A 72,089-nucleotide genomic window follows, 5' to 3' on the forward strand; every position below is an offset into this window, starting at 1 on the left:
GAGTCAAAAGATTTCTAAATATGATTATGGGTAAAGAAAGGCACCTAACTTTTGGTCAAGGCACACTTCCACATATTACTACCTTGACCATGGCGATGTCGCATAATACGACATTTACAAGAGAAGTAGCAGGTCACTACTCGAACGTACCTCGCACTAAACGAGTCTGGTTCAAACTATTCATGATCCATGTCACCATGAATGCATAAAGACGTATGCAAAGCATTATAGCACCAAGCCAATCCCGTAGCTACGATTGGGGGCTTGAGAAAAACACTCTAAAAATGCTCGAAATGACGTTTTTATCGCAAATTCTTGGCGCTAATGCTATACATACATCATAGGGGCATAATCCTAAGCTTTAATCGTGTAAAACAAACCTTAGAATGGCTACAACCCCTCCCAAATTCTAAGCACTACTTAGAATATATAAAGTCACCCCACTAACAAGGGTAACTGAAAATCGCGAGTCACCAAAACTCCGATCAAACTACTGCACATAACGCTCGCCCTACAAGCGCCCGTTACACAGTCTACCTCGTTCCAAAGCAAAAGCGAAAGAAAAAAATCAAGGATAAGAACTGTCAAAATATACCCAGAAATCATTTTCAAACGCCCAGAGCTGGGCGCCGATATCTTTAACGCCCCAGCCTGGGCGCTGAATATTTCTGCTAGCCAAGTTTTGCCCAGATATAAAAATAAGAAAGAAACACCTGTGAATCCTTGCATCGAACGAAGTAATAAGCCGTGCAAACCCACGCGGAAGGTGCTACACTTGTTCAAACAACTGAACCAGGCTTGATGAAGTACTCCGATGCAAAAATAATAATAATATCCCAAACGCCTGGAGGAATGTTCTAAGACACGCCGTTAGGCCACACAAGCCTACGTTGCACCATAAGTTCAACCGTCCCACGGTACAAGTCTAAAAAAAAAGAGTAAGGCATATTGCACTAATGTAGGCACGACCAAGAGCATGTGTAAAAGAGGCAAAAAACTACTTATCGCTCAAATTCAAAATGCAAGCCACACGACTTCTACATTAAGGATTAAAGGTAGCAAAATATTACCTACCACGGAAGGGATAGCTCGCACCTACACGAGCGGAACCCCAAAGCACCTTTCTCGAAGGAACCTACACAAATCGTACGCCAAAAGGAAGCATCCCAACATGCATACTTGGGGGCTCCAAGCTACGAAACGACCATAGCAAAATAAAAAAAATCTCGAAGCAAATGTTTGAACAATCGGAAGGGCACGATGTTTGAGCCCACTTCATGAATAGGCCTGAACCCTAGTGTGAGGGGGTCGAAAAAGCGCGAGGCTAATGCGTGACCTCGTCCCTCGTGGGTGTGACGATTCTTTTATTCAATCAAGTGTAATTGGATTTCCTGTGAGTATACACCCAATTGACTAGTAATATAGGAGTCGCCATTCAGTTTTTAACGACAATGAGAAAAACTGACAAAACCCGATTATCGTGACATAAAGGTAGTGCAATTATGTTTGACCACGACGGCCGTAGGTTCCCTTGTGATCCCTGGTGTGGGGATCTCTCAATATACACCCGCAAGTTAGAGATTGAGGGTTCGGGGGACTGTAACTACCGAGAGGAGTACTTCGCTCGTCGATAACTCCAGAGGCAGGATATCCTTACTAGCTCAGCATAAATAATTGAAGGGACATGCGTTAACTATTAAACTAATCTGAGTTGATTTTAGCAATATGCAACATATAATACTAATTCGATCGTGATTATCTGATTTAAATAGCATTAAGGGACCTAGCATGATAATCCAATTTCCCAAAAATATTATATTTGTTAGGCGTGATAGAACAATCAGATTAGGTTAGTTTAACAGTTCATAAAAAGGGCGAGGAAAGCAGTTAAATCATCGAAAATGGACACATTACGACGCACCCTTGAGAGGTGCGTCACGGTTCTCAGAAAACTAACCACTTTGACTTTGCTATTTCTCCTTTTTATTTAACGAATCTCAATTATGGGACAGGAAACGTTCTGTTCGATTTATGGATCGATAGCGACAGAACGCGTGAACATTTTCACAGCGAGAGGCTTAGGCTAAGGGTTGGAGTCAATACTCAGAATATAATTGTGTGTTGTTGTGTGTTCTTTCACGTCGAATTTAGGGGCCTATTTATAGGGAAGAGTTCGTGGAAAGATAGAATTGCAGAGTTCTAATCCACAAAGAATTAGGAAAAAACACGTACCCAGGTATTTTCAGCGCCCAGGCCTGGGAGCCGAAGATTTCGGCGCTCAGAGCCAGGCGTTGAAAATAGGGTCTGGGCTGTTTTCTTTAGTCAGATTCGGATTCCTGAAATCCGTAGAGTTTGAGATTAATTCGAGTCTTTTAGCGCGTATCAATTTTATGACGGAATGCGTCTGGGCCCGTTACGAACTCTAGGCTCGTTAGGATTTTAATTAATACGTAACTCTTATTTCCGAATCCTATTAGGAATAGGATTCTCGCGGTTTTCTATCTCATTTAGGATTTATGTTGGAGTGCAACACCTAATTCTGACAGGTTTCTATCCTTTATGATTTGCCACTTTTAGAAGCTACCTTTTACGGCAATTACTATTTTTAGCAGGTTTCCATAAATAGCAGGTTTCGGGTGAAATGAAATGGGGAATCGAGATTCGTTTATTTTATAGGAGATGCGTTGTCAAGTGGAGTTTTTACGTCTTCATCATCGAACCTTTCCCTTGCGGGAACGGGGACAAAAGTAGGTGTCTACACCTAGCAAGCTTCTAAGCAACCTATTCAAAATCAGTCATTGCTCAAAAAAAGTTCAAGCAAACTGATTAATGGACCGCACACAACGGCCATTCTATGAACACTCGTTCGCACATACATATCATCATTCACGAACGCATTCAAAAGAAAAAAATATGTATATACAAGAGCGATCAAAGTCTTACGCCTCAAGGTATGTTCCTCGGGCCAAATAGACTCGCCCAACGATTGCAATAACTGTACGCCTTAAGAGTAACAGTTTCTTAAAATAATCGCCCCAAAACGACAAGCATCGTAGTCCACCAATCGGCTACGGCTTCTCAAGAAAATCATCACGTTCTAAAAATAAAGAAAAAACAAAAGAGAAGAGAATACATAGAACTTCCAAGAGGCCAACTGTGTCATCAAAAGACCAGCCCAAACAACATTTTTAACGCCCCACCTGGGCGTGAATTATTTCAACGCCTAGGCATGGACGCCGAAAATGAACCCAGGCTCAAAAAAGGCCCTAACTTCTGTTGGGCCCTGCCGCATCCATTCGACTCGAAAATTGCCGATTTCCTTAATGAAAGTCGCACCTCACGACTTTGTTAAGAGTAGCACACCACTACAAAGATCGCTCGCACTTACGAGCACAATCCCGAACACGATCAAGGACATTACAAAATGCGTATCCCCAAGGAACCTCTTTTACAAGAAATGACCGTCAAGCACGAATGTTTGGGGGCTCGAAAGAAAATATATATTTCAAAAGAGAGTATGCAAAGTTAAAACAATATTCCCAGACTACGCTATACGAAGTCCCGTGTTTGGATAACCTCAAAAAAAATAAAACCAGATTACGACCTCAAGACAAAGGTCGCCGTTGATACTTATACATAGTCCCCTAATCAAGGACCCAGGTAATGGCAAAATTGAGCCATAAAGACTAGCTCAAAACCATGAAAGAAGATGACCACAAGACAATGGTCCGTCTAAGCACGTTGTCAACCCACATTCAGGTTACAACTAAATCCGAGCATCCCTCGAAAGAATTCGCTCCTGCAAGAATGAATGAAAAGAAATTCTCAAGAGAAATCACAAGAAATAAAATGAAATAGGGACTTGTCCACCTCAATCAGGCAAGACCGCGGCACGCGAATCCCAAATCAAAAAGACAAATTCAGGTTCGCTCACCTCCAGCGAGCGGGGCGTCCACCCTTAGCGGACAGGGCTCGCCCACCTTCAGCAGGCGGGGTCTGCGTCACTAGCCGCGCAGGTCCTCAGTTTTCGAAAAATAAAGTCTTCAAATTCAAAATAGGCTCGCCATCTTTAGCCGGCGGGGTCTACGTCACAAGCCGCGTAGGTCCTTATTTTCAAAAAAATGCAAACAAACTTCAAAACAGATTCGTCCACTTCTATCGGACGGGGTGTCCACCCTTAGCGGACAGGCTCGCCATCTTTAGCCGGCGGGGTCTGCGCCACTAACCGTGCAGGTCCTTAGTCGCTGCAGCGATAAATTTTTCTGGTTTTCCCTTTTTCCAAAAATTAAAGGATCGGTTATCCCTTTTTCCAAAAATTAAAGGATCGATTTTCCCTTTTTCCAAAAATTAAAGGATCGGTTTTCCCTTTTTCCAAAAATTAAAGGATCGGTTTCCCTTTTTCCAAAAATTAAAGGATCGGTTTTCCCTTTTTCCAAAAATTAAAGGATTGGTTTTCCGTTTTTCCAAAAAAGAACGATGAGATCGGTTTTCCCTTTTTCCAAAAATTAAAGGATCGGTTTTCCCTTTTTCCAAAAATTAAAGGATTGGTTTTCCGTTTTTCTAAAAAAGAACGATGAGATCGGTTTTCCCTTTTTCCAAAAATTAAAGGATTGGTTTTCCGTTTTTCCAAAAAAGAACGATGTGATTGGTTTGCCGTTTTTCCAAAAAAGAACGATGTGCTGGATTTTCCTTCGTTTTACGTCCCATAAAAACAAGGGGGTTTTCTCGTTTAGCTAGCCCTGCAAATGAGAATCTTTAAAAATATTTTTACCTCTTGGTTGGGCTTGGCCAGGCCCAATTACACTTTATAGCTTTGATTTCGAAAACATCTGTAGCTACTCCCAATGACAAAGTGAGGGTGTTTCTACACTTCTTTAGATCCTTCGAATGACAAAGTGAGGAAGTTTCTATACTATCCGTTGACAAATCCCAATGACACGTGAGGGATATGTCGACACTCCAAGTGATGACCCTTAAGTCAAATGTTATCACTCGGGGGCTCGTGAGACCCTCACAAAACAAGTCACATACACCATGGCTTGTGTGGCGCACTCCGTCCAGTACTTTGACCATCGTCTCATCCCGAAACTCAGTCAAAGTGGGGGCTAACTGTAGACAACTACTTTTGTCCCCATTCCCGAAAGGGAAGGTTCGATGATGAAAGCATAAATCTCCACTTGACAACGCATCTCCTATAAAATAACGAATCTCAATTCCCCTTTTCATTTCACCCGAAACCTGCTATTTATAGAAACCTGCTATTTATGGAAACCTGCTAAAAATAGTAACTGCCGTAATGGGTAGTTGTTAAAAGTGGCAAGTCATAAAAGATAGAAACCTGTCAGAGTTAGGTGTTGCACTCCAACATAAATCCTAAATGCGATAGAAATTGCGAGAGAATCCTATTCCTAATATGATTCGAAAGTAAGAGTTACGTATTAATTAAACTCATAACGAACCTAGAGTTCGTAAAGGGCCCAGACGCATTCCGTCGTAAATTGATACGCACCAAATAACTCGGATTAAGTCTCTTAATAAACTCCGTACTCTAGAGTCCAATCTGACAAAGAATTCTGCCAGACCCTATTTTCAACGCCCAGCCCTGGGCGCCGAAATCTTTGACGCCCAGAGCTGGGCGCCGAAAATACCTGGGACGGATTCTTTTCCTGATCCGTTTCGTATTCAAATTCCTGAAAAACTATCTTTCTACGCCACTCTTTCCTATAAATAGACCCTTAAGTTCGACGTGAAAAGAACACAACACACAATTATATTATGAGTATTGACTCTAAACCCCTAAGACTAAGCCTCACGCTGCAAAACTGATCACGCGTTCTGTCGCAATCGATCCATAAATCGAACAGAACGTATCCTGTCCCATAATTTGAGATTCGTTAAATAAAAGGAGAAATAGCAAAGTCAAAGTGGTTAGTTTTCTGAGAACCGTGATGCACCTCTCAAGGGTGCGTCGTAATGTGTCCCTTTTCCATGGTTTAATTTCTTTCCTCGCCCTTTTATGAACTGTTAAACTAACTGAAATCTGATTGTTCGATCACGCTTAATAAATATGATATTTTTGGAAAATTGGATTATCATGCTAGGTCCCTTAAAACAATCTAAATCAGATAATCGCGTTCGATCTAGTACTATATGTTGCATATTGATAAAATCAACTCAGATTAGTTTAATAGTTAACGCATGTCCCTTCAATTATTTATGCTGAGCTAGTAAGGATATCCTGCCTCTGGAGTTATCGAAGAGCGAGTACTCCTCTCGGTAGTTACAGTCCCCCGAACCCTCAATCTCTACCCTGCGGGTGTACGTTGAGCGATCCCCATCACCAGGGATCACAAGGGAACCTACGGCCGTCGTGGTCAAACATAATTGCACTCCCTTTATGTCACGATAACCGGGTTTTGTCAGTTTTTCTCATTGTTGTTAAAAACTGAATGGCGACTCCTATATTACTAGTCAATTGGGTGTAAACTCACAGGAAATCCAATTACACTTGATTTGACAAAAAGAAGCGTCACACCCACGAGGGACGAGGTCACGCATTAGCCTCGTGCTTTTTCGACCCCCTCACAGTAGGTAGCCTCGCTTGGAGTCTGCCATCTTGAACCTTTCAAGCACCTTATTGATATAAGTGCTTTGACTAAGTCCAATCATCTTCTTAGATCTATCTCTGTAGATCTTGATGCCCAATATATACTGTGCTTCTCCTAGATCCTTCATCGAAAAACATTTCACAAGCCAAATCTTGACAGAGTTCAACATAGGAATGTCATTTCCGATAAGTAATATGTCGTCGACATATAATACTAGAAAAGAAATTTTGCTCCCACTGACCTTCTTGTGTACACAAGATTCTTCTGCGTTCTTGATGAAACCAAAGTCACTAACTACTTCATCAAAACGTATATTCCAGCTCCTTGATGCTTGCTTCAATCCGTAGATTGATTTCTTAAGCTTGCATACCTTTTTAGCATTCTTTGGATCCTCAAAACCCTCGGGATGTGTCATAAACACAGTTTCTGTTAAAACGCCGTTTAAGAAAGCGGTTTTGACATCCATCTGCCATATTTCGTAATCGTAATATGCAGCGATTGCTAAAATTATTCGAATAGACTTTAGCATTGCAACTGGTGAAAAGGTTTCATCGTAATCCACACCGTGGACTTGCCTGTATCCTTTTGCAACCAATCTAGCTTTGAAAACTTCAAGTTTCCCATCCTTGTCTTTTTTCAGTTTGAAAACCCATTTGCTTCCTATGGCTTGGTAGCCATCTGGCAAATCGACCAAATCCTAAACTTGGTTTTCTGACATGGAGTCTAATTCAGATTGCATGGCTACTTGCCATTTCTTGGAGCTAGGGCTCGTCATATCTTGTTTGTAAGTCGCAGGTTCATCACTTTCAAGTAATAGAACGGCATAGCTCTCGTTTGTCAAAATACCTAAGTACCTTTCCGGTTGAGATCTATATCTCTGCGATCTACGCGGGGTTACATTTCTAGATGGTCCATGATTCTCACCAGATACTTCTAAAGATCTTTGAGTTTCATCCTGAATGTCATCTTGAGCATTCTCTAGAGTTTGTTGTTCGACTCGAATTTCTCCGAGGTCTACTTTTCTCCCACTTGTCATTTTGAAAATGTGATCCTTTTCCAAAAAGATACTATCTCGAGCAACAAACACCTTGTTCTCAGATGTATTGTAGAAGTAATACCCCTTTGTTTCCTTTGGGTAGCCCACAAGGATACATTTATCAGATTTTGGATGAAGTTTGTCTGAAATTAATTGTTTGACATATACTTCACATCCCCAAATCTTGAGAAAAGACACTTTTGGAGGCTTTCCAAACCATAACTCATATGGAGTCTTTTCAACAGCTTTAGACGGAGCTCTATTTATAGTGAGTGCAGCTGTATTTAGTGCATGTCCCCAAAATTCTATTAGAAGTTCGGCCTGACCCATCATTGATCTATCCATGTCTAGCAAGGTTCTGTTCCTCCGTTCCGACACACCGTTCCATTGTGGTGTTCCAAGAGGAGTCAATTCTGATAGTATTCCACATTCTTTCAGATGGTCATCAAATTCATAGCTCAGATATTCACCGCCTCTGTCAGACCGCAGTGCCTTAATCTTCTTGCCTAATCGATTCTCTACTTCACTCTGAAATTCCTTGAATTTGTCAAAGGATTCAGACTTATGCTTCATTAGGTAGACATAACCATATCTACTGAAGTCATCAGTGAAAGTGATAAAGTAGCTGAAACCACCTCTAGCGTTTGTACTCATTGGTCCACATACATATGTATGGATTAAACCCAATAGTTCAGTTGCTCTTTCTCCAACTTTAGAGAAAGTTTGCTTTGTCATTTTGCCAAGTAAACATGATTTGCACTTACCATAATCCTCTAAGTCAAATGGTTCTAGAATTCCTTCCTTTTGAAGTCTTTCTATGCGTTTCAAGTTAATATGCCCTAATCGACAATGCCACAGATAGGTGAGATCTGAATCATCCTTTTTGGCCTTTTTGGTATTTATGTTATAAACTTGTTTGTCGTGATCTAATAAATAAAAGCCATTGACTAATCTAGCTGATCCATAAAACATCTCTTTAAAATAAAACGAACAACTATTGTCTTTTATTAAAAAGGAAAATCCCTTAGCATCTAAGCAAGAAACAGAAATGATGTTTTTAGTAAGACTTGGAAATGGAAACAGTCTTCCAGTTCCAAAACTAGCCCAGAGGGCAACGACAAATAATAAGTTCCTACAGCTAATGCAGCAATCCGTGCTCCATTTCCCACTCGTAGGTTGACTTCACCCTTGCTTAACCTTCTACTTCTTCTTAGTCCCTGTGAATTGGAACATAAGTGTGAGCCACAACCTGTATCTAATACCCAAGAAGTTGAATTAGCAAGTATACAGTCTATAACGAAAATACCTGAAGATGGAACGACTGTTCCGTTCTTCTGATCTTCCTTTAGCTTTGGACATTCTCTTTTGTAATGGCCTATTCCATCACAATAAAGACAGCTTGATGTGGACTTGTCCTGCTTTGTTTTAGCATTGCCCTTGGACTTTCCACCTTTCTTGAAGGGTCTCCCTTTAGCCTTGAGTAAATCTTTGGCTTCACAGTTGTAGACACCTACTTTTGTCCCCATTCCCGAAAGGGAAGGTTCGATGATGAAAACATAAATCTCCACTTGACAACGCATCTCCTATAAAATAACGAATCTCAATTCCCCTTTTCATTTCACCCGAAACCTACTATTTATAGAAACCTGCTATTTATGGAAACCTGCTAAAAATAGTAACTGCCGTAATGGGTAGTTGTTAAAAGTGGCAAGTCATAAAAGATAGAAACCTGTCAGAAGTAGGTGTTGCACTCCTCCATCATAAAATTAATACGCACTAAAAGACTCGATTAAAGTCTCATACACTCCGGATTCTAAGAATCCTAATCTGACAAAGAAACGGCCCAGATCCTATTTTCAACGCCTGGCTTTGGGCGCCGAAATCTTCGGCGCCCAGCCCTGGGCGCTGAAAATACCTGGGACGTGTTCTTTCCTAATTCCTCGTGGATTAGAGTTCTACAATTCTATCTTTCCACGAACTCTTTTCTATAAATAGGGCCCTAAGTTCGACGTGAAAAAGAGAACAACACACAATTATTATTCTGAGTATTGACTCTAAACCCCTAAGCCTAAGCCTCACGCTGCAAAATTGATCACGCGTTCTGTCGCAATCGATCCATAAATCGAACAGAACGTATCCTGTCCCATAACTTGAGATTCGTTAAATAAAAGGAGAAATAGCAAAGTCAAAGTGGTTAGTTTTCTGAGAACCGTGACGCACCTCTCAAGGGTGCGTCGTAATGTGTCCCTTTTCCATGATTTAATTGCTTTCCTCGCCCTTTTATGAACTGTTAAACTAATTAAATATGATTGTTCTATCACGCCTAATAAAGATAATATGTTGGGAAATCGGATTATCATGCTAGGTCCCTTAAAACAATCTAAATCAGATAATCGCGTTCGATCTAGTACTATATGTTGCATATTGTTAAAATCAGCTCAGATTAGTTTAATAGTTAACGCATGTCCCTTCAATTATTTATGCTGAGCTAGTAAGGATATCCTGCCTCTGGAGTTATCGAATAGCGAGTACTCCTCTCGGTAGTTACAGTCCCCCGAACCCTCAATCTCTACCTTGCGGGTGTATGTTGAGAGATCCCCACACCAGGGATCACAAGGGAACCTACGGCCGTCGTGGTCAAACATAATTGCACTCCCTTTATGTCATGATAACCGGGTTTTGTCAGTTTTTCTCATTGTCGTTAAAAACTGAATGGCGACTACTATATTACTAGTCAATTGGGTGTAAACTCACAGGAAATCCAATTACACTTGATTTGACAAAAAGAAACGTCACACCCACGAGGGACAAGGTCACGCATTAGCCTTGTGCTTTTTAGACCCCCTCATAGTGGCGACTCCACTGGGGATAGTGAAGGAAATACTCGTGCTCGTAGGTAATCAAAATAGCCGAAGGGTGAAACGATCCTACCCCGCGTTTATTTCCCCATCAAGTTGGGACGACCCAAAAATCAGCATATTAATGTGAACGGGCAGAACCGCATAACGAATCTTGGCTCCCTTGGATGTTTCATCTCGGGAGTCGGGACTAAGGATACCCATCGCCAACCGGGGGTGCATACGCTTCGAATGTTGTCCACTCGGCACTTTTGCTAGTAGTACACCCGTCCCAAACCCAATCGCTCGCCCATTAGGCCCCTCTCATTGGTGCATGCCCCCTTGGCTTACATCGTGATTGGCCTCTTGGGCGAAATTCGTCTGTTGAAGGCACTACCTCGACCGGGGCATGTGTTGGATCTGCGATAGAAGCGGTACCAAGCCAGGCGCAAAAACTACCCATAGAAGCCTATCATAAACTACATGACATATTATTATTGCCTCATGATGTAATGTTAGTTATGTGTAGAGAAATATGTGATTGTGTGTGACAAACAATGTTAGAAAACCAACGACCTTAAAAATTGCCCAAACATTCATAAACCAATTGGCCAAAGAGTTACACCGAAATACGTGTTCCGCAAACCCGAACGATCGCCAAGAAAATAAGCGACCTTCGGGATGCCCTGTAACGAATCCCACAAACGCTGCACAACGCGCAAGGACGTTATTAGGCAAGCATACAAAATAAAAGTTGCATAAACAAAGATAGACGTAAACAGAAAACGAGAACCAGCCAAGGACGCATTTTCAACGCCCCTGGCTGGGCGCCATAATTTCTCACGCCCTACGCTGGGCGCTAAAGTTGCTGCCTGGACTTTTGGTCAGGCGCAGCAGCCTCGGTGCCCACGCAAAAAATATGTAGCAAAAAAAACCATTCGTAAAAAAAATTGCTGCAAGGGCGTATGAAAAGCACTCGATTCTTAAAGCGGCTAAAAAAAATATATATAAATAACTCTTACGACGACAACGCTCGGCACCAAAACCGAACATGCCAATAACTATGAGTGTCACTATGGGCAAGTGTTTCGAAAATCCAAAGAATGACCAAAAGAAAGAACCAAAAGTGTACCAACGAAAGAAAGAGCGAAAAAACCAATAGAGAGAGTCAAAGTCTAGACTAAGTAATGCTTGAAACTTTGGGGCCTAAACTTTAGCTTATCTTATGCAGTGGGCTGGTCCTGCCACCTGGTGCTGATCTGAAAATCAAAGGTTAGTGCGTCTTGAAGCTACATCACCGAAGCAAGGTTTAGTAACTCCAGGTTCCGTCCGTCATCCCTCATTTAAAGGATCTCCGCTTCCCCAACCTCGATTCGCACCCTCAAACATGTCTATAGAAGAGCTACAGAACCAAATGGCCCAAATGACCCTACTCATGAACCAACTGAAAATGGAAAACGAATCCTTTGCGGCTGCGCAAGCCAAACATTTTGCATTACTGGTCATTTGGCCTCCTGAAACCGAATTAGTCCAAAAATTCATTGACAACCTGGACCCAATTTACAAACCACATCTTAGATACTTGGGCCTTGATACCTTCAAGAGGGTTTATGATGTAGGGATAAAGATCGAGGATGACCCCACACAAACAATACAAAGTAAACCCGCATACAAAAGCAACGCCTACAACAGGGGCAACACATCCCAAGCCCAAGAGGTCCATGCTGTGGAAGAAACCCCAACCCGAAGGAGCCCGGGAAGGTGGACCCGAGGTCGAAAGTTTGCCCCACTCGGGTCGACTCTAGTACAAGCTTTCCAAAGACTAACCAATCAGGGAAAACTAAGGCCCATAGGCCCCACACCCGACCCTCCAGTCAAAAATAAGTGCTGGGTCGAGGGCGCTCGCTGCGAGTTCCATCAAGGGAATGGGCATGATACTGAAAACTGCTGGAATCTAAAAAACACAATCCAGGATATGATAGAGGATGAAATAACACCTCTCCCCAACGTTGGCAAACCCAACAACAAGAGCCCACTCGATTCTTGTCACATCTCTCTTGACCAACCAGAAAATATGAACTTTGATTCTACGGCGTATATTACGCCCCAAGGTGCACCACTCGCCATGGTCCCTATGGATCAAATCGAGAGAGAAGTGTGCAGTGTGTGGGATGATGATGCTGAAGATGTTTACCTGTCTCAAGTATCGGGCCATGACCTCTTAACTGAAACTTGGCCCAGATATGGAATTTTCCATGACTGTCATACTTTAGATGAGGCACCCCACCTCACCAAGACCAAAACAGCTGAAATATTGGACAACCAGGCTCTATGGACATTGTTTAACAAATCGAGGCCTATGGAGGACGAGATTGTAATGTCTACCCTAGCTTTACAAGATGAAGGTTTCGATCCAACCCGGTTAATCTCTCCTGCATCAACACTAGAAGAGATCGAGAACGGATGGGTGAAGACATATCAGTGGGTCAACGCAAAAGGAATAGAATTCAAGATGAGTACTGGTGAAGGACCAAAGTTTTACGAGACTAAACCCAAGGCTTGAGCCATATAGAGAACCATAGTAAAAAGCGCCTAGTAGTTCTTTAGATTGGTAGGAAAAAATAAAGACTTTAGATGGTCCTAAGACCCCTTAGAATATGGGTTAATTTTATTTCAGTGTGTTTTCCTTACTTTCCGAATTAATAAAGGCGTAGTATTCCTCCTAAAAACTTTATTTCTAACACTAAACGAGCACCAAACGTACTTGCAAAGAGGCGGCCCACTCTAGGCCCAATAAACAAGGCCCACTCGGTCTTGAATCGTGACATCGAAATTCATCAAATCCCAAAAAGAGAACCACATTATCATATTATCAGAACATAAGGGTCTAACCCATACAACCCAAAGAAAGCAAAAGAAACCATACAAATGTTGCTCAAGAAAAAAACTCATAAAAATAAACGCCGCCCCCGGCATCAACACGCACCTCAGCCCCCGGCATCAACCTACTTTCGTCCCCATTCCCGAAAGGGAAGGTTCGATGATGAAAACATAAATCTCCACTTGACAACGCATCTCCTATAAAATAACGAATCTCAATTCCCCTTTTCATTTCACCCGAAACCTACTATTTATAGAAACCTGCTATTTATGGAAACCTGCTAAAAATAGTAACTGCCGTAATGGGTAGTTGTTAAAAGTGGCAAGTCATAAAAGATAGAAACCTGTCAGAATTAGTTGTTGCACTCCAACATAAATCCTAAATGAGATAGAAATTGCGAGAGAATCCTATTCCTAATACTATTCGAAAATAAGAGTTACGTATTAATTAAAATCCTAACGAGCCTAGAGTTCGTAACGGGCCCAGATGCATTCCATCATAAAATTAATACGCACTAAAAGACTCGATTAAAGTCTCATACACTCCGGATTCTAAGAATCCTAATCTGACAAAGAAACGGCCCAGATCCTATTTTCAACGCCTGGCTTTGGGCGCCGAAATCTTCGGCGCCCAGCCCTGGGCGCTGAAAATACCTGGGACGTGTTCTTTCCTAATTCCTCGTGGATTAGAGTTCTACAATTCTATCTTTCCACGAACTCTTTTCTATAAATAGGGCCCTAAGTTCGACGTGAAAAAGAGAACAACACACAATTATTATTCTGAGTATTGACTCTAAACCCCTAAGCCTAAGCCTCACGCTGCAAAACTGATCACGCGTTCTGTCGCAATCGATCCATAAATCGAACAGAACGTATCCTGTCCCATAACTTGAGATTCGTTAAATAAAAGGAGAAATAGCAAAGTCAAAATGGTTAGTTTTCTGAGAACCGTGACGCACCTCTCAAGGGTGCGTCGTAATGTGTCCCTTTTCCATGATTTAATTGCTTTCCTCGCCCTTTTATGAACTGTTAAACTAATTAAATCTGATTGTTCTATCACGCCTAATAAATATAATATGTTGGGAAATCGGATTATCATGCTAGGTCCCTTAAAACAATCTAAATCAGATAATCGCGTTCGATCTAGTACTATATGTTGCATATTGTTAAAATCAGCTCAGATTAGTTTAATATATAGTTAACGCATGTCCCTTCAATTATTTATGCTGAGCTAGTAAGGATATCCTGCCTCTGGAGTTATCGAAGAGAGAGTACTCCTCTCGGTAGTTACAGTCCCCCGAACCCTCAATCTCTACCTTGCGGGTGTATGTTGAGAGATCCCCACACCAGGGATCACAAGGGAACCTACGGCCGTCGTGGTCAAACATAATTGCACTCCCTTTATGTCACGATAATCGGGTTTTGTCAGTTTTTCTCATTGTCGTTAAAAACTGAATGGCGACTCCTATATTACTAGTCAATTGGGTGTAAACTCACAGGAAATCCAATTACACTTGATTTGACAAAAAGAAACGTCACACCCACGAGGGACAAGGTCATGCATTAGCCTCGTGCTTTTTCGACCCCCTCACAACAGTCGAGTACTATCTCAGCCTTTCATACAAGGTGAACAAACTCTGCAACAGTTTCTTCTCTTGGTTCACTTAGGTATAGTTGCTTGAAGCGACCAAACCCACTGTGCAGTGAATTGAGCAAGATAGAGACTGCCATCTTTTCGCTTATTGGGGTTCCTAGTAGACTTAGGCGATCAAAATATGAAAGCATAAGCTCCACATGGAACCTTAGTGGGACGCCTACCCTTTGTTTAGTGCGAAGGAGCTGAACATGTGTTTCTTGGACCTCCATCCTATAACACCTGTTAGGAGAACTAACCTTTAGACCAGACATTGATTCAATCAACTCATGAAAGTTTAGGTCCCTGTCCTCCGTGTTTCCACGACAGATATCCCTCAGATTCTTGATGAGCATAAAAGGTTCGTAAGCTACAAATCTTCTAGCCCATTCATCAGGGATATTGTTCAGCATGAGACTCATAACCTTTTTGAGATCCGCACCCCAGGCGGCAAATCTTTCAGGGGTCATGTCTCTGGCATAGTAACTTGGCATGGGATGCAATAGTACATACTCAAGTCCATTGATTCTGACTATTTCAACAAGCTTAGCTTCCCATTCAAGAAAATGTGTTAGGTTCAGCTTGACCATAAGCTCAGAACCCATGATGACGTTTTGATTGTTGTTTGCCATAGTAAAACTACAATAGAAAAAGAATAAACAAATAAATAATCATTTACATTTTCTTTTAATAAACTCAAATTCTAGCATACATGCATAATTTAATGTTCATTAAGCATTTTATTCAAATTATGTGTTCCGGCAGGTGTGAATAAAATGATTCCAAGACCCTAAAAACCATTGAAGAATTAAACACATTATGTATTTAGACTCAATCCTAAAATCTTTTAGGTAAGCAAAATCCTTTTGCTAATAGTCTAGAAACTACTCTTGGTTGATAGGTACGTCTAAGAATTTATTAGGTAAACCTATCGAATTTGCCACGACATAAAAGGACTCCTTACTTATATCGTTGAGTTTCACCAAAACTAACATGTAATCACAATTATTTGTGTACCTTACCCCTTTAGAATCAATAAGTAACACCTCGCAATGGTGAAAAACTATTACTAAGATTGATGTAAAGGTTATCCAAGTAAGTGTTATTTTGGCATGGCACCTTTTAACTCAATTTTTAAGTTTGGAACTTAAGGCTCTTACTATGTTGGTTAGATTTTAAGTGAACTAAAATCCTTAATCATGCAACATAATCACGCCACAATCTCATGCATAATTAAGACATATTTAAAAGAAATAAATAACTTAAAACATGCATAAGATAAATGTGATCTAGTATGGCCCGACTTCATCTTGAAGCTTCAACTTCAAAGTCCGTCTTGAAAATGGATTGGAAACTCCCCTCTTGAATTTCACCATGGGAGGCGCCATTTTCTTCAAATAGGATCAGCTATAATTTAAACTAATTACAACTATTTGATGGTACGCAGACCATATTTAAAAGCAATAAAATTTGGTACTTTAGACCAATATTACATTCAAAATAATGGTACGCAGACCATATTTACTATCCTATTTGGGCCATACTAGTCACTTTCAATAACCTGCAAAACAGTACATATACAATATATACCATTCACCCATTCATTATCATGAATGGCCCACATAGCTGGTTAGTAAAACATATTGTTATGCATCACATAAATATTTGCAGCAATTAATCAAGGGCACCAATAATCTACCAATTATTCAGTCCTTATTAATTCTAATCAAGTTGTTTTAACCTTAAAGGATTGTAGACATAATCAAGAGTTTATGACTAAAAATGCTCCCACTTAAACCAATAACTTTATATGCTTTACTAATTTTAAACATAAAAATGTATTTCTAGTCTAACCGGAAACATACAAGTCTAATTAAAAAGCTCATATAAAATTATAATCGAATCCATTTAATTTATTTTCAGTTGAATTAAATGAATTTAAATTAATTCAAGGTTTTAATTTTAGTAAAATAATTAGTATAAATTAAAATTTATAATAATTATAATATTCAAAATTAAATTCCGAGAAAACAATACGAGGCAGCATCGTAACAAGACGAGGCACTTGGGCTTGCTCCCAAGCCCCATCGAGTGTACGAGGCAGCATCGCCCCTCGACTGACCGCTCGGCATGCATGAGTAGCAGCAGCCACGCGCAAACGCAGCAAGCCAAGCTACGTTTGCGCGCAGCCTGCTCGCCCGCTTCGAATCGCAGCAGCTCCTGGCGAGGCATCGCTCGCTGGCGCGAGGCAGCGCGCGCTATAGCGCAGCACGCTCGCTGCCCATACGCGACTGCTCGCCCATGCATTGCCCTTTGCCCACCGCCCATCGCATAGCATACACGGCCAACTCCAATGCCTCGCGCTGTAACACCCCGATAATTCTCTCTTTCCTAAAATAACTTTTTAATATAAAACGTAGAGAATTATCAAGGCATTATCGCCCGTGTGAAAACGTAACGACTTATTCAGAATTTTGCAGCGGAAAACATGAAACTAACTTTAATAATTTAAATAAGTCAACTAACAAAACCAACAAACCGAAGTCGACATAATTAGTTCAAATCAAATTCAAGTCCATTAAAACAAGTCCAACAAAACCAAATTCAAATAAAATAAAATAACGACTACACAAATCTCTCCAGATCCCGAACCCCAGTGATGCATCATCTTCAAACCTGCAATGGACAATGCTTATTGATCCCTAGAGACTGCTCACCAAAGATTGGGTCATCACATGATCAATAAGGCATAACCATGATCAACATGCACAAGCAAAAGCACGTAATCAGCAAAGCTGAGTACTACATACTAGATCAATAATAATCCTAACATGATTCTATTAAACGAACAATCCTAACATGATACTAATGACGTAATTAAGGACAACCAAACCATAATAATTTGAAACCACACTTAACTAGACTAGACTAGACTAGACTGGACTAGACTTTTATAACATTAATATTATTTTAATTGAAATAGTCAATGGACCGAGTTGTCCAACCAGAAGTCTTCACTAAGGAAGACAAGGTACGGGCGCGACTCCGTAACCTCAGTGACCTGCGATATCGAGGAACTTTTGAATAAAAATAGGACACGGTGATCAATGCGGTCCCAGAAAAGGCCATGGGCTACCACCATGAACCCCAACTCCTGTTTGTTCCTCACTTTAGACGTGCATAGTCTAAATCTATTGCTACTCAGTTTCACTTTACATGATTTACAGATTGAAACTCTGTTATAACTCAACAATCACATAAATCATACAATCAACGATTATTCACAACTGTTTTTATCTTGGAATTAAGTAAGTGATCACAAAGGTATCAATCAAGACTCATTCCAATTAATTCAACCTTTCCTTTAACAATTATCAACCCCTGTATATGGGTATAAGGTTTCAACTTACTAAACAAGGTCCTCGGCCCTCATAAGGTAGTGAAAAGCTAAAAGGGAACAGCGATCAATCGATCTAAACCAATATATATAAAATAATCCAGTGTTCCCAACCAACATGTTCGCATAAATCATCCATACTAACATGCTATAATTCTCATAACGAAATATATGTTCGACATGTTCATCCAACAATATCAAACATGTAAATTTCAACATAACCAAGTTCATCGACAAATTCAACATGGTTTCAATAATAACACACATCACCAAGCACACAGGTATGTACGTACCTTGGGTAAACAAACTGATAGGCCACTTTAACGAATTCAAGAGTCGCCTACAAAGAATTCTCCGCCTAAAACAACCAATATAGATTCATATCAATTCACATTGAATTTTCAGCAACATTAGGGTGCTTCAAACCCTTCCTAAACATAATTAGAACATTCCCCAATGTCAAAACTTGAGTATTTGATTTCCTAGCATAATAATTATTGAATTAAAGATTGAAATTCGTTGAAAACTTCTCAAAACATCGTACTTTAAATTTCAAGCATATAAATTCGTTTAAAAACTTCCGCAACACCAAATTATCATGATTAGAATATAAAAATAATAGTTTTAATCATTCCAAATCATTCTACCATGATCCAACATCATTAAAAACTTAGAATTCCCGCTTTAACTATTCAAATTCTCGTTTCAATCAATGTATGAAATCTGAAAATTAATAATTTAATCATACAATATTAAAATCTGAAATAAATAAATAAATCTTAAAAATCATAATTTTAATTCACTCCAACAATATTTAAATTAATACATATGATTAAAAAGATTAGCTTTGGGGTTTTAAGAGTTAACCGACGAGAGAGGACGACGGTGGCAGGCGGTGAGGCGCGGCAGGAGGCGGCAGCACTGCTCGGCGGCAGCGAGGGAGAGGGTGGCGCGACTCGGTTGCTGCTGCGCAAAAACCAAAATGAGAGAGGAGAGCAAGAGCGAAAAAGATCGTGAGAAGGGTAGCGAAGCTGCAAGAAACGAACAAAAGAGAAAGGAAGAAGAACGAAGGAGAAGAAGAAGGTTACCGTGCAGCTGGCGGTCGCGGCGGCCGTAGGTGGTCGGCGGCTGGGGCTGTGCGAGGTTCAAGCATAATCACGTGAGGAGGGGTGAAAACGAAGAAAGAAGAAACAAAGGGGAAGAGAAGGAAGAAGTTACCGTGCGGAGGAGGATGGTGGTGTAGCAACGCCGGCGACCAGGTGGTGGCTGGTGCGGCGGCTAAAGAAGCAGGACAGGGTTGCAGGTTCACGTGAAAGAATAGGAGGGACGGAGGGTTTTGATTTTTCTTGCTTTTTCTTTTTATGTGAATTGAAGAGAAGAGAGTAGAGTTTTGGGTCTTGTTATTTGGGCTTCACCCAATTGGGCTAGCATTAGGATTGAGGTTGTTTGAATCCAAAAATAGTTAGGATTGTTTTTCCAAATTCAATCGAACGTGTTTTCGTAATTCGAATTCTTTTCAGCGTAAAATTCTAAAATTATTTTTGATTTCATAAATTCTTAAAATATTTAAAATGCACTTGAATAAATAAATATACATTAAAACTAAAATTCACCAATATAATTTAAATATAATTAATTATACGTAAAACTATATTAATAAACTTTATAAATATACGGGGGATTACACGCCTGCGCGCCATGCTATGTTGCTCGCTGCATTCGTACCGCACGGGCGACGAGCTCCCTTGCTCGTCGTCGCGTGCCCGCACTATACAACACCCCTTAAGGGTTGCACGTAGCGTCCATTGCTTTGTGCGTGCAACATTTATGAGCGTTTTTCAGAAAAATTTAAAATTTTTAATTCAAAATTAATGACAAATTAATAAATCATATTAATTTCATAATTTTAGGGCGAAAAATCGAAAATTTATTAATCAATTAATTTCCGATTAACATGGATTCAAATCTAGGTCATAAAAATTTAAAATTTATCATAAATTAACAATTTTATGTTGGTTTTTAATCATGGATACCTAATTAAATTGTCAATTAATTATGAAAATCAAATCAAATTCTAAATTATTCGAATTTCAACAAATTAATTACAATTACAAATTAGGTTGTATAATTAACAAGCTTAGGCATTCAAATTTGTTAAACATATGTACAGTAGGTCAATCAAAAATTCAAGATTTAACAACAAGAATCACAAATATTCAATTTAACATCTTAAAATTACAAACTTTTGCGTTCGAAAAACTAAAACCTCCGAAAAGTCATAGTTAGGCTTCGAATTTGGGAATTCTGGATTCGGTCTAAAAATAGTACTTTTGTCAAAATTTTAGAATGCCTTTTACATGAGGAATTGACACAAAAATCACTCGATTTGGTTGAGTAACGAAGAAAATGCTGAAAAACTGCGTACATATAATTAAATAAACGCAATTTGCAATTAATTAACTATTACGAAAATTAATCACCCCTTTAAATTCTTTGCAAATTTGTAGAATTTAACCATGTTAAGCAATTAATAGATCATGCAATTAATAAGAGGCTCTTGATACCATTGTTAGGTTATGATACATATGAAGAACATAAATCATGCGGAAAAACCTATATGTCAGGCTACATATTAATTGCACATAATCATATAATTAGTCTAGGATGCATAGACTTTGTAGCGTGCCCTCCCTAGCTGCGTCCGAACCGAACAAGAACAAGTCTTTAGGACTCCAAGTGTCATCCCACCGTAGAAAGTCCACATCACGTCCGGATCCGCCTTAAGATTGACCAACTAGAATCGCCCTTAAGGTACTTAGAATTTTCGGCCAATGTGGGCAATATTATAACTGAATTTTGCTCTCAAAATGTCACTCTGAATATGACAGGCTAAATCGCACTCCTATCAAAGATAAACCTAACGTTCACCAACTAAAAATATATCAAGGGAAGCAGGGATCGTATCCACTGGGAAACAGTGCTCTTTCTACTATTAAATGACTAATCTAGACTACTGGTAACAAGAATTGGATTGGTTTGTGGTTTAAACTAAAGCAAATAATCAAATCGGAAAATAACAATATTAAAGGAATCTAGGGCAGCGGTTCACCATAAATGCAGACCGGGATTGGACAACGGACAACAACAATCAATTAACAATCATAACTAGGAAAACATGCATCTCTCGAATCTTATGAATTCCTTAGGATAGAACAACTAGCGGGCTCTCGCTACGTACTAGAAATAATTCCTATCTAATAGCCACAGACCAAAAACATCAGATTTATACCTCTCGGCGCATAATCTAAGGTTAATCAAACTCAAATCAAAATAGCCCGGCCGAACAGAATTGACGAGCAATAATAATAAGCTATAGAAATTATAATCAATCAATCAATAATCAAGTCCACATATAATCCCAATCATGCATTCATGGATCCCCTAAACCCTAGAAATTAAACTACTCACTCATGATAATAAATAACAACGCAATTAACATAATGAAAAACATGATTAAAGCAATAAAACGAATTAAAGTAAGAAGCAATACCGAATTGAAGAACAATGAAATAATAAAGCTTGAATCTTTGATTAAAATTAAAAAAACAAGTGTTTGGAGAAATAAAGAGAACTAAAAATAAAACTAAGTATTGGAAACTAGAATAAAAAAGATGTCACTAAAAATATAAGGGGCTAGTATTTATAGTTTGCCCAAAATAGAGCCCAAAATCGGAAATAAAAACTCGCGAAATACGCTGGAGGTTGGCGTCGCCCGATCGGATGATGTGCTCGATAGTCGGCCCGATCGGGCGAAATTCCGCCCGATCGGGCGGCTGCAAAATGCCCAGAACAGCGCCCAGAATGACCGCCCGATCGGGCGCGTGTTGAAACTGCACGATCCTCTATCTTCAAAATGTCATATCTCCTTCGTTATTCGTCGGAATTAGGCGAGTGACCACTTGCTGGAAAGATATTGAAGTCTAGAATCCAACCCAATTAGAATTACATCATTTGGAGTTGTAGAACTTGGGTTATGCTTAAAATAGTGGAATATAGTCATTTTTGTACTTCCTTCGTTATTCGCTTTGCTTCAAAACTCTTCAAACTTAATGTTTGTGCTCTCGAAAGTACATAATCTCTTGTATTGATTCAAATGAGTAGGAAATGCACAAAAATATGTTAATTCCTACAATGATGAACCTGAAACTACAAACACACTACAAGGAGCACATTAGTACTAAAAATCGCTCCGAAGAGCTCATTTGAGATCAAAAAGTACGGGGTAAAAACTCTATATAAAACACACATATCAAACTCCCCCAAGCTAGATCATTGCTTGTCCCTAAGAAAGGAAATCATCGATTAATACAAGACCAACTTCACCCCGAAAATATTTCAAAATGAAAAACATAATTCAAGGCAAAATCCAACGAGCATGCATCAATGTCAACCAATCAAATCCACCCAACCACAAATCCTCCCTAACAATCGTCATGCAAAGCAAACCACAAGTGCACAATGGAATTCAAGACTAGTGCTCACACACTCGTCACTCATTTATGTGGCGGATAAAAGATGTACCCGTTCGCTCTCCTCCCAACATATAAGTGAACAATGCCCTCCCAAACTCACAACACTCGTGTGTCTAGAAAAACATACACTCAACCTAGTAGTCGACTCGAAATGTGTCATGTCATAACTTGCATTGATAAACAACTATTTTCACATAAGTACGACTCTATGCACAAAGGTCGGAAGGTCTTCAAAGCTTGTAATGTTAGGCTTAGGTAAGGGTGCGGTAAGTTTGGGTATAATGTGAGCTATAAAGCCTTGGCTTTGGGGAGTATAAATCCTAAAAACAACCATGATCAACCGATATAATGACCATAACTCTCCCACTCAACACATGACAAAACAACAAAAAGCCAACACCATACTTTCTTGCCTTTTTTCCACAATTGTAACCAATCACTCATAAGGATATAAATTTGCAAAACTTGATTGAAACAATACTTTGAACTTTTTTATGAGAGTAATAAATTTTTCTCTTTCTTTTCCTTTTCAATCTCTCTTTTTTTCTTTCTTTTTAGAAACCTTCACATTTGTTTTGTTCTTTCATCTCTTTTCATTTTCAACTCATTTTCAACAACAAACATGATAAGACGAACTCCTTTTTCAATACCCACTTTGTGCTCAAAATGTAGCACATTACAACTCCCTCACCTCACTACTATTAGCTCCCCCAAGCTAGGCTTGGGACTAGTAACCAATGGGGTTTTACAGGCTTGTAATGTGGCTAGTCACCGATTAAAGGGGCACAAGCAACAACATGGGTAGAAAAGGAGGGAACAAATGTATCTAGATTCATCTGAAGGCCACCTAAACAGAAAAATGCCTTCGTCCTCCACAATGTGCATGTATATGAGTCATAAAACACTACTAATATAGTTGTAAATCAATACTCAAAATCAATGACACACCAGGAAGCTATCACACATCCTAACCAAGTCAACTAGTCAAGAACCAAGTCCACAAATAGTTAGTCAGAGTTGACTCATGTTAAGGCATCAAAGTAGTCGAATATCAAATCATGGCTAACACATCTACATTGCCCATCATCAAATACCAAGAATCAAAACAATTTCCAATCAAGGGGCACAGGGAAGCATGATTTTGTATTTATCGGAACGTATTTTTGTAATTTTTTTTTTTTCAAAGCAATAAACTACTCTAGAAAACATTAAACACACCAAAATAAACACACAAAAATAAGTAAATGCAAAAATAAAAGGAAAAACATAACTAATATGTACAAGTGAGTGAAACACCCCCCCCAAGCTAAATCATACAATGTCCTCATTGGCTCAGGGGGTATCATGAGGAAAGTGAGAAACCCGTGGCTTATTTTTCGCTATTCGCAAATCGCCCGATCGGGCAGCAGATCGCCCGATCGGGCAGCAGATCGCATGATCGGGCAGCAGATCGCCCGATCGGGCGAATTTCGAACCTTTTCGTTGAATATGTGCGCGCCCGACCGGGCGCTCCTCGCCCGATCCGGATTGGGCGAAATGCAATGCCCATTTTCTTCGACTATTTCCAACCCAGAATCATCTCAAACCCTCGAACTGACATCATCACCAACCGCCCGATCGGGCGGAATTCCCCCGATCGGGCATTTGACTCGCCCTTTGAGTCGATCGGGCAACCGTCGCCCGTTCGGGCGATTTTTCAACATTTTCCTTGAATCGACACGCGCCCGATCGGGCGCTCCTCGCCCGATCCGGATCGGGCGAAACGCAGACTACTCCGTTTCAGCTTGAATTCAACTTTTTCGAACTTGGAGCCTTAGACCTGCACAGCATTAAATGTCCAAACCGTAAAATACCCTCTTCTCACCTCTCTAACACCAAAAACTACAATGAAACACACACTTGCTCAAAAATTATACTAAAACACACAAACGAAAGCGAAAAATACACTACGAAAAGCAATAAAGGGATAGTGAAATACTCATCCCCTATTAGATTGATGCAATGTCCCCATTACACAATCTCAGTTTATGTGCAGACAACGAAAGGAAGGGGATGAGAGCCACGACAACTCATCGAATGGGGGCACCAAAGATGGTGCCATCTGGTGTCAATTCAAATGCCTTGGATGAGCTATGTGGTGCTGGAAGTGACAGATCACGACCCCTATCATGAATGCGGTGCCCACCGTTCACCGAGCTTTCGGCCTTTCGGGTCTCAGCATCATCAAATCGTGCTTCCTTTCGAACCCATGCCGAAGAGTTCATACTCCGATCACCTCCACCTACAAAACAATTTGAAACATGTGCTTTTTCCGAGGAGTTATTAGAGTTAGTATGAGTCAATTCAGTATTAAAATAATCATTAGAAACATTGACTCAAAAACATGACTCCTCTACCATAGGGCTCTTAGCAACATGGGTTAAATTGAAAGTAACCTTGTCATCCCCCACATTTAAGGTCAGCTTGCCATTCTTGACATCTATGATTGCCCCCGCAGTGTGTAGGAAAGGTTGACCTAAAATAATAGGAATCTGCCTGTCCTCTTCCATGTCCAACACAACAAAATCAACAGGAATAAAAAATTTACCTACTCTAACAGGCACATCTTCTAAAACACCTAGGGGGTATTTTACAGATCTATCAGCCATTTGCAGAGTTATGTTGGTAACTTTTAAATCACCCATGTTCAACTTAGTACATACAGACAGGGGCATGACACTAACACTGGCACCTAAATCACATAAGGCTTTGTCAATATAAAGGTTGCCAATATTACACGGGATAGAGAAACTCCCGGGGTCCTTCAACTTGGGTGGAGACTTATTTTGTAGTAAGGCACTGCACTCTTCAGTAAATGCAACCGTCTCCACCTCATTAAATGATCTCTTCCTAGTCAAGATGTCTTTCATGTATTTAGCATATGCAGGTACTTGAGTAATTAATTCAGTGAAAGGGACCGTTACCTGCAGATTCTTTACCACTTCTAAGAACTTACCAAACTGCTTGTCTAGCTTGTTCTTTAGCTGACGATGAGGGAAGGGAAGTTTGATAGGTGGAACTTGTATCTCAACTTTCTTCTCAACCCTTGTGTCAGCTTCCTTCTCCTTGACCACCTTCTCACTTTATCTTGGCACAACACCACTGACAGATACTTCAACCTCTTCCTCTATAGTCATAGGCGGCCCATCATACTCATATCCACTCCGCAAAGTGACAGCATTTACAGACTCTCTGGTCACAGGCTGTGAAGGGAGTTGACCTTTGGGTCTCTCTGCAAGAGTAGTAGCCATTTGTGCCAACTGTTTATCCATGATCTTGTTATGAGCAGTGAGGGCATCGATTTTGGCATCCTTTTCGCTCAGAGATCTCTGCAATTCCAACATCATATTCCTCATCTCTACAAGCATGGGATCAGGTTGTGTGGGTTGAGGTTGTGGAGGAAAACCAGGTGGTCCACTAGGCTGCGGGTTGTAGTTACTCCGCGGTTGGTATGACTGTTGTGGTGGCGGTTGGTACTGTTGTTGTGGTGGTGGAGGGTGTTGAATCTGATGGGGGTTCTGGACATTAGTACTCCTATATGATAGTAGGGGGTTGTTTTTATACCCCTCGTTGTAAGAGTTGGAGTACGGATTGTTCTGCTTGTAGGACTGGAATGCATTGCATTGTTCGATAGAGCTCCGGCATTCCTGTGCATAATGGCCTTGCATCCCACAACTATTACAGACATTGGCAGATTGGGCACTCATTGCAGCGACACTAGCATGTTGGGTGGATTGGGAAGATGCGATCTGTATATTGTCTAGCTTGTGATGTAGGGCAGTTAGCTGAGCAGTAAGCTGATCAATAGAATTCATCTCATGCTTAACACCCCGGTCGGCAAAACCTCTAGGATTCCCATATTGGGCACTATGGATGGCCATCTCCTCAATCACCTCTAAAGCTCTAGGCACCTCCAGTTGCATAAATCTCCCACTGGCAGCTGAATCCAAAAGACACCTAGACTCATTACCCAGACCATTATAGAACTGCTGAACCAGGAACCAGTCATCCAAACCATGATGCGGGCACTCTCTTTGCAAGTCCTTGAATCTCTCCCAAACTTCGAACAAACTCTCATCTGCTTATTGAGAGATACCTAATATCTGACCCCTCAGACGAGCTGTCTTCTCAGGTGGGAAATATTTAACATAGAACGCAAGGGCCAAGGAATTCCAATCGGTGATTTTCATAGTTGCGCGGTTGAGACTGTTAATCCATAGCTTTGCCTTCCCACTCAATGAAAATGGAAAGAGTATCTCCATAGTCTGCTCCGGTGTTAAATTCTTCTGCTTAATGGTGGCACAATACTGAATGAAAGACTGAATATGGAGATTAGGATCTTCACCCTTTTCCCCACCGAATTGGTGTCTCTCGATCATGTTTATCAGCTAGGGTTCGATCTTGAAATTCTCGACCACAATGGAAGGCATGATTGCCTTGGGAAGAATAGACAGACTTGGTTTAGAATAGTCTGTAAGCCTTGGCACAAGTGGGGGTGGTGGTGGTGGTGCTTGGTCACCCATCTCTGAATCTGTATGGAATATATTGCTAATCAGATAGTCGGATTTAGAGTCAGAATAGTCTCTCAACTGTTCAACGAATCTACGCCGTCTACGAAAGGTTCGTTCAGGTTCAGGATCGAATGAAGTCGGATCGCTGGTATGGACAGTCCTGGGCATAAACAAGCAAAAACTAGAAAACAATCGTGAGATCCGGTCTCAAGGAACGGGAGTCCCTTGAGAAATAACAAACAATAATCTAGAAAAACAATTAATAACAGAAAATAAAACCGTTTCCCCGGCAACGGCGCCAAAATTTGACAGGCTAAATCGCACTCCTATCAAAGATAAACCTAACGTTCACCAACTAAAAATATAGCAAGGGAAGCAGGGATCGTATCCACGGGGAAACAGTGTTCTTTCTACTATTAAATGACTAATCTAGACTACTGGTAACAAGAATTGGATTGGTTTGTGGTTTAAACTAAAGCAAATAATCAAATCGGAAAATAACAATATTAAAGGAATCTAGGGCAGCGGTTCACCATAAATGCAGACCGGGATTGGACAACGGACAACAACAATCAATTAACAATCATAACTAGGAAAACATGCATCTCTCGAATCTTATGAATTCCTTAGGATAGAACAACTAGCGGGCTCTCGCTACGTACTAGAAATAATTCCTATCTAATAGCCACAGACCAAAAACATCAGATTTATACCTCTCGGCGCATAATCTAAGGTTAATCAAACTCAAATCAAAATAGCCCGGCCGAACAGAATTGACGAGCAATAATAATAAGCTATAGAAATTATAATCAATCAATCAATAATCAAGTCTACATACAATCCCAATCATGCATTCATGGATCCCCTAAACCCTAGAAATTAAACTACTCACTCATGATAATAAATAACAACGCAATTAACATAATGGAAAACATGATTAAAGCAATAAAACGAATTAAAGTAAGAAGCAATACCGAATTCAAGAACAATGAAATAATAAAGCTTGAATCTTTGATTAAAATTAAAAAAACAAGTGTTTGGAGAAATAAAGAGAACTAAAAATAAAACTAAGTATTGGAAACTAGAATAAAAAAGATGTCACTAAAAATATAAGGGGCTAGTATTTATAGTTTGCCCAAAATCGGAAATAAAAACTCGCGAAATACGCTGGAGGTTGGCGTCGCCCGATCGGACGATGTGCTCGATAGTCGGCCCGATCGGGCGAAATTCCGCCCGATCGGGCGGTTGCAAAATGCCCAGAACAGCGCCCAGAATGACCGCCCGATCCGGATCGGGCGAAGCCCGCCCGATCGGGCGCGTGTTGAAACTGCACGATCCTCTATCTTCAAAACGTCATATCTCCTTCGTTATTCGTTGGAATTAGGCGAGTGACTACTTGTTGGAAAGATATTGAAGTCTAGAATCCAACCCAATTAGAATTACATCATTTGGAGTTGTAGAACTTAGTTATGCTTAAAATAGTGGACTATAGTCATTTTTGTACTTCCTTCGTTATTCGCTTTGCTTCAAAACTCTTCAAACTTAATGTTTGTGCTCTCGAAAGTACATAATCTCTTGTATTGATTCAAATGAGTAGGAAATGCACAAAAACATGCTAATTCCTACAATGATGAACCTGAAACTACAAACACACTACAAGGAGCACATTAGTACTAAAAATCGCTCCGAATAGCTCATTTGAGATCAAAATGTACTAAGGGACGGGGGTAAAAACTCTATATAAAACACACATATCAGAATACTTGAAAACTCTTCCATAAATTGTGAACCTAGGCACATATTTATAGGGCTATGGAAAGGGATTTAGAATCCTATTAGGATACTAATTAGTTTAATTAGAATTTCATTAAAACTCTTTTAAACTAATTCTATCTATTAGGATTAAGAATTAATCATTGAACGAATTCCATTAGATCCAGTCTTAGCGTCCGTCCTCCCCTTAAGGATTCGTATCGAACAAAAACGTTGAACGAGCACGAGCATGCTGCGTAGCCCACGCGAGCAGCGCAGCTCGCAGCCCACGAGCGTAGCTCGCAGCCCACCCGCGCGCGCGCCTTGGCCTTGCTGGGCCTAGCCTTGCGCTGGGCCTGGAGTGGCCTTGGCTGCGTTGGGTTAGCGCGCTTGGCCTGCGGGACGCGGGCCTGGCTTCGTGCTGGGCCTTCGTCTAGCAAGTCTCGTCCGATGCTAATTCGTACGATGCGCTTCCGATTAATTTCCCGAATCCGGAATTCATTTTCGATACGAACAATATTTAATATTTCCGATTCCGGAATTAATTTCCGTTTCGAACAAATATTTAATATTTCTGTTTTCGGAATTATTTTCCGATTCCAATAATATTTCCAATTCTGACAATATTTCCGTTTCCGGCAATATTTCAGATTCCGGCAATATTTCCATTTCCGATAATATTTTGCGATACGTACCATGTTTCCGTTTCCGGCAATATCTACGACTTGGATAATATTCATATTTCCGATACGATCCATATTTCCGTTTTCGGCAATATCATCATTTCCGGAGTATTCATTGTTTGCCTTTGACGATCTTAGCTCCCACTGAAACCAAGATCCGTCGATTTCGAATATACATAGATGGAGTATTTAATGCCATTAAATACTTGATCCGTTTACGTACTATTTGTGTGACCCTACGGGTTCAGTCAAGAGTAAACCGTGGATTAATATCATTAATTCCACTTGAACTGAAGCGGCCTCTAGCTAGGCATTCAGCTCACTTGATCTCACTGAATTTATTAACTTGTTTAATTAATACTGAACCGCATTTGTTAGACTTAACATTAAATGCATACTTGGACCAAGGGCATTATTTCCTTCACAGCGTGCAAGCACCAGAGCCCATGGGCCAGCGCCATGAAGCCAGCGCACAAGGCAGCGCCCATCGCAAGCAACGCAGCGTCAGGCCACATGCAAGTAGGCCAGCGCGAGCGCTTAGAGGCCAGCCCATGGGCCTTGCGCCTATTGGGCCATGCACATTGGCGAGCTAAGGTTTCTTAGGCGCCAAGTAACTTGCTATGCAAGTTGCTAGGGCCATAAGAAACCAGTTTATGTTGGGATTAGGATTATATTCCTAATCTAACTAAACTTACTTGTTTCAAAGTCATCCCTAATTCTAGTATCCTAATCCTAAAAAGTTAGGTTCAAGGATATTCTAGAATATTCCATACACTATAAATATGACCCTAGGGTGAAGTATTTATAACACACAATACTTACATCACACCTATTCCACACGTGTGAATCACAAGACAAGGGGGAATTATGACTTTGCCAATTGCGCAATCACCTAAAAGTGAGATCCCGAAATCTTAAAATATCTTACATTGAGATTCTAGTTGGTCGAATTTAAGGCGGAACAGAACGTGGTGTGGACTATCTACGGAGAGACATCACTTGGAGTCCTGACTTGTTCTTGTTCGGTTCGGGAGCATCTAAGGGAAGGCACACATCACAGATTGTATGTATTCCTAAATTATTCTAATTGGTTATGTGATTTACATGGATTGTGGCAATTATGGTTTTTCCGCATGTTAATTAGAGTGTGCATCACCTAAAAGTGGTATCACGGGCCTCTTGTTTAATTTAATAATCAATTATTATCATGGATTAAATTTTATAAATTTGCAAGGAATTAAAGCGGTGAATTTATTTCGTGGTAATTAATTGCAAATCTATGCGATTATTTAATTATATGTTCGCGGGATTTTCGGCAGTTTTGTCAATACTCATCGGAATCTTATGGTTTTAGAGTGAATTCCGCATGTAAACAACGTTTTAAAATTTTGACATAAACAATAATTTTTCAGACAAACCCAAAATTCCCAAATTCGAATCCTAACTATAACTTTTTGGAGGATTCGGTTTTTCTGATGCATAATTATAATTTTTAATGATGTTAAAAACCAATATTTGTGAATCTTGTTTAATAATCTTGAATTAATATTGACCTACTGTATATGATTAAAAATTTCAAAATTTAAATTCGTTAATTATGCTACCTAATTGTAATTATAATTAATTTCTTGAATGTTGAATAAATTGGATTTTGTTTCGTTTTCCATAATTAATTGAACATTTAATTAGGATCTCATGTTTAAAAGACCACCTAAATTTTTTTAAAGTTTGAAACTTTAAAATTTTATGAGCCTTAATTTTAATACCTAAATATTTAGGTAATCGGAAATTGGTTGATTAATAAATTTTTGATTTTTCTCCCAAGTTCGTGAAATTAATACGATTTATTAATTTGTCATGAAATTAAAAATATTATTGTAGCACCCCGACAATTCTCCCTTTTTTAGAATAACCTTTTTAATGAATATAATTATAGAGAATTATCAAAGTATTATCGCCCGTGTGAAAACGTAACGCCTTATTCAGAATTTTGCAGCGGAAAACATAAATTAACTTTAGATTTATAAATAGTTAACTACGGAATCAATTCCCAAAACCAACCAACGAAAATAAAGTCAACGCAACTGATTCAACAAGTTTAAAGTCCAATTTAAACAAACCAAAGTTACTTTAACAAATCAAAACTAAACTACAAGCTCTCCAATCCCGAACCCAGTGATGCATCATCTTCAAACCTGTAGATGGACAATTCTTATTGATCCTTAGAGACTGCTCACCAAAATGGGTATCACAGGATCAATAAGGTATAGTCATGATCAACACACACAAACAAAGCACGTAATCAGCAAAGCTGAGTACTATATACTAAATCAATGAATAAATATTCCTAACATGATATTAATAAAACATAAGTAAGGACAACCAAACATATTAACTTGAAGACCACATGTTGACTGGACTAGAGTAGACTAGACTAGACTTTTATAAAATTAACACTATTTTAATTGAAATAGTCAATGGACCGAGTTGTCTAACTAGAAGCCTTCACTAAGGAAGACGAGGTACGAGCGCGACTCCGTAACCTCAATGACCTGCGATATCGAGGAACCTTTTAAATAAAATAGAATGCGGTGATCAATCCGGTCCCAGAAAAAGCCATGGGCTAGCACCATGAACTCCAACTCCTGATTGTCCGTCACTTCAGACGTGCATAGTCCAAAGCTATTGCTATTTAGTTTCACTTTACATGATTTACCAATTAATACCTTGTTATGACTCGTCAATCCCATAAATCATATAATCAACAAGTATTCACAACTGTTTTTATCTTGGAATTAAGTAAGCGATCACAAATCTATCAATCAAGAACTCATTCCAATTAATTCAATCTTTCCTTAACAATGGTTAACCACCTTTATATAGGAGTAAAGTATCAACTTACTAAACAAGGTCCTCGACCCTCATAAAGTAGTGAAATGCTAAAAGGGAACAACAGTATGATCAATCGATCTAAACCAATATATAAAATAATATAAAGTTCCCAACTGACATGCTTGCACCAATCATCCATGCTAACATGTTATAATTCTTATAATAAAGTTCTATGCCCAACGCATTCATTCAACAACATTGAACATGCAATTTCAACACAAACCAGTTCATACATACATTCAACATAGTTTGAACAATAGCACACACCCACAAACACACAGGTATGTACGTATCTTGTGTAAACAAATTGATAGGCCACTTTAACGATTTCAAAAGTCGCCTACAGAGAATTCTCCGCCTAAAACAACCAATAAAGATTCCCAATCAACTTCCAATAATTCACAATAATAATGAAGTATTCTAAGTACATCCTAAACATATTTAGAACCTTCCCCAATATCAAAACTTGGACATTTAATCTCCTAGCATAATAATTATTATATTAATGAGAAAATTTGCCAAATACAACCTAATAAAGTTCTCTATTTGCCAATTACAACCTCGAATTTCTATTTTTGCCAATTACAACCTTAAACTTATATATCCATTTTAAATTACAACCCGAAATTATTTCCCGTGATGTCATAATGTTATTAAAAAAATAATTACATATTTTCTATAAAAAAAATTAAATCGATAAATAAGAATTAAAACAAAAAAATAAAATGATCAAAAAAATAAATGTAAATATAGATATGATGTACTTCATATTTTTTTTCAATAAGGTTATGACATCATCTTCCGGTGATTTTTACCGGAAAATGGTTTCGGGTTGTAATTCGAAATAGATGTACAAGTTTAAGGTTGTAATTGGAAAAATTAGAAATTTAAGGTTGTAATTGGCAAATGCAGAACTTTATTAGATTGTATTTGACAAATTATCCCATAATTTATTAAAACTAGATTTTTGCCCGTGCGATGCACGGTTCTATTAAATTGTTATGTTTAAATAAAACTCCTATGTATATACCAATTTTATATATTAGATTATATTAGTTTTTTTATTTTGCATTGAATTTCATTTAAGATTTTTTTTAATCAGGAGATTGTTTGTTTTTGGATGAAATTACATATGTGTAATATTAATAATTAATTAATAAAAATACCTATGTGGCACTTGACTATTTATCTACGTGGCACTCGAATTTTTTAATTCTTGGCCGATACCATTAGAATTACTACGTGGCGCTCTAATATTGGATTAATGTTTGATTTTAAATTGAATTTTATTTTATTTATTTGAGATTAGTGTTTGATTTTGGATGAATTATTTTAACTTTATTTTTTAATTATTAGAGTTTGATTTTAGATGTAGTTGTATATATTAGTAATTAATTAATTAAAATATCTACGTGGCAGCTAATTAATTTTCTACGTGGCAATCGATTTTTTTAATTCAAAAATAAATTATAAATCTTATTTTTCATTGGACGAAACCATTAGAATTTTATTTTAACTTTAATTTTTATTTATTAGAGTTTGATTTTAGATGGAGTTGTATATATTAGTAATTAATTAATTAAAATATCTACGTGACACCTAATTAATCATCTACGTGGCAATCGATTTTTTTAATTCAAAAATAAAATAGAAATCTTATTTTTCATTGACCGAAACCATTAGTAATCCTAGGTGACGCTCTAATATTTCACCAAATATGCCTCATTTATATATATATATATATATATATATATATATATATATATATATATATATATATATATATATATATATATATATATATATATATATATATATATATATAGGGGAGGGATCCGGTAAGAACACCTCCTTATATAAGAACACTTCTTACGGTAGGAACACTTTTACACTCTCCATGTTCTAAATTTGTTTAACAATGTTCTAAAATTATTCAACAATGTTCTAAATTTGTTCAACCATGTTCTAAATTTATTCAACCATGTTCTAAATTTTCAAGCTCATGTTCTAAATTTATTCAACCATGTTCTAAATTTATTTAACGATGTTCTAAATTTGTTCAACCATGTTCTAAATTTGTTCAACCATGTTCTAAAATTTCAAGCTCATGTTCTAAATTTATTCAACCATGTTCTAAATTTATTTAATGATGTTCTAAATTTATTTAATGATGTTCTAAATTTGTTCAACCATGTTCTAAATTTATTCAACCATGTTCTAAATTTATTTAACGATGTTCTAAATTTGTTCAACCATGTTCTAAATTTGTTCAACCATGTTCTAAATTTATTCAACCATGTTCTAAATTTTCAAGCTCATGTTCTAAATTTATTCAACCATATTCTAAATTTATTTAACGATGTTCTAAATTTGTTCAACCATGTTCTAAATTTGTTCAACCATGTTCTACATTTTTTCAACCATGTTCTAAATTTTCAAACTCATGTTCTAAATTTATTTAACGATGTTCTAACTTTGTTCAACCATGTTCTAAATTTATTCAAGTATGTTTTAATTTTATTCAAACATATTCTAAATTTTAAGCTCATGTTCTAAATTAATTCAAGCATGTTCGAAAATTATTCAACCATGTTCTAAATTTTCACACTCGTGTTCTAAATTTATTCAAGCATGTTCTAAAATTATTCAAAGATGTTCTATATTTGTTCAACATATTCTAAATTTATTCAAGCATGTTCTAAATTTAATCAACAATGTTCTAAATTTAGAACCGAGAACCTAGTCAAGACATATACATATGTATACATGTTCTAAAATTTCAAGCTCGTGTTCTAAATTAATTCAAGCATGTTCTAAAATTATTAAATATGTTATAAATTTATTCAACCATGTTCTAAATTTATTCAAACATGTTCTAAATTTATTCAAGCATGTTCTAAATTTATTCAAACTTTCAGCATGTTTTAACTTTATTCAATGGTGTTTCAAAATTTATTCAAACATGTTCTAAATTTATTCAAGCATGTTCTAACTTTATTCAACATTGTTCTAAATTTATCCAAGCATTTTCTAAATTTATTCAAACATGTTCTAAATTTATTCAATAATATTCTAAATTTATTCAAGCACGTTCTAACTTTATTCATCCACGTTCTAACTTTATTAAAAAAAAAAAATAACCTACAACGCACCCTACTAGCTATATATAAAAAAATCAACAACTTAAGGTTAGTACTTTAAACATCAATGAATTTTCAAGATCAATAGTTAATTTCAAGTTGATCAAGGTTAGAATGTACGGAGCATAAACTAAGTACACCGATCTAAACATCATCTGATGAATATAATTATTATTTTTTCCAGAAACACAATCTAACATTATGCCTTGCTGAGGATGACTGAGTTTGTTTGATATCTCCAGCACATTCAAACACATTATTAAAAAATCATGGACAGAGTAATACTAACTGTCAGCCTGATTAGGAGGTGTTCGTTTATCAATCTCTTGCACAACAGACAGCGGCGGCGACGGCGAGAGGAGAGCGGCGACGAGAAGTGACCACCGCGAGAGGGAACCACCGCAAGAAGGAGTGGCCGGCGAGCAGTCAAATCGAGAAATCGATTCCGAAACCGCGAGAAGGAATCACCGCGACCGGCGAGAAGTGACTGGAAATAATGAAAACCGCCGCCACAATCGATTTCGTTCGATTTGGTTTGAATTTGTTCGAATGTCGATTGAGAGTGACGATTGAGTATTGTCGTTCGATTTTGGATCGATTTCGATTTCGTTCAAATTGAGAAATCAATTGATTTCGATTTCGCGATAAGAAGGAACCACCACCGCGAGCAGCGGCGGCGGAGAGAGGCGAGAAGTGACCGGCGAGAAGCAGCGGCGAGAGGCGAGAATTTGAAAATTAGGAAATTGAAAAATAAACCTAAATTCACATCATTCCTTCGAAAATCACCAAATCTGGAAAAAAAATGATGAAGATGATAGATGATATTGTGTATTATATCATGAATTCTTACAATTTGTGGATGAATTCACTCAAAAACTGCAGTAATTTGGGGCAAAAATCAAACCGTAATTGAAGAGAGGAGAGAGAGAGAGTTGTGAGGAGAGAGAGTGTAAATGGCGTGAAACAGGATGATGAATGGGGCAAGGGTCCAGCTGAAATTACCCAAAATGCCATTATTATACTATTAATTTTGGGCGGTTAGATTAGATTTGATCTTACGGTCTAGGAAGTATTCTTACCGTAAGAAGTGTTCTCGCCGTAAGAAGTGTTCTTACGGGAGCCTTTCTCTCTCTCTCTCTCTCTCTCTCTCTCTCTCTCTCTCTATATATATATATATATATATATATATATATATATATATATATATATATATATATATATATATATATATATATATATGAGAATGAATCTAATCCGTAGGATTAGATTCAATCGGAAAGCTAGGATTAAAACAACTAATGGAAACATTGTAATTCAACCTTCCCATTTAATGATGAAACGCTATTTTCTCTCTCCAAAATTAGTTTCTACCACTTTCTCTCTCTCTCTCAACAATACTGCCATTCCTCTCTCCTCAAAACCTCCATAGAAGCTTGAACATCTCCGATTTCTCGTCGTTTTCTTGCCAATTACAGCTGAATATTGTTGCTTCAAACCAAATTGTTGCCGATTTCATCTATAATTCTTCTTATTCTTAAAAAACTGCGTGAATTAAAACCTAGAAATTCAAAATTGAAGATGACAAAAGAAAAAGAAGCTAGCTACAAATCAAAGTGAAGAACCTATGGAATAAGAAAAAGGTAAGAATTTCTACAAAAAATACGAAATATACTACAAGTTTTAATCATTGATTTGTGTTAATTTTCTGTATTTTTAATTTTAAGGAAAAAGGTTCATATTCGAAGTGAGGATGAAGTGCGCAAGAATGAAGATGAAAACACTACTTCTGAATTGAAAACTACAAAAAAATCGTAAGCAATTGAGTTGGTTGAATGTTCAAATTGTATTATTTGATGTTGTATTTGTTGTTTTATTTTATCTGAATTTGGAATCAGTTTGTTCTCAGTTTTTCTGATTATTTTCTGAAATCACAATCAGTTTGTTCTGAATTTTTGTGATTAATTATTCATGTTTTCTGAATTTTTCTGTGATTAACTTCTAATTTTTTTAATTTTTGAATTAATTTGTGAATTTTTCAAAATATATTTCCTGATTATATGAAAAAAATCATGATGTTCTAAAAATTATACTTATATGTTCTGAATTTTTAGATAGGGAATATTCAAAGGAAGGAAATGAGATTAAACACGCTAAAACATCGGAGCCAGAGGGAATTGGTAGCCCAATTGTCGAAGAATCACTTTTGAAGGACATCCTTGAAAATATTGGGTAATATTTTATAATCTCAATTCCTTAGAACATGAAAGTTTAACAATTTAGAACATACAGTTTCATTGTTTAGAACAAAATTTTGTAATATTTAGAACATGAAAGTTACTTTTTTAAACCTCAAAAATTAGGGATAGTGATGGTTCAGGTGTTGAGAAATGGAAGCTATTAGAAGACTTTAGATCTTATCTGGCTACACTTACCATATTTAAAAACTTGTGTGTGACTTTGTGACATCAAATCAACTCTTGTACTGTTGGCTTCTTGTGTCTAACAATTATTCTAGTTAGCTTATGTACAACATTGTTTTGGTTATTGTTAATAGTTTGTTTACCAATAACCCTTGGATTTGGGAGTATTTCTTTTTCTGATAGCTTGTTGCGTTCCTAAAATATACATAAATACAATACATGCTTAGAGATTTTTTTTTTAACTTTTAGAATATAGAGCACAACAGAACAAACAATATGAATGGTGAAATGGAAAAGCAATGTCAATATTAATTAATGATTGAAAAAGGACGACGTAAGTTTATTTTATATTTAATGATAAACCTTATATGGTTCTTCTAATATAAATTGTACTAAATCGTTTCAAAGCATGATACTTATCCACGTACCCATACGAGATTGTGATGTTTTCAATCTATGTTGGTTGTATTTACGCTTATTGTGTATGTTACTTGCATGTGTGTGTGCTCGATCTTTCATGTGTATTTGCGTCAATTCAAAACATTTAGTTTGAGAATTCAGAACATTTAGCTTAGGGATGCAAAACATTTAGTTTGGGAACTCATAACATATGTTTTAGAATTCAGACCATTTAGGTTGGGAATTCAGAACATCCACTTTGTGAATTCAGAACATCTACTTTGTGAACTCAGAACATCTACTTTGTGAATTCAGAACATCTACTTTGTAAATGTAGAACATATGCACTTTGTGAATTCAGAACATCCACTTTGTGAATTCAGAACATCCACTTTGTGAATTCACAACATCCACTTTGTGAATTCATTACATCCACTTTGTGAATTCAGAACATCCACTTTGTGCATTCAGAACATCTACTTTGTGAATTCAGAACATCTACTTTGTAAATGTAGAACATATGCTATTTTATTGTTTCTAATATTCAAAATTTTATTCATTGCAGTTTGAGAAAATGAAGAGATTGATGGTTGAGTATTGTGGTAAGATATTGACGCACAAGGAAAATGATGAGCATCGTGTTATGGTTTCCAAGTCAAGGAAATGGGCAACAAAGAATCAAATTTAACGGGATCATAATGTCTTTGTAAAATCAAATGTTGAATTTCTTGTAAATACTTTATGTTGAGTTCGTAAAATTAGTAAACCGACATTTTTTATATTGGATGGTTTTGATCAAATTGTAATAGATTCAATTCATTTTCTTGAAGTTTTAACCTTGTTTGAAGTTTAATTTGACGAATAAACATGTAATGTATATGCTCATGAATCCATTAAAAAGAAGTCAAGTACTTCACAATTATACTAGCTAAACCATGTTCAAAGATCTGTAAAAAATGTATATTCTATTCTTCTATGTAGAACAAAAGATGAAAATTTTAGAACATGATCAACAATACGTAGAAAAGAATCTGTTTAATTTTAGAACATGATCAACAAAACCAAAACACGCTTAGAATAAAACATATAAATTTATATGACAATTCGAACATAATTTTATTTCAAAGTCAAAGTAAATGCGCAACAGAGAATCAAATTTGAGGGGATCATATTTTTTAGCATCAATGGTTGAATTAATTTCTATCTTGGATGGTTTTGATCAACTTGTAATACATTCATTTGCTTGAAGATTTAACTGTTTGAAAGTTTCACGATTTACTTTTGATGTGACATGCTAATGAATCGATTAAAGAAGAAGTCATATACTTTGCAAATCTACTAGCTCAACTATGTTCAAAAGATTAGTAAACACTATATTCTATTTTCTATGTAGAACAAAATATGTAAAAATTTAGAACATGATTAACAATATATAGAACAAAAGGTGTTTAATTTTAGAACATGGTCAGCAAAACAAAATACCTTTAGAATACAACATATAAATTTATATAACAATTTGAATCGTAACACTGTGTTAATCCAGAATAGTAATTAAGATGTAACACTAAAAATAAGATATAAAAAATGATATAACAAAGAGTACATCATTACATAATTCTTCAAAAGTAAAAAAAAAAAAGATGTAACAAATAAAATCATCAATTCTAGTTGCACAACAAATATTGAAATCGAGTATTGTTTGAAGAAACATATTCGATGAAGTCCTGAAATAACAAAAATAAAAAGGATTTAGTGTCAAGACAACTAAACAAAAAATAATAAAATTACTATAAATTAGAATATTCTGTACATATTTTAGAACATCATGTATATTGTTTAGAACATTAAGCATATTGTGTAGAACACAATGCAAAGTTTCCTAGAACATGTTGTGTAAAGTTTAGAACATGTTGTATATTTTTTAGAACATGCATATTTTTCAGAACATGATGTACATTTATTCAGATCATGGAAGAAATAAAAATGGTAATCTAAATATTCAAATCAAGTTATAAAAAGTTATAAAGTTCACTTTACTTTTTCCGGAAAATTTCAGATATCATGGTAACCAAGATCCTCGCGTCCTTTGCATAACTGATACAAAAGAATGTGAGAAAGCAGTTCATAACATATATATAATGATAACATAGAACATATGAATAAAAGTGCAGAACAAGAAGATCAATTATTCAGAACATCATAAGCAATTATTCAAAACATCAACATTGTCAGTTTCATTTTAGTTCAAAAATAAAAAACATCAGTTATTCAGAACATTTAAAACAATTATTCAGAACAAAATGAACAATTATCCAGAACATTAAACTATTAACATATTAATCAGAAAACGCACCAGATCCAACGATTAACGATAGTGGATTATGAAAACTTCTAATTACGTAGCATAAACAGATAGAATAATGATTAATGTGAAATTAAAAAGCATGAAAAACACAACAATAATCAAACAATTTACATAATCGAATCAAAGAACAACATGATTTCGAATGTCGCACAATTATATGAATTCGCAAATCCGTGTTCGGATTCAATACGATTTAGCAAAATATGATCGAATTCAAATAAAAAAACAAAAATTTATGAACAAAATTGAATCAAAGTACACATAATTGTTCCAAAATACAATCAAATTCAACAAAATCGTTCTAAAATCACAAAATTAATCACATATAATCCTGAAAATAAAAATTGAAAAATTAAACAAAAATGAAATAATACCTTTAAACTCACGAAATCTGGAAATGTGGTGAATATATTTGAGAATCTGGGGTGAAATTGCGCCTATTAGGCCAAAAGTAAAGTGTACTCAAACCTTAATTGAAGCTCTAAGCCTCTAATGGCGGCACAATGAAGAGAGAGAAAATAGAGGTCTGTAGATTTTAGAGAAGCAGTGAGCGTGAAGAAGGAGGAAAATGGCTGGGTAATTGTTCAATAAATTTACAAAAATACCATTACTAAACCCTTGATTTTGAGATGTTAGATTAGAAAATATTCAAAGGCCCAGATTTATTCTCACATAATATTGTGTTCTCACATAGAGGGGTGTTCTCACATGAACTTTCCTCTATATATATATATATTAAATTTATTAAAACTCATAATATTAGAATTTATTGAAAGTTATCTATAGTTATGTGAACTTATTGCACCTAAAACTTATTTTTCGGTGAACAAAACTTGTTTTGTTTAATGTGAACAAAACTTACAACCCTCTTGTTTCCCCTCCTCTCCTCCCCTTCTTCAAGAAACCCCAACGATCCTCCCTAATTTTCCTTCTCAACACCCCAAACAAAACAACAAATTTAAAATCAATAGATTTGAATTTGACATTGTAATTATTGAATTGTAAAATTTTGTGATGCTTCGTCTCTTCCTCCGCACCTTCCGCCGCCGTCGATATCCCCTCACTTCTCTCCCTCGCCGCCCATTTTCCTCCTCCTCCGCCACATCGCCACCGCCGTCCTCGTCGTCTTCTCTCTCCTCAAATCCCCACACACGCAACCCCAACCATTCGCCAGTCCATTACGTCAACACCACCTCCACTCTCTCTCCTCTCTCCCCAACCACCGCCCCTCCCTTCTCTCGTACAACGACCATTTCTCTCTCTCTCCTCGGTCTCACCGCTGTTTCCAGCACCTCCTACCTTCTTTACTCCTCCTCCGAGGGCGGCAATGATGACATTCACAGAATCTCCTCCGCTGTCGAGGCAGCAATTCAGCGATCTGCTGAGTCGACTCGCCGAATCGTCAATCAAATGAAGCACACTGGCGCAGCTGCTGCAGTGCTATGGCAGTCCCTGCAGTCGGTACTCTCTTCCGCCAACTATGAAGTTCGTTCGGGTTTTGAGTTTAAGGTTGCGGCGTTTTTGGCTGACATTGCTGCCGCGAATGCTGCTCGAAGGACCGCCATTGTCGCCGCTGGTGGTGGAAGGGTTGTCGATTGGCTACTGGAGACCGTTGCTGGTGAAGTTAGTGGGACCCAGGCTGAGGCTGCTAGAGCTTTGGCTTACTTGATTGCTGATCCTATAGTGAGGCCTCAGGTTTTTGGGAGGCCTCATTCTGTTCCTTATCTTCTGAGGTTCATTTCCTCTTCTCAACCTCAGCGCTCCAAGAAGGTTTGAATCTCTTTTGCATATTCATAGTTAAGCTTTTGTTCTTGTACGGATTTCAAATTTGTTGAGTTTTGTTGGGGGTAAGTGTGTTGGTTGAATTAGAAGGATTGTCAAGGTTTGAATTATGCATATGAGTGTATACTATACATTGGTAAGGCGTTTTGATCAATTTTAAACGTATAATAGCATTTCTCTACCAGAATTAATATGCAGGGTTTTTGAGGTTCAAATAATGCATACGAGTAAACTGAACATTGGTAATGTGGTTTGACCAATTGCATAGGAATTCTCTAACATAAGAAATATGAAGGATTTTCAAGGTTAGAATAATGCCCTATGATTGTACTATACATAAGTGATTTGGTTTGACCGGTTACAAACGAATCATAAGATTGTTTTAATCAGAACCAAATTGAAGGATATGCTAATTTTTTACATTTATTGCACACTATCAAATGGCCGTTAGTGGATTAAGGCTATGTTTACATTTGGGCATTTTGCTATCTCACATTCACAATAAAAGATTATTGATTGATTGACCAGAATGTCGACCTATTTTGTACCTTAGTTGTCCATCTATTTTTGTAGTGTGATATTGGGATTTCCTTTTTAATTTCATGTTTTAAAGTCATTTCTTTAATGACCTCTATGACCAGTGGAATGGTGACTGGGGAAAGTATAGCACACGGAATTCAATCATTTCAGGAATTTTAGCATTGTAAATAACCTGTTTGATTTTGGACTAATGGAGTGGGTTTTTACTACATGAATCTCGTTTTTGTAAATACACAGTGTTCATACCACTGATGATAATTTTTGATGCATCTTAGTTTACATTTTGTAAAAACCTTTCACTTTCATTGGAACAGAATTCAAGGAATTCTGATTCTTTTAGAGGGAGAAGCATGCTTGTTGCCGCAATAATGGATGTTGTAACTTCCACCTGTGACAGCAAGGGCAATGTCCGATTCCAGCCATGCCTTCCTGCAAATGCTGAAATGAGGGATATTGCTTCAGCAATTCAAGTAATTGAAGGTGGTTTGAATTTGGATGATCCACATTCTGAAGATGATGATGATGATGGTGGAAAAGGACTGAAGGGTATTGGTATTAAAGTTCTGGGAGGGACAACCGTATTAGGACTTTCAAGAACTAGTGGACTCGTGAATTATGATGATAGTGATAGTTTACCAACTAGTAAATACGCTTCAAAAAATCCTGTTTATCATAAAAGATATGATGGCTACCTTGGAGATGCGAGCTTGTCGTCTGCTGTAGTACCTGGTCTCTGGGATGATTTGCATTCGCAGCATGTTGCTGTGCCATTTGCTGCATGGGCACTGGCCAATTGGGCTATGGCATCGGAGGTTAACAGATTTCACATTCAGGAATTAGATCAGGATGGAAATGCTATCATGACTGCTTTAGCGGCCCCTGAAAGATCAGTGAAATGGCATGGGAGTCTGGTTGCCCGGTTACTTTTAGAGGACAACAATGTTCAGTTAGGTAATTCTGTTTCGGACTGGAGTTCTTGTCTGCTTTCAACTATATCACAAGCTTGTAAAACTGATGACATACCTTTGGCACTGGTGGCTTTGTCTGCATTTTTGCTTTCTGTTGATAAGAGTCCAGAGGCTAAGAAAGTTGTTATGGAGAAAGGTCTTGATTTAATGAGAGACACTGCTAAACAGACAATACAACGTAAGGATATTCAAGAAGCACTGGCAAGAGCACTAGAACTAATTTGTACCACTGAAAATCGTTTATCTCTTGAAGAAAGTCTTAAATGGTCTGGTATCCTACTTCCCTGGGCTTGCGGAAAATTTTCTTCTGAAAAGACACGATATTCAGCAACAAAAATCCTTTCATGTGTTCTTGAGGATTTTGGGCCATCTTCTGTGCCGATTTCGCAAGGGTGGTTGGCTATTCTACTAAATGAAGTTTTGGACACTAAGACAGCATCAATAAAAGGAGTTCCACAGCCTAAAAGCGATAAAGTGAAGGTTAGGATGTGCATTTATCGTTTCATTCTTCTATAAAATTCTGTAGTGCATCTTCACCTTTGTCCCTGACTCTAATTTCCGATTGCAATTGTTTGACCGGTGAATATTGTTCATATATGATGCTATCTTACATTTGCAGACTCAAATTGATCAGTCAAACGTTCAATCTGGTATATTAATTGCCAGTCAGCTTGCAAACTCTGTTGTTAATCTAGCTGGAAAGCAATTGGGTATTGCCACTGACCGTGGTGACTCATTCCCCATTGCCGACCTTCTCTCTCAAGAACCTTTCACTGTAGCATTTAAAAGCTTATATAAAGATCGGAACCCTAAATGTGATGCAGCTGACTCAGCAGTGGCTACCCTGAAGGGAATCAAATCACTAACTGAAATTTGTGCAGATGATCTTGTAAATCAAAACAAAATCGTAGATTCTGGTGTCTTATGCTTGTTAAGGCGCTTTTTGTTAAGAGATGATTATGAAAGCCTTGCTGCCATTGAAGCGTATGATGCATCAAGAGCTAGGGAGGAACCGGAACAGGCTAGTAAGGTTCTAGATGAGACAAAGGTAGATGCTAATGATCAATCAAAGGTCCGAATTCCGCCATCTACTCACATCAGAAGGCATGCAGCTAGACTACTAACTGTTCTTTCGGCATTGCCAAAAGTTCAAATGGTTATTGTGGCAGATGCAACTTGGTGTAATTGGCTTGAAGAGTGTGCTAATGGGAAGATTCCTGGATGTGATGACCCAAAGATTCAAAGTTACGCCAGAGCTGCCCTGTTAAATGTGCTTTGCCATGAGAAACAGGACTCGGACTCTAAACAGAGTGGTGGTACTAGTACTGGAATTGTGAATGATAGTCGTGTTCGCCCCCGCTACGAGGACATGATATATCTGATCAATCCTGAATCAAAGCACTGGAAATGCCCCGAGAAACCCGTATCTGGGAATTCAAGTAAATACTCTGGTGATGATAATGATATCAATCTATGCAGTACCGCTGAGGGGATTGAGAATTGTTCAAATTCAGAAAATCCTTCAGTAGACATAGTTTTTGTGCATGGTTTGCGTGGTGGGCCTTTTAAGAGTTGGCGGATATCTGAAGACAAGTCATCAACCAAGTCTGGCCTTGTAGAGAAGATTGATCAGGAAGCAGGGAAGCAAGGAACCTTTTGGCCAGGTGAATGGCTCTCAGCTGACTTTCCTCATGCCCGTTTGTTTACACTTAGATACAAGGTTTGTTTATAATCAAACTCCCTTGTGCCTTCCCTTACTTGGGGTTTTGAATTGTCAAATTTCATATTATTAATTCATATAGCACTTGAATTTTGGATACATGTATTCAAAAAAAATATAGGATCATGATTGTTTTAGTACTTGTGTATGGGGTGCCATACAATTATTTTTTACTTTTTAATTTGGATCATGAGTTTGAACTAGTACCTTGATTCCCCTTGCAGACAAATCTCACTCAGTGGTCTGGAGCTAGCCTTCCTCTTCAGGTAGGCATCTTGGTCATCGTCATAGTGGACCCCTACTTGGTACACTGTTTGCCATTAATTTTGACAGCATTCTGTCTTGGTGTGTGTGTTTTGTTACTCCTATGTTAGATGATTTGAACTTTTGGATCATATGTATATCTTGACAGAAGTTGTTAGAGTATGAGCAATGGTGAGGTTGACCATAACCATGCATAAAGTTATCTCTCTTCCACATCATTTTCCACTATCTTGAGTCACTATTATGAGTCACCTCTTTTATAGTTCTACAATAATGAGGTTACCCACCACTCTTTAAGTAGCAGAAAATCCCAAAAGTAGGTGACAAGTGTAACTTCCTGCTTGGACCACAATAAACTGAACTTTTTGTAGGATTAGCCTTGAGTCCAGAAGCTTCAGAGAAAATATCGAAAGCATGAAACAAATGCCTAACAGATTCAACGTCTCCTCTGCAAAATAACAGAAGGTCGTCTGCAAAGCAAACATGAGTTAAATCCAACTTCTTGCATCTGGGGTGGAAGTGAAAACCAACCGTGTTCTTCAACCCCAAAAGGTACCGATTGATATATTCCATTCTTAAAACAAACAAATACGGTGAAATAGGATATTAGGATCACCTTGTCTGGGCCCTTTCCTCCCCTCAAAAGGAATTGTTAACTCATCATTGACATTGAGAGTGTAGGAAACAGAAGACAAACATGCCATAATCCACCGCACAAACTGATAAAGGAAGCATAGCTCCAACATTAGAAACTTCAGAAAGGGCCACTCAACCGAGTCATACGCTTTCTGCAAGTCAATCTTTACCATACATCTTGGATACAAACCTTTCCTATTATACCCATTAACTAATTCATGACTCAGCAAGATATTATCAAAGATAACCCTGCCTTTTAGAAAAGCCGATTGGCTATCTCCTACAACATCAGAGAGAACAATTTGCATCCTGTTTGCCAAAACTTTGGAAATAATTTTGTACAAGACGAGGCAACAAGCTATAGGCCTATACTCTTTTATGGAAATAGCGTTCTCGACTTTAGGAATTAATGAGATATAAGTACAATTGATATAGCAAATTGAGATATAAGTACAATTGATATAGCACAATTGACAAGCTATAGGAATAATTGATTATTAATATAGTAAATTAGTAACTGGTATTGTCTGTAATAGCCCGTTCTATTGAGGAGATCATTCCCATGATTTTTATGTACAACTTACAGGAGGTCAGCTCAATGCTTTTAGAGAAGCTTGTCGCTGCAGACATTGGCAGTCGGCCTACTGTATTTGTGACACACAGGTTCTTCCCCGCCCCCTTTCAAAGCACCAGTTTCTCTCTTTTGTCTGGTTTTCTTACGCTTCTTTGGGGGGGGGGGGGGGATACCTGTTTTTGTCGCTTGTATTTATTAGATCTTTCTGTACATCACTTTTGAATGATTAATGTTTACAGTATGGGCGGGCTGGTAGTGAAGCAGCTGCTACATCAAGCTAAGGCAGAAAATTTGGATAATCTTGTTAACAACACCGTTGGAGTTGTATGCCTCTGCCTTGACTCCTCTCTTTTTACACGCACATAATTTTTAATGGCATTCTCTGATACTTGATTTATCCTTGGTGACAGGTTTTCTATAGTTGTCCACATTTTGGCAGCAGACTTGCAGATATGCCCTGGCGGATGGGCCTTGTGCTTCGCCCTGCACCTTCGGTCAGTCTCTTTCTTAGCTCCGTGTGGCTTTCTTCAACATTGTTACATCTTTACTCCAACCTGTTGTATTGTTTATTTATAGATAGGGGAGCTAAGAAGTGGATCTCCTAGGTTGGTTGAGCTTAATGACTTTATGCGTCAACTTCATAAGAAAGGGTTACTTGAAGTTCTCAGCTTTTGTGAGGTGAAGCATTCTATTTAATGTTTCTGATTATGAAACATTCTGCAACTTTGTTCATGATCTTTTATTGTCCCTTTCAGACTAAGGTGACTCCAATTGTTGAAGGTTATGGAGGATGGGCTTTCCGCATGGAGATAGTTCCAATTGAGTCAGCATACCCTGGATTTGGTGAAATTGTGGTAAGTATTATGCTTGGTTGAGGTTGCATCATTGGACGAAGTTTAGAAAGTTTACCCTTTGTCCTCATGTTGGCGTGTATATAAACTGCTTGTTTGTGATTGTCATAATGACTGAGATTCATTCAATCATAGCACAGGTTGAAAGTTCTGTTAGCTTACAGGAATAATAGCATTATCTCTAAAGATGAAATTTTGTTGTTGTTAAATATCTGTGACCCTGATCAGTTTGCTATTGATCCAAGTCATATGTTTTGCTTTTGCTCTCAGTCTGATCACTATCTTATTTTGATTAGGTATTAGAGTCAACAGATCATATCAATTCCTGCAAGCCAGTCAGTCGTGACGATCCTTCGTATACAGAGATATTAGAGTTTTTGCGTAAAGTGAAAGCTCAACATACGTAAATTAAGGAAAGGAGAAGTATCACAGTGTTTCAAGCCACTCAAATTAACTCATTTTGTACATAGTAGTTCCATGAAATTAAAGCTTAATAGAGAAACTAAAGCTGGCTGATGATTTGCTGGATGTTTTTTGAAGAAAGGACATGTCTTCAATGGAATTTACACGAGCTTCATCTAAAGTTGGCTTCTTGGTGAAAGAATTTGTGCATGTACTGGTTGTCAGCAATGGATGGTTTACTCAACTAGAAGTATTTGCTGAATGTTTCGGAGGCTTTGTGCTCACCCATATTCTGGGAATGCTCATTATGTTACCTGTCTACAACACACAAAGGGCTACCGTCGATAACAGAAACCAGACTCATGTAATCGGTAACAGTGTTACCGATTACACGAGTCTGGTTTCTGTTATCGCCGATTACATGAGTCTGGTTTCTGTTATCGACGGTAGCCCTTTGTGTGTTGTAGACTTGTAGAATAAGTATATCTAGTACACGGGGTTCAGCCGGCTCAACAATCAGCATACAGTTGTAAATAAATATATTTGTTGAAATTGACAAATTATTAATTTGTCAGACTTGTGACAGGGTGTAGCCTCAATTCTCATCACCAGAGAAATCAATTATTATTTATTTTTGGCAACAAGTATAATTTTGCACAAAAAGGATAGTGACAGGATAATGTGCAAGTTTCTATTACTTTGAGAACTTTCTTAGGTACTCCTTAATATTTTCACTTGAATCTATCGTATTCCTCTCCTCTCAAAAAAAAAAAAAGAACAAACTTTGTTGTTCATTTTATAGGCGACTAGCAGCAATTCAGCATCTTGCGCGATGGCAAGTCTTTTTTAAATAAATTCATAATAAATTAATAATAAGAATTATCTTTCATCTCTACTAAAAAAATTTGGATCCTTATATATAAGAATGAGTGCTAGCTAGAATATAGGGCTATAATGAAAATAAGAACTAATCTTACCGGTCAGATCAATTCAATTGAACGGCTCATGTTTCACCCGCTCAAATCTCATTAAGAGTATCGGCTTATGAATGACTTTCCCACCTTTCTGATATTTCACATTCATTCATTTTTCTATCTTGATTTTCTCTCTCTTGTTTTCTCCTTTCTCGGAAATACTCCGACATGCCAATATTGGCTATCTAATGCGTTTTCTTTTAAAAATTCACAATGATTTTGAAGTTGATCTTCAATTTTCCTGTTTAGGTAGTTGATTTTTATTTCTTTTGGTTTTCGAATGAAGTTTTTCTTGATTTATTTTTCAGATTTTTTCGATTAGGTTTACGAATTAGGGTTTTATTTTCTTTAATTAAGTTTATTTTGATTATTTGTTAGCTATTATGCTAATTATATTAAGTTGCGGAAGCTTTGATTATACTCTCATACATACGGGGACGCTCAACGAAATGATGGTCTTCCACATCATGCATCATCTCATCTATCCTATCTTTCTCCTCTTCTTCCTCACTTTCAACACCAATATCATCCTCAATTTCATTTTCATCACCATTATCACAATGATTATGCTGACTCGAGCTCGGCATACTAGAGCTTGCTCCATGATCTATACTCTCACCATGCCATGTCCACGTCGTGTAGTTACTCTTAAAACCGCGACGGACTATGTGATCAACAATATCATCAATATCCCGATACCCTCTTGAATTATTGCAATCACAACAAGGACACTGAATTAAACTTGATTCATGTTCTGATTGATGTTTCAAGGCAACCTTAGCTTACTGAACTCTTGAATCCCTTGTAAGAACCTTGTAGAAAATCGTTTACTACCATAGATCCAACTTCGATCTATTTTCAACCACTAAAGATAAAACAACATGACCAATTTTTGTCAAAGGTTAGAATATAAACTAGGCTATCATATCATTTTAAATCCATGGCTTTAGCTTCCAACTAAATCTACCATAACTAATAACAAGTTCCCATAACGTACAATTCATTTCACATCACAAATTCACAAACCCGAATTTTGTAGCAAACCCAAAACATGATTTCATATATCACCTAAATTCATTTCATAACCTAAATTCATTTTATAACCTACACAAACCATCACATAAACCTACACAAACCCAAAAATTCATTTCACAAACTTAATTCAACAAAACCTAAATGTAATAAACAAATAAATTTTACAAAACCAACTATTATAATAACCTATTACAATTCATCAAAAACTACAATTAAAATTCAACAAAACCTAAATCTTAAATGTACACAATTAAAGTTCAATTAAAATTCAACTAAATAATATCCACAATTAAAATTCAATCTTAAAATTCAATTGAAATGTACAACTAAAATTCTATCATGATATCCACAATTCAAATTAAAATGCACAATTAAAATTCAATTAAAATTTAACTAAATAATATCCACAAACTTTCAATCTTAACATCAAAATTTAAATTCAATCTTAATTGTAAACAACTTTTTTATTCAACTAAATAAAACCCACAACACTCAATTAAAACCTAATTATTGAAAGTATAAATATTTAAAAACAATTTAAAATGTACCTAATTATTAAAAGAGGAGGGACGACTGAGCAGGGGTGCATACGGAGTGGACGGCGGCGTGGTCGGCGGCGTCAACAGGGACCAACTGTCGTGGTCGGCGGCGATAACAGGCAGCAGCTGCCGTGGTTGTAACACCCCGACAATTCCCATTTTCTAAAATAACCCTTTTTAAATATAACTGTAGGGAATTATCAAAGTATTATCGCCCGTGTGAAAACGTACGGCTTATTCAGAATTTTACAGCGGAAAACATAAAACTAACTTTTAGGTTCATAAGTAATCTTATTACATATTAGGTCCAAAACCAATTAACTGAAATAAGGAAATACGAATAGTACGACAAATTTCAAATTTAAGTTAACAAACCAAATCACTTAATAAAGAAAATATAACTACAAGCTCTCTAATCCCGATCCCAATGATGCATCATCTTCAAACCTGTAGATGGGCAACGCTTATTGATCCTTAGAGACTGCTCACCAAAGATGGGTCATCACAGGATCAATAAGGCATAGCCATGATCAACACACACAAACAAAGCACGTAATCAGCAAAGCTGAGTACTACATACTAAAACAATAATAATCCTAATATGATACTAATGAACATAAACAAGGGCAGACAAAATATGATAATTTAACGACCATACTTAACTAGGCTAGGCTAGACTGGACTGGACTTTTATAACAATAATATTATTTTAATTGAAATAGACAATGGACCGAGTTTTCTAGCTAGATGCTTCACTAAGGAAGACGAGGTACGGGCGCGACTCCGTAACCTCAATGACCTGCGATATCGAGGAACGTTTGAATAAAAATAGGACACGGTGATCAATCCGGTCCGAATTAAAGGCCATGGGCTACCACCATGAACCCCAACTCCTGTTTGTCCGTCACTTTAGACGTGCACAGTCTAAAGCTATTGCTACTCAGTTTCACTTTACATGGTTTACAAATTGACACCCTGTTATGACTCAACAATCACATAAGGCATACAATCCACATTTATTTACAACTGTTTTTATCTTGGAATTAAGTAAGTGATCACAAAGGCATCAAACCAGACTCATTCCAATTAACTCCAATCCTTCTTTTAATACTGATCAACCCTGTATATGGGTATAAGGTTTCAACTTACTAAATGAGGTCCTCGGCCCTCATAAAGTAGTGAAAAAGCTAAAAGGGAACAACAATCCACTGATCTGAATTATATACAAAGTAATCTAGTGTTCCCAATCAAACATGTTTGTATCAACCATCCATACTAACATGCTATAATCCTCAAAATGCAATATAGGTTCAATATGTCCAACCAACAGTATTAAACATGCAATATTCAACCTGACTAAATTCATCAACGATATCAACATAACCAAGTTCATCAACAATGCAACATGGTTTCAACAATTAGCACACATTCCAAGCACACAGGTATGTACGTACCTTGTGTAAACAAACTGATAGGCCACCTTAACACTTTCAAAAGTCGCCTAAAGAGAATTCTCCGCCTAAACAATCCAACAAGTAATCTCAATCAATTTCTAATCATTGACAACCATAATAAAGCATTCTAAATGCATCCTAAATAGATTTAGAACTTTCCCCAATATCAAAACTTGAACATTTGCTTTCCTAGCATCATAATTATTGAACCAGTGATTGAAATTCGTTGAAAACTTTTGCAAACATCGTACTTTAAATTTTCAGCAATATTAATTCATTTAAAAGCTTCACCAAGGTCAATCTACGTTCCTAGTATCTCAAAACAACCAATTCAATAATTCATACTCAACCTATCATGATTAAAACTCATAAAAACCTTGAATTTCATACTTTAAACCATCAAAACCAGTATTTCAATGTCATTAGATAATCTGAAAATCAATAACTTTATTATAAAATTCATATAATCTTAAATTCATAATTTACATCACAAAACCCATAGCTTTAATTCAAGAAAACATAATTCAAACTAATAAATCATGATTAAGCCCTAATTTAATTTTAATTAATCAAAACTGAAAATTAATTCGTTTTTAATCTCAACATCAAATCTGAAAATCATATTTACCATAAAAATTATAAATTTAATTTAAGAACATAATCTAAATTAACAAACTTTAATTTAAAATAATTAGTTACTTATGGTTTAAGAAAGTAACCAATTCAAGAAGGAGGAGAGAGAGTTGGCCGGCGAACGGAGGTGGCTTGCGGCAGGGGCTGTGCGACGGCGGCACACGGTGGTGCTACTTGCGGTGGCTGCGCGAATTGGTGAAGGTCAGCCATGAAAAGGGAGGAGGAACGAGTACGAAAATAACAAAAAGAAAACAAGAAAGAAAAGGAGGGAGGATGGAGATCATTACCGGCGACAATAGGGTGGCGGCTCAGCGACGCGGTTGGGCGGAGGAGCGAGAAGATGGTGGCTGCGGCTAGCTTGCGCAAGGAGTTTGCAAGAAACAAAATTAGCATAGGAACGAAGGAGGAGGGATCGAAGGAGAAGGAGAAGGAGAAGGATACTTACCGGCGGCGAGGAGACCGGCGGCTGGAGCAACGACGTGAAGGAGGAGAGCAGCGACGAGGAGAGAGAGAGAATGAGTTCTTGAGGGTTTGAAAACTTACGTGAATAGTGAAGGAGGGTTTTGATTTTCTCTTCCTAGCTTTCACGTGAATTAGAAGAAAGAAGGGGAGGGTTTGAGTTTGGGTTTTGATGTTGGGCTTTTCAAGTGGGCTAGACTTAGGATTTAGCTTTTATGATTCGAGTCCAAAACTGAATAGGATCGTTTTCTAAATTCAATCAATTTTCGTAATTCAAATTCTTTTCAACTTAAAATTCTAAAATCATTTTCGATTTCGTAAATCGTTGAAAATATTAAAATGAAATAACTAAATATACGTTAACTATATATTTATTTCCAAAATTCATAAATTCTTATTTAAATATATTAAATATACGTTAAAATATATAACTGAAATGTATAAAATTACGGGGGATTACAGTGGTGGGCTGCGTTATCAGGACGAACAACTAGCTGCGTTATCTGCTCGCTGAGGTTGAACAGGAGAACGACGCAGGGGCCGGAACAGGAGAACGACGACAGTGAAGGCAGTGAGAATGGGGTAGCGGCAGTGAGGTCCGTGAAGTGAGACTTAGGTCAGTGTTGGCTTTGGTTAGAGTAAAGACTTAGGTCATAGAATTGAAAATCTTGCGGGGAGGTGGAAAAATCCAAATGAAAAGTTCCGAATTTTTTTTACCTCCTTTGCGTCGCAGAATTACTAATCTGCGACGCAAATGACTCTAAGAGTCATCTGCATCGCAGATTAGTAATTGCGACGCAAATGAGTGAGTATTTTGCATCGCATTATTACTAATCTGCGACGCAGATGACTCTGAGAACATCTTAGAGTCATCTGCGTCATAGATAAGTAATTCTACGACGCAAATGACTAATTTTAATGCTAAAAACTGTCAATTGTCACATGTTTAAATGTGCGAGGAAAATGTGGTGATGCAAATGATTGTTTTTCCACTAGTTCTTATTCCCCGTTTGACAGCGCTTGTGTTCTTCTCACAACATATTGCCATGATGCTGCATAGCATTATGAAAATTAATAAGTTTTAGGTTTTGTCAATCAATCAGGGAACCAAATACAAGTGATTAATCAGGAAACAAAATACAACTAGTCACTGCTGCTGCATAGCTATACCCGTGGCCGTGGCTTTGGAGTAGGATTTCATATCTTTTTGATACCTTGCTGGGGTAATATTTTCCGAGAAGCTTGTTGTTTGTGTCCCCTCTTTGCTGGCCGTGGCTCTGGCACTTCATCATACTCATCATCGGAAATATTCTCCTCAACATCATACTCCTCATCATCCTCATCACGACTATCATCTTCGTACGAATCTTCCTCTACGACCGCCCTACTCTTCTTCATAACATGTTTTTATCATGTTTAAGTACCTCACTTAAGTTACTGGTGAAGTAATTACCCAGTTCATCATCCCCAAAGTATTCGAAAGTTTTATGTTTCTTGTATTTGGACTTTGAAGTACCCTCATATTCAATGACGTTACTCCCCAATTTTCTCTTCCTAGCACAATGAACTAGTCCCTTCCTCATGAAACTGTGAAAACAATAAATTTGGAATAAATTACGTTTGAAATTGACATGACAATAGGGTTTCGAATACCGACACACAATCAAGGGTAATATACCAGGTTACCCAAATATCAAATTCAAATAAATCACTAATTGTAAGAGAACGGATATATTTAGGGTTCCAAATAATTGGGGCTTTTGAAAAACTTGACTACCATTACTTATTAATCATGTCAAATCACCAACAACGAACAGAAAAACGACCATACATTAGTGGAATTACTGAAATTGGTTGTGTTAATTAAAATTTGAGAACCCTAATTTATAAATGAGAACAATTGATTTGGGAAAAATTCCGAATGAAATTGATATACAGAAAACGGAAAAGAATACAGATTTTGTTACCTGGCGCAAGAAAAATGGTCGTGGATATGGTGAACGCAGTCGACAACGCAAGTCGAATAAGGCAAGTCGAAGAAGAGAGAAACTACACCGAACTTCAGGAGAGAGAAAATAAACCAGTACAAATGAGAGGAGAGAGAATGGGTTTTCCTTTTATATGGAATTTTTTTTAAAAAATTAATCGTTTTATTTAAAGCTTGCTCTCTATTGTGGATTCGACAAGTGTCTTTCTTTGGGATACTAAATTATTTCAAAATTTCATATCACAGTAAAATATCCCGCCTCATAAAATTTGACACTACTAGCACAATTTAAAGCCAACAAGTGTTGAATCATTTATAAAACTCTAAGTACCAACTTACGCTAGTATCTAACATATTTATAAAACTCTACGTACCAACTTACGCTAGTATCTAACATATTTATAAAACTCTAAGTACCAACTTAAGATAGTATCTAACATATTTATAAAACTCTAAGTACCATTAACAAAATGAACATAAAGAATAGTACAAAGATGTTCACTAATTCTTCGAAACTACTGTGGGTTAAGGGTTAAGGATTAAGGGTTTAGGGTTAAGTGTTAAGGGTTTAGGTTTTAGGTTTGGGTTTATCGGTCTAGGGTTCAGGGTTTGGAGTTAAGGGTTAAGGGTTCTAGGGTTTAGGGTTTTAGGGTTTTAGGGTTTAGGGTTTTAGGGTTTAGGGATCTAAATCACAACCTATAATGATGTTCATGGACAAAGTCTCTCTATTGTATGAGATAATTAAATAATTACTACCGTATTGAATTAATAATTAATAATTTATAAATTAGGGTTTAGGGTTTACCCTAAACCGATCTGAAATTTATTTTAACCCGAATTGATCCGATACCCGAACAGAGCCGATTTAACCCGGACAAAGCTTTATCCGAAACGATAACACGAACCGAAAATAACTGTAAAATTTCGATTAAACTTAAACCAATTCCATCCAAATATAAGTTAAAATCATATTTGTCATTAGTTCTAACTAAATAACACAACTTTTGTAACTATTATTATTATTATTATTATTATTATTATTATTATTATTATTAAGCACATATTCTCTATGAAATAATCACGATATCTTTTATTAATCTAATCACCAATATCTTTTATTATTAAATTTATCTTATATTAATCTAATCACCCGAAAGCCGCATGGACCCGTCTCATACCCAAACCGGATCAGAAGTGAACTTACCCGATCCGAATGGACCCGATCCAAACGACTCAGTATGGATATGATATGTAGTACAAGTCGATTATGATTTGTACAAAACAAATCATAACAGGGTATGGAGATATCTGTTTTCAATTGGAAATGATCCGGTTATGATCGAAGTAGACCGGTTCTGATTCGGACATGGTATGGAGATGATTTATAGTACATACCGATTATGATTTGATTTTTACATTTCGGTTTTCATTTGTAATTGATCCGATTTTGATCGATAGTTATGATCCATATGGTTTTGAACGATAGTTATGATCGATATAGATCGGTTCTGATTTGTTCATATCGGTTCTAATTTCTGATTTTAGGGTTTAGGGTTTGCACATGACCTACACATGAACGTATTTAGTCTAAAATAAGTCCAAATAAGTGGAAGTGCAAAGATTTAGGGGGTGTTTGGTTAGGAGAGGTTTGAGGGAAAAAGAGTTTTTGGGGGTGAATTAGAGGTTTGACCTTTACAAAAAGCTAATTGGGAGTGTTTGGTTAGGAGAGGATTGGAAGAGAGTTTTGGGGTGAAAAAGAAAATTTTGAAAAAGCTCAATATAGGAGCTTTTTGCAATTAGAGGTTTGAGAAAGTGGATGAAAATGACTATTTTGTCCTACTATTGCCTATTATTAAACCACTATCAACCTTGGTACCTTACATATTTTTCTCCTAAAAACATTACTCACACTTTCTTTTTCATTTCACCATATTTACTAGATTCGTTTTTAGTTGTAATAAATTTATATTAGTACTTTGAAGCAATTGAAGTATATTGCAATCATGCTTAAAAATTCTTAGTAATGTTTATCTATTTGAAAAATATATATTATTAAAAAAATTAAATAAAGAATAATTTTTTTTTAAAAATAAATTTATTTTATTTAGTCAATGTTTATTAGAAAAATATAGCGAGAAAAAATTAACACAATAAAATATTTGTCTAATATTAATAAGAAACAAAGTATGTCAATGTCCTTAATGGTCATTTTACATATTAAAGAGCTAACAACTATCAGCTAATTTACCAAACACTTTTACACAAACAGCTAATGAAACCAGCTAGTCGAATCAGCTAATGCAAACAGCTAACCGCTAACAGCTAGTCAAACCAGCTATCAGCTAACAGCTAACAGCTCCTAAGCAAACAGGGCCTTAATACAATCAAGGAATCTATTATAAATTATATATGGATTTATAATTTATGGATCAATAAATTCTATCTCCTTTACTATGTTATGTATGGATTACTGGACACTAAGTAGGTACTTCTGATAATTTGGTACTCTCATTATACCAATCCAGCCCATGTGTGTTGAATTTGGTACATTTTTTATACCAATTATGTTTATATGGTACTTTTTTGTTTCAATATTGGTACTTATGTAATAACATGACGCATGAAAGGATTGCAAAGTTTGAAAGTTGGAGTAATAACAACACATAAATATAGATTTTGTCCTCTTCAAACTTCTGAAATTAACATCAACACATAAATTAATAATGTAATGTCTAAACCTAACATTGTCCTCTTCAAACTTCTGACTTCGAAGATCAATTATCCAAGCCTAGAGAAATTCGTCATAAAAAATCATCATCATTTCAAGTCCACCAACATCTCGAACAATGCTAAGTCCATCATCACCAACATCTCCAACATTGCTCGTGAAATACCCAAATGAGCCATCTTGAGATAACATCTCAATACCTCTAGCGGAAGTGTGTGTAAACTCAACATCATCATCGCCCTGAATAAGTAAAACCAAAGTTATGGTCATCTACATATTTACTGCAAAATAAGAAGTATTATAAATACAATTTTAATACCTGCGTGAGAGGTTCCTGTGAGCAACCAGAAACATCATTTGTTTTGCTTTTCCTTCTCCTAATTGGTGTTTTCTTTTTGGCTCAACACAAGAACAGTGCCTACTACTTGGTGTCTTATGTGGTTTATTCCTTGCCACATGATAATTCACAATGACATTATCAGGAGGTGTTACACACTTGTTTCGTTTGTTCACAGACTTAGGAGTACTTTTGGTAGTCCTCTTGTTCTTGGTTTGACTACAACCATTTGTAACAGATTTAAGAGTAGTTGCCCTCTTCTTGCTCTTGGTTATTGAACCAGGAGTACCAACATCATCATTTCGCTCATCATCATCCACATCTTCTACACCAATCAATTGTTGATCTAACCGCTTCTCCAACACCTTCAATGTATCCATCATGATTTTAATGCACTCAGGACTCGTAGACGCCTTCAAGATGATTGGATCTTAGGCAAGCATTAATTTATCATGCTTCATAACATCTTCAGTCTTACTTGGATCATGGTACACCACCTTCACATGCGAGTGCTTCCTTGACACATCTTTCCTCCATCTACGCAGAATATAAACTTTTGGGACATCTTGAATGTCATGCATGTCATACACTTTTATAATGTGATTGCAAAGTATACCGTCACTTTCAAATGTCATGCATGTCATCTATAGATTGCATTCGCACTCCGCCAATTTGGTCTCCAAATTTATCTGCACGATATAATTCCGCCTATATTTTGTTGAAAATTCCTTGCGTGTTTCGTTACATAACACCCACACTCTGTCCTCCAGTTTATGATGCGCAACTTTAGCTGATACCATAGTAGTCTAAAGAGAAGTAAGGTACAGTACACGATTGTGAAGGAAATAATGCCCTTGGTCCAAGTATGCATATAATGTTAAGTCTAAAAAATGCGGTTCAGTATTAATTAACAAGTTAATAATTCGGTGAGATCAAGTGAGCTGAATGCCTAGCTAGAGGCCGCTTCAGTTTAAGTGGAATTAATGATATTAATCCACAGCTTACTCTTGACTGAACCCGTAGGGTCACACAAATAGTACGTAAACGGATCAAGTATTTAATGGAATTAAATACTCCATCTATGGATATTCGGAATCGACGGATCTTGGTTTCAGTGGGAGCTGAGATCGTCATAAGCAAGAAATGAATACTCCGGAAACGATGATATTGCCGGAAACGGAAATATGGATCGTATCGGAAATATGAATATTATCCAAGTTGTAGATGTTGCCGGAAACGGAAACATGGTACGTATCGGAAAATATTATTGGAAATGGAAATATTGCCGGAATCGGAAATATTGCCGGAAACGGAAATATTGTCAGAATCGGAAATATTATCGGAATCGGAAAATAATTCCGGAAACGGAAATATTAAATATTTGTTCGAAACGGAAATTAATTCCGGAATCGGAAATATTAAATATTGGTCGTATCGGAAATGAATTTCGGAACCGGAAATTTAATCGGAAGCGCATCGTACGAATTAGCATCGGACGAGGCTTGCCAGACGAAGGCCCAGCACGAAGCCAGGCCCGCGCCCAGCAAGCCAAGCGCCCAACACGAAGGCCACAACCTCGCCAGGCCCAGCAAGGCCGTAGGCGCGCGCGCTGGAGCGTGTGCTCGTGGGTTGCGAGGCAGCGCCCACTCGTGTGGGCCGCAAGGCCTGCGCGGGTGCGTACGTCCCTCGTGGTCGTGCGACACTCGTGTTCGTAACGAATCCTAATCCTATCGAAATTCGTGCAATAATTAAATCCTAATCCTAATAGATTAAATTTATTAATTAGAGTTCAAATAGGATTCTAATTAATAAATCCATATCCTAGTAGGATTATAATTCCTTTCCATAAACTCTATAAATATAGGCCTAGGGTCACATATTTAACAGACGATTATTGAAGTATTTAAGGTAAGATTTTTAAGCAAAAATCAGCCAAACACTTGCACCCAAATAGCCGAAAATCTAAGGAACCTTAAGGGCGATTCTAGTTGGTCAAGCTTAAGACGGATCCGAACGTGCTGTGGACTATCTACGGAGGGACGACACTTGGAGTCCTATAGACTTGTTCTTGTTCGGTTCGGGTGCAGCTAGGGAGGGCACGCTACAAAGTGTATGCATCTGAATTATGCTAAATGATTATGTTAATAATATGTTTCCTGGCTTTATGGTTTTTCCGCATGATTTATGTTTATTCATATGTATCATAACCTTACAGTGGTATCAAGAGCCTCTTATTATTTTCATAATCTAAATTGCATGAACATGGTTAAATTTAACAAATTTGCAAAGAATTAAAGGGGTGATTAATTTTCGTAATTAATTGCAAATTGCGTTTATTTAATTATATGTACGCAGTTTTTTCGGCAGTTTCTTCGTTACTCATCCAAATCGAGTGATTTTTGTGTCAATTCCACATGTAAAAGGCATTCTAAAATTTTGACAAAAATCGTCTTTTTCGGCCGAACCCAGAATTCCCAAATTCGAAGCCTAACTATGACTTTTCGGAGGTTTTAGTTTTTCGAACGCAAAAGTTTGTAAATTTAAGATGTTAAATTAAGTATTTGCGATTCTTGTTGATAAATCTTGAGTTTTTGATTGACCTACTGTATATGTTTAACAATTATGAATGCCTAGACTTGTTAATTATACAACCTAATTTGTAATTATGATTAATTTGTTGAAATTCGAATAATTCAGATTGATTTGATTTTCATGATTAATTAATAATTTAATTAGGTACCAATGATTAAAATCCACCATAAAAAATTGTTAATTTATGTTAAATTTTTAATTTTTATGACCTAGATTTGAATCCATGTTAATCAGAAATTAATTGATTAATAAATTTTCGATTTTTTTGCCCTAAAATTATGAAATTAATATGATTTATTAATTTGTCATTAATTTTGGAAATAAAAGTTTTAATTTTTATGCAATTCGCTCATAAAACTTGCACGCACAAAGCAATGGACGCTACGTGTTACCCTTAAGGGGTGTTGTATAGTGCGGGCATGCGACGACGAGCAAGGGAGCTCGTCGCCCATGCGGTACGATGCAACGAGCAAGGGCCATGGCACACGAGCACAAGGCAGCACCCTGCCCTGTGTCGAGTGCTGTGCGCATGTGGGCGGGTGGGCAAGGGAGAAGGGCCAAGGCGCAAGCCTTTGGGCAGAGGCGTGTGGGCAGCGAGCGTGCTGCGCCACAGCGCGCGCTGCCACGCATAGCAAGCAAGCAGACGCGAGGCAAGCAGGCGCGACGAGCGAGCGGGCGCGCGCAGCGTGGCCTGCACTGCTGCGTTGCGTGTGGCCTGCTTGCGTGTGGCCTGCTTGCGTGTTGCTACACGAACAGTCGAGGGGCGCTAAGCCTCGTGCACTCGACGGGGCTTGGGCGCAAGCCCAAGTGCTCGTCGTGTTACGATTGTCGCGTTTTAAATTTTAATTTGAGGTTTTCAGTTCAAGTAATTTTAATTAATTTTAAAATTAATAATTTAAATTGTTTTCTTGGATTTTAATTTTGAATATTATAATTATTATAAATTTTAATTTATTCTAATTATTTTACTAAAATTAAAAACCTTGAATTATTTTAAATTCGACTGAAAATAAATTAAATAAGTGGATTCAATTATAAATTTATATGAGCTTTAAATTTTAATTAAATTTGTATGTTTCCGGTTAGACTAGAAATACATTTTTATGTTTAAAATTAGTAAAGCATATGAATTTATTGGTTTAAGTGGGAGCAATTAGTCATAAACTCTTGATTAGGTCTACAAATCCTTTAAGGTTAAACAACTTGATTATAACTAATAAGGACTGAATAATTGGTAGATTATTGGTGCCCTTAATTAATTGCTGCAAATATTTATGTGATGCATAACGTGTTTTACTAACAAGCTACGTGGGCCATTCATGATAATGAATGGGTGAATGGTATATATTGTATATGTACTGTTTTGCAGGTTATGAAGTGACTAGTATGGCCCAAATAGGATAGAAAATATGGTCTGCGTACCATTAATTTGAATGTAATTGGTCTAAAGCACCAAATTTGTTTTTCAATTCAAATATGGTCTGCGTACCATCAAATAGTTGTAATTAGTTTAATTATAGCTTATCCTATTTGAAGAAAATGGCGCCTCCCACGGAGATTTTCAAGACGGACTTTGAAGTTGAAGCTTCAAGATGAAGTTGGGCCATATTAGATCACATTTATCTTATGCATGTTTTAAGTTATTTATTGCTTTTAAATATGTCTTAAATATGCATGAGATCGAAGCTTGATTATGTTGCATGATTAAGGATTTTAGTTCACTTAAAATCTAACCAACATAGTAAGAGCCTTAAGTTCCAAACTTAAAAATTGAGTTAAAATGTGCCATGCCAAAATAACACTTACTTGGATATCCTTTTTTCATCGATCTTAGTAATAGGTTTCCGCCATAGCGAGGTGTTACTTATCGATACTAAAGGGGTAAGGTACACAAATAATTGTGAGTACAAGTTAGTTTTGGTGAAACTCAACGATATAAGTAAGGAGTCCTTTTATGTCGTGGAAAAATCGATAGGTTTACCTAATAAGTTCTTAGACGTACCTATCAACCAAGAGTAGTTTCTAGACTACTAGCAAAAGGCTTTTTTGCTTACCTAAAATGTTTTAGAATTGAGTCAAAATACATAATGTGCTTAATTCTTCAATGATTTTAGGGTCTTGGAATCATTTTATTCACACCTGTCGGAACAATAAAATCGAATAAAATGCTAATAACTTGTTTAAATTGCATGATTGCTTTAATTTTCAAGTTATTACTCATGATAAATGTTTAGACCTTGCATGCTTCAATGTATGTTTTAATTATTGTTTATAATTAAATATCTTGCACTGCAATAAATCCTTTTAGAAAGGTAACAGTAAATTTCCTCGATTGGTAGTGAATCCAAGAACGATTCACGGAAATGAGAGAAAATGAGCAATTTAAAATGTACGTTTCTTTTAGCGACTTTTATGGTTGTTTTCGAATATCAAAATCGAGTGGCGAACCGGTTGGTGCTTGTGGATTCAAAAATACGATGTAGTTTTGAGATCATAAAGCATTGAGTTTAAATGCTCAGCTTTACCAATGGTTAACAACCTAATATCTTTGTCCATTTAATTCTCGAATGAGTCTATTCCCTAGACATTCGAATAGATCGATGCTTAGAGAACTTTAGAATCTTCTGGTAAGATCATCTAGTTGAAACTTAATATTTAACATAAAATGGTAAGAACCTTGTTGGAATGACATTGGACATGTCTAACAAAGTATAAAAGTCAACACTAAAGAATTCAATTCTTAAGACTATAAGAAAGGGTACAAGAAATAGGAAAACAAGGAACAAATTAAAGGAATTTACGATTCCGTTTCTACCTATAAGTTTATGTTTAAAGAGAAGTGACCTAGCAATCAAACTTCCTTGGTATCATATACCGCTTGAGGTTCTTACTTCGGTAATAACTCAAACAATGGAAGCTAGGCTACACTAATGGCCTACAAGTGGGAAATAAAGCATGGCAATGCTACATTAGTTGTAGGGTCATCTAGTTTGTTTTAAGTCCTTTCAAGGCTGGAACTTAATGGCTATTTTGTTCCATAATCAGCATACCTAAATTTTTGTTTCAAACACAGAAAGACTCACATTCAGAAGAACAAAAACAATGTTTGTTTGTTTATTTGAATGAAATGGTCAATTACAGATTGAGTCAATATGCTTGATTAAAACAAACAACTCTTTAACAATAAGATCTTTACTAGGTTCAAATCAACCCTTTGATTTGAGTTCCACTAATCTTTGGCATTGTTGCTTAGACCATATCAACAAGTTAACATTCATAAGCTCTATTTCGATGGACTTTGAAAGTTGATTGATTTCTAGATCAATTCAAGACAAGCTAGTCTTACTTGTTGAAAGTAACAAAAGATATGAACTATTGTTAGAATACCTAGACAATAGAGTTCAAAGCTAAAAAGAGATTTTATGACTTTATTATTTCACCTAAATTTAAGTGAATATTGGTTTATTTACTCAATGTGATATAAGTTTGAATCTGTTTGGCTAGTTCAAAGATTCAGAAGTATAAAATCCACTTGGCAAGGAATCATAAAGATCTAGGTCAGATCATGTTGATGATTACTTAAGTCAAGAATGATCATCAATGATTGTGTGTTGTAAATTCACGATCAAGCTCCATAAGATATGACATATCTACGTTGGAATAATCGAAGTCAATTAGTACTTGATTCGATCAATGATGAATCCTAAAGACTTTTCCTATAATTTCTAAAACAAAATGCTCAACTACCAACAAACTAAACCAAATTCGTCAAAGCTATTGAAAAGTAATTTCAGAATATCTTTTCATAAATATATATCTAAAGAGTTGCTAAACTCAGTGGGAGCTTAGTGTTTGTTATTCAACAAACTAAGGCCCATGTCTAGATATATGTTTCATTGTGATTTATTCAAATGAGACACACGGGTATTGTTTCTACCACGAATTTTCGAGAACATAATGTTTGTTTGCTCGAAATAATGTCCTTTTGGAGATTCGTTTCCAAAATGACAAGTGGGAGAAAATAGACCTCGAAAGGTCTTCGAGGCGAACAACAAATATAAACGGACATTCCGGAGGCTTTTCGAAGTTCTTCAGAAAATCCGAACACGTATTCTTTAAGGACTTTAGAAGTGGCTTTAAAGAATAGACATCTCTTAGAAGACTTCACAAGTGCTTCAAGGAGAACAGAATATTCAAAAGACTTTCAAGTGGCTATTAATATTCTATTTGTTTGATGTTCTATACCCAATTAGGCATAGAATTCAAGTCACTGAAACTATGAGATTCTTCTATTAGATAGTGAAGAAACATGGAGTTCAGGTCACTGAAGCTATGCGATTCTTCTATTAGATAGTAAAGAAACCTACAACTTGCAGTCAAACTATTATCATGTAGATTAATGAGTTTGTGACCTGTAAGAAAGCTATGACAAAACCCAGATTCCCTAAAGTGGTTAGAGGCCATATATAGACTCAAATGTTTTAAATGGTTAGAGGCCATAAAACATACTAAATGTTTTGATGACAAAATTGAAATTTTGTTGATTTGCAAGAATAGTTTCACACCTATTGGTTGCAAGTTTGTTTTAAGGATAAAAACCATCAAACATGGAATTGTGTTCACACACAAAGCTAGATTAGTTGCTAAAGGTTACAAGCAAATTCACGGCGTGGATTGTGTTGAAACCTCATGCAAATTCGTAATGCTTAAGTCTATAATTCAAGCAATGATTGCATATTGGTACATATGGAAATCGGATGACAAAACGTATTCCTCAGTCAAATGTTGGAAGACAAATATGTACATGGCATGTCATAAGATTTGTGGATCCAAATAATGCTTGAAATGAATGCTAGCTTATGAAATCTAAGTACAGATTTAAGCAAGCAATTGGGAATTGGAATTGTATTTTAGTGAAGCTAATAAGTATTTTAGTTTCATAAAATGTACATGATTCTTATAGATATATAAGAAGTTTAGTGGGAGTACATAAAACTTAATTGGTCCTATGTGTATCACACACATATCTCTCTATTGTGAAATAACATTCAAATGCTAATGACTTATATTTGAAATTATTCATCAATGATGGACCATGGCGAAACTTAGTAAATATTGGGTATTAAGATCTATTTACAAAGATCTTATAATATTATTCTGGATTAAGTAATGGCATTTACTAAATCAAACACGAAAGACTCCATTGGAGACATTCGACTCTATATGAATAAATCTAAGTAATGTATGTTTGAACTATGTATAATCACTTACTAAGTTAAACATCAAAGGATCTAAATAAGATTCTTCACCTATATTATATGTCAAAGAATTTAGCTGGATTTAGTATCTACTGAAACTAGAATAAGCTAAAGTTACATGAATATAATTCAATTGGGAATTATTCTGCAAAAGAATTTATCATGTATGATATAATATGAGGATCGCCAAAAACGTATCATATGACTTTAGGCATGAGGAACATATACCAATCTCTATTGATCTAAGTGAAGATCAACTAGATTGAAATCAAGAAAAACTTATGGTACTTCAAAAGGTACATAAGATTAGTTCTTGATTCAAGGAAATAAAGATATGCTAAATATTGATGCTACACGCATAAACACTGGCAAAGGATCAAGCAAGACCTTTTGGAGTTAACCATTGGCAAGAACGAGCTATAGAGCATCGTGTTTTGAAATGGCAACATGGATTGAAGACCATGAGTTGTTGCGTGGGAAATTAAAATAATAATTTCTATGTTCTAAGATATAGTTGGAAAGTCTTCCACATATCTGTGAACTGCTTGGATAAGTAAATCCAAAACAAAGCATCACTAGCAACCTATACAGTTGAAGTAAAAGTAATTATTGCCTAAGAAGCAATAAAACAGGGTTGTTTAAAGTTCTTCACTAAGCTTGGGTAGATCACCTATCTGCTGGCTTGATGGTTCTTCATTGAAAAATGCGTAGAACCACTCTTGAAGCAAGAAAAACGTCTGCTAACTTGATGGTTCTTCATTGAGAAATGCGTAGAACCACTATTGTAGTAAGAAAGACTAGATCACATAATAAACAAACTCAAAAGATCTTATCATCATATCTCGAATATTATTCGATGAAGAGGATATTAAGATTGGCAAAGCATGATAACTAAACCTATGCAACAAGTGAGAAACAACACTCACATTGTGGCACTGGAAATCAAGCATAGCTTTGAAATTCCATGAACTGTTTTAAAGATGGGTTTGAGGCCCATGGTTGTAAAACATTGGGGTTGAACATTTATCATTTATGAAATGTATTTTCATATTCCATTTAATCTTGGTTTAGTATTAAATGATGAGTCCCTTCAAATTTGACGATATATTCAAGATAGACTTTCAGGACCAGTCATGTGACTAAGAAATGTCTATCAAGTGAACTTGAATGTCAAAAGTTGAAAATGGTCCTTGGTCGGAGTTTTCTATAAAGATGGACGCATAGAAAACGTTAGACGACTAGAATGCAAGATGACTAGTAGTTCTGTTTCTTGAACTATGTGGACATGGCAATGTCGTAATCATTTGCATAGATACTTACTTTGGGAAGACTAGTATCGGACAGACCTATGAAACTTTACTGTAAGAGATGAAAATCTGTCATAAGTAAATTTCATTAAAATTATTAGACACTAAATCCTCAATACCTGAGTGATTTGAGATTACTTGTTTGAGAATTGGTTACTTTGACGTTGACCAACCGTCGCACCGTAAAAGGAGGCTATAAAGGCAACGCTCAGGTAATCACCTATCAAACGAAGTCTAACCTCAAGATCGCAAGATTGGGATCGTCCTCCCATAAATCGGGATGAGATGCTTAAAAGTTGTACAAGGCCACTCGGAGAGCTAGAAACTGTAAAATGCATGGCCGTGCTCGGATGAATCATAGGCTATGATTATCTGTTTATTTGATCAGTTGAACTCTGAAACCGAGAAACACCTCTGGACATAATAAGGATGACAACTCTTTCCTTATGTTCAAGAGCAAGCATCGAGCGACAAAGGAATTGGGAAATGCACACTTGTCCCTAAGGACAAGTGGGAGACTGAAGGAAATAATGCACTTGGTCCAAGTATGCATATAATGTTAAGTCTAAAAAATGCGGTTCAGTATTAATTAACAAGTTAATAATTCGGTGAGATCAAGTGAGCTGAATGCCTAGCTAGAGGCCGCTTCAGTTTAAGTGGAATTAATGATATTAATCCACAGCTTACTCTTGACTGAACCCGTAGGGTCACACAAATAGTACGTAAACGGATCAAGCATTTAATGGAATTAAATACTCCATCTATGGATATTCGGAATCGACGGATCTTGGTTTCAGTGGGAGCTGAGATCGTCATAAGCAAGAAATGAATACTCCGGAAACTATGATATTGCCGGAAACGGAAATATGGATCGTATCGAAAATATGAATATTATCCAAGTCGTAGATGTTGCCGGAAACGGAAACATGGTACGTATCGGAAAATATTATTGGAAATGGAAATATTGCCGGAATCGGAAATATTGCCGGAAACGGAAATATTGTCAGAATCGGAAATATTATCGGAATCGGAAAATAATTCCGGAAACGGAAATATTAAATATTTGTTCGAAACGGAAATTAATTCCGGAATCGGAAATATTAAATATTGGTCGTATCGGAAATGAATTTCGGAATCGGGAATTTAATCGGAAGCGCATCGTACGAATTAGCATCGGACGAGGCTTGCCAGACGAAGGCCCAGCAAGAAGCCAGGCCCGCGCCCAGCAAGCCAAGCGCCCAACACGAAGGCCACAGCCTCGCCAGGCCCAGCGCAAGGCCAGGCGCAGCAAGGCCGTAGGCGCGCGCGCTGGAGCGTGTGCTCGTGGGCTGCGAGGCAGCGCCCACTCGTGTGGGCCGCAAGGCCTGCGCGGGTGAGTACGTCCCTCGTGGTCGTGCGACACTCGTGTTCGTAACGAATCCTAATCCTATCGGAATTCGTGCAATGATTAAATCCTAATCCCAATAGATTAAATTAATTAATTAGAGTTCAAATAGGATTCTAATTAATAAATCCGTATCCTAGTAGGATTATAATTCCTTTCCATAAACTCTATAAATATATTCCTAGGGTCACATATTTAACAGACGATTATTGAAGTATTCAAGGTAAGATTTTTAAGCAAAAATCAGCCAAACACTTGCACCCAAATAGCCGAAACTCTAAGGAACCTTAAGGGCGATTCTAGTTGGTCAAGCTTAAGGCGGATCCGGACGTGCTGTGGACTATCTACGGAGGGACGACACTTGGAGTCCTAAAGACTTGTTCTTGTTCGATTCGGGCGCACTTAGGGAGGGCACGCTTCAAAGTGTATGCATCTGAATTATGCTAAATGATTATGTGTTAATAATATGTTTCCTGGCTTTATGTTTTTTCCGCATGATTTATGTTTATTCATATGTATCATAACCTTACAGATTGCACTGCTCTTGAACCTCGGGGAATTTAACATCTGTGTACACTTTTCTAAAGGCTCTCTCAACCATAAATTGGGTTGCCAACGGACGAACTTCCCTTTGGTCAGCTGCATCAGCCTGTTGTTCATCGTCAGCTCTAGATTCCACAACTTTAATATAAAATGGAGAAAACTCAAACAATCGAGTATGCTTATCAACCAACCCATCAAAGAACCTGTTTATGCTTTCAGATCTTTGAGTGTTCTTCATTCCAACCCAAAACATCCCGTTCATAAAGGCAGGCAACCACATTTCCCTTCCATGGTATGATCCTGAAATAGTAGTAAAAAGATAGCAATATAAACAATAAATGCAAATCTTACAGTCTGTCTGCATGTAAATGTACCATATGCTTTATTTATTAAAGTACCATATGATTTAATGAAAAAATTTTATAATGCAATTACCTGCAAGCCAAATCTCACCCTCCAATTTATACTTCTTGATCACAACATTCCATTGCACTTCAAACTCATTTTTAGTAAGGCTATTATAAATCACATTATGAAGCTCAACTTTGAACTGATCATAGTCATTGTATTTTCCAAGTTTTTGGCTGAACTTGGTAAGTATGTGCCACAAGCACCATCGATGTCGGACATCAGGCATTACTTCTAGTAGGGCCTTCTTCATGGCAACGTCTTGGTCAGTAAGAAAACCTATGGGTTTTTTGTTAGACATACATGACAAGCAAGTGGTATATAACCATTCAAAAGTCTCTGAATCTTCATGGGATAACAATGCACACCCAAGCAGAATGGTTTGACCATGGTGATTAACCCCAACAAAGTTAGAAAATGGCAGGTCATACTCATTAGTTAAGTAGGTGGAGTCAAACACTATAACGACTCCAAACTCTTCGTAAGAAGCTCTACTCCTAGCATCTACCCACATCACATCCTGTAATCTGTTATCCTCACCCACCATATGCTTATGAAAGAAATTTTCGTTGTCAGTAGACATCGCTTTAAAGTACTTCCACATTGCATTCCAAACTCCCTCCTTCATCTTTTCTGCCTTATCCCTAGCAATTATATTTTGAAGATCTTTTTTGGTGAATGTCACATTCTCAACCCCGTTCCTCTCGCTAGCTAGACAGTTAAATATCTGTGGAACATTAGCACCCGAGTTGTAGTCATTGAACAACTTCCTCTTTACAAGAGAGTTGATGTTTTCCTGCCAGTACATAGGAACATACCTAGACTTCCTCGGTGTAGGACAATGGTTCTTATGCTCACTAACTTCCCTTTTAACCACCCAATCTCCATCCTTAGTCCTGTTGCAATACATTAGAACCGGACAATCACATTTCTTTGACCATTTAGTGCCAAGCTCATCCCTTGTTGAGTAAACCCTTTTCCCCTCAACCCGACGCCTATACACTGCACGACCATAACATTCACACTTCCACAAGTATCCCCTCAGTTCCTTTGATTTTCCCACCCTTTTGCAAATGCGACCCAGCAGCACGGAGTATGCCAAATCCTTGTTGTCTTCCATACCTTTTGTAGTACTTGTCCACTTCTTCCCAACTGTGGAATACCATCCCAACAAATGGCGAAGTCACTACAACATCGTCGGCTCCAATTTCTTCTTCATCATCAGTAATGTTTACTTCCTCGATTACATCCTCATTATCATTCCCAACAAATTCATCCATGTTTATGCAACATTGTAAATTTCAATTAAGTAAAAACCCCTTTCAAAACCCTAACCCTAACTACGTTTTCAATAACTAAAATTCAATATCCATTCTCAAAGCTTATATATTCACACTTATTTAATTATCAATACACATATATTAATTCACACTTAATTAATAATCAAGTCTCAATTCTTACAAATTACCCACATTAATTCCTACAATATTGAATATTAATATCCTAATATGTTTCTTGAACTTGCCAATTTTACATAAGCACAACACCCATAATTTAAAATCATTTATGTCCTACTTTCAAAACAAAATT

The 72,089-nt window shown here is 37.0% G+C and overlaps 2 protein-coding genes, 1 long non-coding RNA gene and 1 other non-coding gene across 11 annotated transcripts; 2 read left to right on the forward strand and 2 right to left on the reverse strand.

Annotated features, from left to right (window-relative positions):
• The first annotated feature begins 26,973 nt into the window (after nt 1-26,973).
• LOC130462156 (small nucleolar RNA R71) lies at nt 26,974-27,080 on the forward strand. Its single transcript, XR_008922294.1, has one exon. It is a non-coding gene; the product is annotated as a small nucleolar RNA R71 (small nucleolar RNA).
• Nucleotides 27,081-41,966: 14,886 nt separating this feature from the next.
• LOC110804603 (uncharacterized) lies at nt 41,967-49,505 on the forward strand. 8 transcript variants are annotated; one of them, XM_056830391.1, is made up of 10 exons: nt 41,968-42,894; nt 43,761-44,894; nt 45,034-46,134; nt 46,359-46,400; nt 47,621-47,697; nt 47,848-47,932; nt 48,019-48,102; nt 48,185-48,286; nt 48,389-48,462; nt 48,756-49,505. In XM_056830391.1, exons 1-9 carry the CDS (start codon nt 42,139-42,141, stop codon nt 48,419-48,421), a joined length of 3,414 nt encoding a protein of 1,137 aa, XP_056686369.1. In that variant the 5' UTR covers nt 41,968-42,138; the 3' UTR covers nt 48,422-48,462; nt 48,756-49,505. The 8 variants fall into 8 exon arrangements, 4 of the variants coding, with proteins under 4 accessions (XP_056686371.1, XP_056686369.1, XP_056686370.1 ...); XM_022010210.2 differs by having other exon boundaries at nt 41,970-42,894; nt 48,364-48,462; XR_008922168.1 differs by lacking the exons at nt 47,621-47,697; nt 48,389-48,462; nt 48,756-49,505 and having other exon boundaries at nt 48,185-48,243.
• Nucleotides 49,506-51,702: 2,197 nt separating this feature from the next.
• LOC110804601 (uncharacterized) lies at nt 51,703-53,888 on the reverse strand. The gene is made up of 4 exons (XR_008922220.1): nt 53,784-53,888; nt 53,583-53,679; nt 52,864-52,928; nt 51,703-51,890 (listed from the first exon to the last, which is right to left on the reverse strand). It is a non-coding gene; the product is annotated as an uncharacterized lncRNA (long non-coding RNA).
• A 16,186-nt stretch (nt 53,889-70,074) lies between these two features.
• Nucleotides 70,075-71,779, reverse strand: LOC110804596 (protein FAR1-RELATED SEQUENCE 5-like). The gene is made up of 3 exons (XM_022010202.2): nt 71,523-71,779; nt 70,527-71,395; nt 70,075-70,391 (listed from the first exon to the last, which is right to left on the reverse strand). The coding sequence occupies exons 1-3, from the start codon at nt 71,777-71,779 to the stop codon at nt 70,075-70,077; spliced, it is 1,443 nt and encodes a 480-aa protein (XP_021865894.2).
• Between the last annotated feature and the right edge of the window lie 310 nt (nt 71,780-72,089).

The sequence above is a fragment of the Spinacia oleracea genome, chromosome 5, assembly GCF_020520425.1.
Source record: "Spinacia oleracea cultivar Varoflay chromosome 5, BTI_SOV_V1, whole genome shotgun sequence".
Lineage (NCBI taxonomy): Eukaryota > Viridiplantae > Streptophyta > Magnoliopsida > Caryophyllales > Amaranthaceae > Spinacia > Spinacia oleracea.

Excerpts from the sequence above, each read along its gene's own strand:
- LOC110804596 (XM_022010202.2), bottom strand. The coding sequence starts at position 71,779 with ATGGATGAATTTGTTGGGAATGATAATGAGGATGTAATCGAGGAAGTA. Across the intron at positions 71,396-71,522 it reads GAGGGGATACTTGTGGAAGT|GACTAAGGATGGAGATTGGG; the intron begins GTGAATGTTATG and ends GTATTGCAACAG. Across the intron at positions 70,392-70,526 it reads GGGTGAGATTTGGCTTGCAG|GATCATACCATGGAAGGGAA; the intron begins GTAATTGCATTA and ends CTACTATTTCAG.
- LOC110804603 (XM_022010210.2), top strand. The coding sequence starts at position 42,139 with ATGCTTCGTCTCTTCCTCCGCACCTTCCGCCGCCGTCGATATCCCCTC. Across the intron at positions 44,895-45,033 it reads CTAAAAGCGATAAAGTGAAG|ACTCAAATTGATCAGTCAAA; the intron begins GTTAGGATGTGC and ends TTACATTTGCAG. Across the intron at positions 46,135-46,358 it reads TGTTTACACTTAGATACAAG|ACAAATCTCACTCAGTGGTC; the intron begins GTTTGTTTATAA and ends TTCCCCTTGCAG.